Source organism: Indicator indicator, chromosome 2 (assembly GCF_027791375.1).
Source record: "Indicator indicator isolate 239-I01 chromosome 2, UM_Iind_1.1, whole genome shotgun sequence".
Classification (NCBI taxonomy): Eukaryota; Metazoa; Chordata; class Aves; order Piciformes; family Indicatoridae; genus Indicator; species Indicator indicator.
In genome coordinates, this window is record NC_072011.1 from 18,990,751 (window position 1) to 19,062,839 (window position 72,089).

Genomic DNA, 72,089 nt, shown 5'->3' on the forward strand with positions numbered 1-72,089 from the left:
AACTATAGTTGTCTAGCCTTTGATTTTTTTGTTTCAACCTGTTTCAGCACCACTGTAACTTGTGAAGATCATGTCAGATCGTTACAAGACCAGTAGCTTTGTTTAAGACTAGTGCATATATTCCTAGTAAACATGACTGTTCTGAAAAATGGAGCTTGGTAAGTGCCCATATCACTTGGCTCTGCTCGCTGTTAAGTTTCGTGCTTCTGCTACATGCAATGCAGAAGCGCTGCAGAAGCAATTTTTCACAGACTGGAAAAGTAGGCACTTTCCTCTGTGGTGTATTTTGGAAGGAAAATGTATCCTACACATTCCCATAGCACACTGCCCAGACACGCTGGGGCACTGGTGCACAGTTGCTTTGAGAGCTATGCAGTAGGAGACCCTGTCACGGCAGTGGAGTGGTTTCAGCTTCCTGAAGTTCCAACTGAAAGGAAAGAAATTGCAAACACAATGAACAATTATTTGATTTTCTTCCCACCCACAAATATGTGTATATGTTTGCATATGTGGTGCTTTTTGTTTGTTTGTTTTTTTTTTTTTTGTTTTTGTTTTTTTTTTGTTTTTAAGGGGAACTTACTATAAACCTAAACAAGCAGCCCAGAGCAAGGTAAGGCTGCACCTTTCACAAAAAGCCACAAAGGCAGAGGAAATGATCATAGGAAGCTTCATGTCTGACTTTCAAAGAAAATCTGCTTACTCCACTGTATCCTGAAAGTCTTGCAGCCCTTTTTACTGCCCAGCAAATGGTATTTTGCAATGTTAGAACCTGTTGTAAACAGGGTAGGTAACACTGCAAATAAAGGGTTTATCATATGGAAAATAGAATGCCTGATCAGATGAAGCCTGATAAGAGACAAGAGAGGGAACTTGCTCCTGTCAAAGTAGTAAGAAATAGATGAGGATTTTGGGGCAGGGAAAAGACAAGTTTATTTCTAATTGGATTGCTTTCCAAGTATGTTCGTTCAGCAAGAGGCTGTCAGGACTTGTGATTTGGAGACAATATTTTCCAAGGCCAGAGAATAACTCAAACGTTTTTCAATTAAACATGATGTACTTAGGAACCTTCTTTATTCTCTATTGGGAATATTTTTCCTCATCTCCTTTTGGCCAGAAACTGACCTGATCCTAAATGTGAAAAATCATTGTCCTTTGGAGAAGACTAGACTCAGAAATTAATTTGGAAGTCCATATTCACTTACCTTTATGAATTAGCTAAAAGAGAAGGATGAAGGATTTATGTTATTTTTTTACCAATGAACTTTTCCTGAAATCAATATTTTATTACTGAAATACACAATTATTTACAAAGGAGATATGCCCAGTTTCTGAAAATACACAGAAAGGCCCTTCTCAATACAGGTAGATGTGATTCTTCCAAGGCATGGAGCTACAGAATCTGCCCAGCCTTTGTCATGTTACTGCATAGGACTCACCACCATTCCCCATGTTTGCAATCTGTCATACAGCACTGGGAAGATTAAAATACAAGAAAATACTCTCTTCATTTATTTAATGGAAATGAAACCAGATTTCAATTTCTCCATGTTTCAACTTAATTTTTTTTTTTAATCTAATATCCTATTTATTTCTACACGTGGTGGCCAGACCAAGAAATAAAGGCAAAGCTTTCAGGGCTGAGCACAAATAACCAGAGCTTGTGCTTACTGAACATATCTGAGACCTCATTTTCAGCAGATAAGGAGGATTTGCAGCTTCTGTTATGGCATTTACACACTTCAGTGGTTAAGGAGAAAGCACCAAAAGCTAAAAATTTGAAAAATAGTTACATAGAATGACTAAATTGTCCTGAAGATACGTCTATATATAATTTGCTTAGTTGCTTGTATACAATCAGGTGAGGCTGCTATAAAAAATTAAATGGATCACAAAGAAACTGACTGAAACAAACTTTGAATTGCAAGAATTATTAATAATCCATTTTCCTAAGGATTTTTTTTTAAACAGATATTAAAAAAAGATACTTGGAAAACAGTTTTCAGAAAAAAATGTATCAATAATTTTTAAATTAAAAAAATGCTTGGTTTTTTTTTAGTCTCAAAATTAATGCAGAGAATCTCTGTACACCTTAAGTAAAAGCCATTTCAAACTACTTGCCAGTGTCTTGGTTACGAATTGGGTTAATGTTGATGTATCAAAAAAAACCTCTGCTGGTATTTGGTCATTTCTGTTGTCTACCAATATTGGGTCATACAGAGAAAAGTTCAAAGTACCTGTGAAGCAGTTTTGCTTTACAAGCAATTTTTCCAGGATTCCATCACTCCTACTCTCCTTTAAACTCTTAATGCAAATCAGAATCACAGAATGTTAGGGGCTGGAAGGGACCTCGAAAGATCATCTAGTCCAACCCCCCTGCCAGAGCAGGATCACCTGTACCAGATCACACAGGAACACATCCAGGTGGGTTTTGAATATCTCTAGAGGGAGACTCCACAAATACCCTGCACAGCCTGGTCCAGTGTTCCATCACCCTCACAGTGAGCATGGAACTTCCTATGCCTCAACTTCCACCCATTGCCCCTTGTCCTGTCATTGGGCATCACCAAGAAGAGCCTGACTCAATCCTCTTGGCACTCAACCTTTACATATTTATAAACATTCAAGTGTTCACCCCCTCAGTGTCTCCTCTTAAGGAAGATGTTCCACTCCCTTAATCATTGTAACTCAGTGCTGGACTCTTTCAAGCAGTTCCCTGTCCTTCTTGAACTGAGGGCCTCAGAACTGGACACAATATTCCAGATGTAGCCTCAACAGGGCAGAGTAATACACATTTATAAGATCACATACACCTCTGAAAATTAAGGTGAGAAAATCCTTTAAACTCACTTTAGAACAAACATAACACATGCATTTTACTATAGTTTATCAGCAAGTGCTAATAAAACAAAAATAAAACTCTTAATCTAGATCTTTTTGGCAATGTCAAAGAGTCTTTGAGAGTAGGCCAGTGAGCAGTACCTTAATGCAGAACAATACGAATATTTGTGCTGCTTCCTGTTACTGCTTTTGCAGTGATAGAAAACACAGCTGTTCCTTCTACCACTAAATGCTTATTTTCAAGTGCCTTAAGTGTGTGAGGCCCTAAGATGTTAAGGGATCGAGTGCTTGCATTTCTCATGAGCTTTAGCTGGATTGAAGAATTCTCACTTGGCAAAAAAGCAGAACAACTGTTACCTTGCAAATGATGTGAAGTGTGCATGAGGACTATACAGCCTTGCAATTAGGATTTGTATCAAATGCTCTCCAAGGCCTTGTCTAAACAAGGGCTTGTTAGTATGCTTAGATCAACACTGGCTTAATTTTCTTGTACAGAATGCACTTACCTGTGAAAAGAATGCCCTGCCAACAGAATTCACAAAATCTTACTGTAAGCAAACAGTGGTTTGTTTGAGGGGTTATATATATATTTTTTTTCTGAGAGCAAATGCTAGATTTACCCTAAGGCTTTCTCTATGTAAAAAATAATAGTAGTGATTAAAAAATTATTAAATGTTACACTTCTAAGTACTATTCCAGAGAACCTTTTTAGTATAGAACCTTTTTAGTATAAATTAATCCTACAACCTTGTCTGTCATTCTGATAGTAGTAAACAACAAAAATGTTTCTTACAGACTTGCTGGAGGGAAAAAAATCAAGTTTAATATTCAGGTTTGAACATGGCTTGATGTGAATGTATTCTATAGACATTGTGGTAAGTGAGAAATACAGCACCTGATAGCTGGTGTGCTCTACTCCAGGGACTGCAGCAGTGAGAAGGCTCAGAGCTGCATCCAGAAAGAACAGATGGCAGGAATGAACCAGTGGCAACAGCTTCCAAAGCAAGGACTGTAGGGATGGTGGTGAGGGAAGTGAAATGTGGCCCATTTATGGCCACTTCAAGTTCTTTCCAGACCACGAAAAAAGAACTATCCACACATCTATGAAGGCTTGAGCTTCCAAGTATTGTCTTCTCCCCAGACCTGGGGAGAACCAATGGCTAGTTCCTAGGAAGAACTACCAAAGTAGTCAATGCTGGGTACTCAAACAACTTAGAGCTCTACATGGACCTTTTATGTTCCATGCATATTGGCTCTTTGCTTCAGTGTCCTTTCTTGCTGCCTCACTTGGACCTCATTCCTGACGTTCACCTTACTCCTCTACCGTCTTCCCCTCACCTCCCTTTCGTTTGCATCTCTTTCCTTTCACTTCTCTTTACACGTGCTTTCTTTCTTCTTAACTAATTTCATCACTATTCCCTAAATGGGAAAAAACCCAAACCAAACCAATCAACCAACCAAAAAAACCCAACCCACCAACATGAAAGAACCTAGCTACGAGACTAGCATCCTCCTTATTGACATTAAAAAGCTCACTTGCTTGCTTCATCCTGCCACAGCTGGCTCCCTCCCTTGTTGGTGTAGGTTGAAAGATCTTTTTGGGAAGGATCATATTCTGCTCTGTGTTTGCTCAGTGCTCAGGGAAATAGACTTTATTTCACACAGACTCAGGGCAGTTTGACATTAATCTTTGCAAAGGATAGAAGTTAAAAAAGCTACAGGTCTCCTAAAGATAATATAAAGATACTTAATGAAATGTAAAAAATATGTGCATGCACATTGCACTGTAAACAGTGGGAAGCGTATTAGATACAACAGTACTGTAGTCAGACACATGCACAAAACTGACTCCACCAAGCTTTACAAATGCATTATTAACAGCTAAATCTGTCTAATAAACTTTCACTACACCTAGTAGATACTACATGTATATACATTCATATGTATGTATACGTACACACCTATGCCAGGTTTGGCAGTTCTACTCCACCACCAAACTGTGCACAGGACTGAGCAGGTGCTAACTGATTTTGCAGGCCACAGTTTGGCATCTGTGAATCAGATGCTGGTGAACGTCACCAGTAGCTGCGGATGCTTAATAAATCTTCTTCCTTTAGCCCTTCTCCATTTAGCCTGCACTCTCTCTTCTGGTGCAGTTTCTATTTTGCCTGTTTGGGGATTGTAATCTTCCGATTTGGGATTTCTGGCAGCAGCTGAGTGGCATATATACAACTGCTTTCACAAGAAGCCACTGACTTCTGCACCTCAAGGAAGGAGGCAGCTAGCTTGGGGCTTGAGTGGCAGCAGTGAGAAACTGGTGCAGGAGCAACCTACGTATACTGCTGAAAGGTGATCTGGCAAAGAATGAACTAGATTTGTATATTTTCTTCTTCTTTTTAATGAATTACAGAGGTGACTCAAGATTCTTCTAGTGCTTATGAAGTGTTTGAGTTACTGTCATCAATGTTAGAAGTTGCTTTCTTGTTTTGCTTGATAACTGAGGGCAGGAGATAGGGAATTGTAGGGAATCACAGGAGCATTGATGCAGAACATGTAACAAAAGAGCATTTTTGCACAAACTAAGCGAAAATAGACTGAATTAAAAAACTGTTTGTCTTGGTATTTGCTCTGCCATAAAATCCCTACTTCTCAAAGGCTTTTTTTGATATGGGCAAGGTATACCTTAAATGGCAAAATGGCACAATGATCCTTAGCATGTGTATATGTATTTTTTTATATATATAAATATATACATCTCAAGACCCATCTTAGCCAACACAGGTAATTATCTGATACAAGAACTGCATGTAGACAAGCCTTTGGCTACTTCTTGCCTATCTTTGAAGACAAACAAGGCCAGGTACATCTTTGTACATGAATCAGAAGTGTACTAGCACAGTTTCTTCTCTTTTTTTATTCACTGTTGCAATGAGAGAATCTATATTCTGTCCCACTCCTGTTTCCATTAGCAGACAAAGAGTATGAGTAGAGAAATTTGTGATTAATCTCCAACTCGTTCTAAAGCTGCCACCTATTATAAACATGCTGCAAATGAAACAGTTTTGTATGCTTTGTAAATGCATACATGCTGGACCCAGTCATGCAAAGTACCCTTCAAAGCACTCAGCTTCTGAGCATCAAGGAAAGAACTAGCACCATGCAGGACTGGGGACTCTGTGTATGCATATACCAGTTTCAGGTGTTTAGACCTTCGAATAGCTACAAATCAGTATACACTGTAACTTCAGAATACATGTCATCTCCAAGCGGGAGGCCTGGATCCAGAGATGACATCTCCACTGCTAGTCATACCTGGTGGTTAGTCCTGTCCACAGTGTTGGCAGTGGAAGCATGGTCACGAGTGTTTTGTCGGACTCGAGTGGAGTTTTGCTGCTCAATAGTTGAGGAAGTGGGGATGCAGAACTCTCTGAAACACCTTTTGAAATTCTCATCTAGAAATGCATAAAGGACTGGATTAAGACAGCTATTTGTGTACCCTAGAGCAATACAGAAGTGCCAGGAGACAGTCTGGAAAGTAGTTTCAGGGATGTTGACCAGGGCTTTAATGATGACATAAATGTGGATGGGAGTCCAGCAGACAATAAACACTGCCACCACCACAAGAACCATCCTCGTGATTCTTCGCAGGTTCCTGTCCTTCTCTTTGGAGCCAGATAACATGCGAACACTCTTTAGGCGTAAAATCATCAGCCCATAGCACACAGTAATGATCAGCACTGGCATGATGAAGGCAAAGATGAACACACAGATTTTCAGGAGGTTCTCCCAGTACCACGCAGGGTGGGAGAATGTAAGTGTGCAGTCAATAGAGCCTGGAGAAAAAGGAAAAAGCAAAGAACGACAAGCAGGTCAGGTTTTAATTTGATTTTCGCTAAACCATTTTTTTTTTGCTAAATATCATAGGTGAATATACGAAGATTTACAAAGTAAACAGGTAAAAGGAAGCGATCTGTGACCTGTCATCAGCACAAACACTGACAGTACACAGTGCCGCAAAACATGGATGAAGCATGAATTAGAAAAACAAAAACAAAGTACGGTGTTCCTTTCTGCGTTTTATTGCTTGGATTTGTATATACATTGGATGACAAACAGAGCTGAATTGTCTTAAGTGCTAAACCTTTGACTCACTTTCCCCATAAAATATGGTGAAAAGAAAGATGGCTTAACTAATATATCTGCTGAGAGTCTGGGCATTTCAGGGTAGTGGGGAAGACAGTGACATGACACTCGGTAACTGTGCAATGGAGGGTTTGGATTTATATTGAGATGCTGTCGCTTTATGTCTTTGAGCACCAGTGATCCAGAATGTGTTTTCTGTTCTCTAACACATCCTGTCAGACTAGGTGCAGACTATCTGTGACTGCCAACTTCACTGAGAATATTCTGGGTAAAGCACAGCTTTCTGCACTGTATGACAGAGCATGAACACCCCACAGCAGAAGGCAGCCAGCCACACAGATGCTTTTCCAAATGCTATAGTAGCTGTGTGAAGTGGTGAGACTTGCACAAATGCACTGAAGTAGCTGAATCTGCATGTTGTAAAAGACACATTATGTGCAGTGGTGTGTCCAGTCAAGTACAGCCAGATGCAAAATTGTTGGAGGGGTCCATTTGCACTGACACCTGATTTATACAGATGTGAGGTCAGATGATAATTTAATGCCTCTACAATAAAGTGAAACAACACAGAAAGCAGTTTAAACATTGAAGTAGTCGATTTAGCAATGAAAGACAGACTTACCATGCCTGTATTTAGTAGTTGCCATGAACATAACTGGCAGGCCAATGGCAGAAGAAAGAATCCAGTTGCAGACATTGACAATTTTGGCATTTCTGGGGGTACGGAAATCAAGGGCTTTAACTGGGTGGCACACGGCTACATAGCGATCCACACTCATGGTGCAGAGTGTAAAGATACTGGTGAACATATTGTAGTAGTCTATGGATATAACAATCTTACAAAGGATGGTACCAAATGGCCATGTTCCCATCAAGTAATTCACACTCTGGAATGGCAGAGTACTTGTTGCTAGGGCATCTGCCAATGCAAGATTGAAAATATAGATATTGGTGGCAGTCTTCATTTTCGTGTACCTAGGAAAAAAAATCAGGAAAGCATGTGAATGACCACAGCTGACATTAAACAAAACTGAGTCTAGTGCACCATCTATAAGGAACTTCTGTGAAATGATGTGCTAGATACTGTCAAAGACCAACTTTTCTGCTTTTAATCAAATGACTTTGCTGTATTTTATCTACAGTGTTTTTACATTAGCTGAAGGGTGCACAAAAGATTAATTGTACAGAGAGAAGGATATACGCAGAAGAAATAGATGCTAAAGAATTGAGAAGCTGAAAAAAACCCACATTTGTACATATTAGACATTCTACTAAATGGATAGATTTTCTGTATCTGCTCCTGTCAAGTATCAGATACATGGTTTGTAGAAACAGAACTCATTTGTAGGTTGTGGAGTAGTAATGACTAATTCCCCAGGGAGTAAGTACCTAAAGGAATATAATTATCAAATCCACTGTGTCTAAAAATTCAGGCTTTTAGACTTTCTTATGTGTTTATAATTACAGGAACTCTAAAAATTTGTAATGATGGTTACTACATTGTATTACTAATCTTAGTGTCCAATATAACCTGGACAGATATTGAGATCACAGGATGTTAAGGGTTGGAAGGGACCTTCGAAGACCATCGAGTCCAACCCCCCTGCCAGAGCAGGACCATAAAAATCTAACACAGGTCGTACAGGAACACATCCAGATGGGTCTTGAAAGTCTCCAGAGAAGGAGACTCCACAACCTCTCTGGGCAGCCTGTTCAGTGCTCTGTGACCCTCACAGTGAAGCAGTTCCTCCTTATGTTGAGGTGGAACCTCCTGTACTGTAGTTTATATACATTACCCCTTGTCCTATCACAGGGTTCAACAGAGAAGAGCCTGTGCCTCCCTCTTGACACTCAGCCCTCAGATATTTATAAACAGAGAGAAGAGAGATAATATCAGACATACACATTGAATGTATAAACTGAACCACTACTTCAGGTGGATGCTGCAGCCCTGTTTCTTGAGGTAGGAGTGGTTGCTCTGCTCAACCATGCTCGTTTGGGCAAAAAGTCTTCAACCTCCATTGCACCCTCTTCTTTCTAAGTCTGTGCTAACACTTTCTGCATTTTGAATATCCCACACTTCAATCACAGCTGAGCAGGGGGAGCTTTTTATGTTTTAATTTGTATTTGCATTGCTAAAGGAAGATTAGACAATCCTCCTTGGTTTCATCAAACTTATGAAGAGCCCTTCACTGTTCCAAGTCTATTGTGTCAGCTGAGTAGCACTTAAGATCCACTTTTTACAAGGATACTATACTTTTGCAGTGCTACAACAGATGTTTCAATCCATGTAATATTCCTGGCCCTGCTGTCCTGATTGCTGCTGAGGTTGCTGTGCACGGTGGCTGCCTGTCTTCTGGGGGGGTTAGATCACTTGTTCTTTTGATAAAACCTCCTCTTTCTGCAAAGTAACAAGAACAGTGTTTGATTAAACTTTTTTAATTTATTAAGTGATTTGCAAGAGGGATAGCTCATTTGAAAAGATCTGTCTGGAAACCTGCTGGGGAAGCCAAAGTGTAAAATACATTAATGTTTTTTTTTTTTTCTGATTTATTTTTTCAGAGCATGAGTCAGGTGCAAAAAACTCCACAACCTGGTAACAGAGTTATGTAGGAAAATTACATATGCAATTTTTTTCCTAGGGTCTGGAAAAATGCTGAATTAATAGCTTTTAAAATGCCCATCTGAAGAAGTATCTAGTGGCTTTGTTCTCTATTTTCTAGCACCATTCATGAGGAGCCATTAAAACTCGAATTTCAACTGAAGGTAGTTAAAAAATTTTCAAGTAGATCCATTGACTTCTGTCTTAAGAAAGTACAACCTGAGTATGATACTTCCAAGTTTTAAGTAAAACCTATATTCTGAAGGTACCCTAAAACCTTTTCTTACAGAAACACTCTATTCATCCAGCAAGAATGTAACAACTAGAAAGGGGTAGATGCTGCAAGCATCCATTATTTAGAAAAAAATGTACACAATTGCAGTGTGGGAGAGGTGCACAATAAGCTCCAACTGTAAGAACAGTTTGGGAGGAGAAAAAACGTTTTCTGGGCAATTTACTGGAGAATCTTGCAGAGAATGAAAATACTGATATTTTTATACTGACCTATTACCCAGAATGAAAATCTTATACCAAGCCCTCTTTTTGCCATGTCCCCTGTTTATCAAAAATAAACGTCTCTTCCATAGGTGTAGCCAAGGACTGGCTAAGGTTATGCCTGGAGAGCTAACCTGGAGGCTTGAATATATTGTAAGCAGACATATCCATTTTGCTCCAGTCACAGAATCACAGAATGGTAGGGGTTGCAAAGGACCTCTGGAGATCATCTAGTCCAACCTTCCTGCTAAGGAGATTCATCCAGAGCAGGCTGCACAGGAATGTCTCCAAGTGAGTTTTGAAAGTCTCCAGAACAGGCTCCACAACCTCTCTGGGAAGCCTGCTCCAGTGCTTCCCACTTCCTGTGTTCTAGTCTGTGCCCATTGCCCCTTGTCCTATCTCTGGACATCACTGACAAGAGCCTGGCCTCATCCTCTTGACATCTGCCCTCCAGATATTTATAAGTGTTTGTAACATCTCCTCTCAGTTTTCTCCAGCCTAAACAGCCCCAAGTCTTTCAGCTTCTCCTTATAAGACAGATGTTCTAGTCCCCTAATCTTCTTTGTAGTCCTTCATTGGACTCTATCCAGTCTGTCTGTCTTGAACTGGGGAGCCCATAACTGGAGACAATACTTCAGATGGGGCCTTACTAGAGCAGAGTAGAAGGAGAGGAGAATCTCCCTCCACCTGTTGTTCACAGTCTTCCTAATCACCCCAGGATACCATTGGACTTCTTGGCCAAAAGAGCTCTCTGCTGTCTCGTTGTTAATTTGTTGTCCACCAGGATCCTTCTCCACAGAGCTGCTTTCCAGCGAGTCAACCCCAACCGGTACTGGTGCATACAGTTACAGTTGCCCCTGTTGAACTACATAAGGTTCCCCTCCACCCAACTCTCCACTCTCATCCACACAGGCAGCAACAGCAATGAAGAGGAAGTGGCTCTCAATTCCTGTATGCTTCACCCCAGGCATCTGCTGATGCCTACTCATTCCTGAGGCAACTGCCCTAATCTTATGGCTGGACAAGAAAGCATGTTTAGGTATGCTGCTGCCATCACACATGATAAATACACTGGCCAGTAAGTGAGTGACTCTCAGGTTATCATGCCAGAGTATGGGTAGGGAAAAGCTCTGAATTACTAGAATAAAGTTTCTTCATGCAACTGGCATGGGCTTTATCCCACTTAAATGCTACACTGTTTTTCAGTATTTCTAACTTGATTTTGTTTCTAGTTTAAGCTTAAAAGTTCTTGGACTTATAGTTTAATGGGCTCTATAGGCTATTGATGAAGGACTTGGCTTGGTGTGCTCTGTAATCTTTGTATTTCTAATCATGCTGGTTTTACAATGAAGGGAAGCAGAGCTTTTGTGGTGATAGAATGTATTTACCTCCACAACTGCCCAATCAACAAAAGCCTATTGAAATTCACAATATTCTTTTCAGTGAATTACATGGGATTTGGATGTTTCTCTGTATTGACTATTTCAAGGTTTTACAAAGGGCTTATTTCCATACATGTATTTTTCTAAATACGTAGATTATCACTGTCTCCAGGATTGTGGGTTTTTTTGGTACAAGGAAATAAATACTGAAGCAATCAATTAACAGCATTTTGAACAGCATGAAATATAACAGTCCCTCAAAATGAAGCCTTTCAAAGCCTTGATCTTAGCTGTTACTGTATCTTTTGCTAAGGTATCAGTCTGCCTGATTGAACAAACAGCAGAAATATTTCCACAATCCAGACAGATGTGTATGTGATGAGATTTTCTGTAACTTTAGAGGGACTGGCTTGTATATGTAATTAAATCACAGGATAACTGTATGACTTATAATACCTAAAGTAGTATTATCTTTCAACAAATACTGTTTTCACACTTTCATTCAAGGCCACTAAAGAATCTAAACTTGAATGGACATGTAAAGAAAGAATCGTAAATGCAGACCCTTGAAAATCTGAATGCTGATCAATTGCATTGAAATTTTAGCATCTAAACCATTAACTACACCAAATTTTGCATGACTGTGCAAGGTTGCAAGTGAAGACAGAAATTGGCTTTGAGCAACATTACTTTTACATCTCTGCAACGAAAGATTAATGCCATGGTCTAGTTAACTAGTCAGGGTTGGGTGATTGGTTGCACTTGATGATCTCAGAGGTCTTTTCCAACATGGTTGATTGTGTGATTCTTTTAAGTCTGTGTGGCTCAAAAGTAAAGAACAAATAACATTAAGGCTATATATTTCCTTAAAAAAACACCCCAAAACCCCCAATTTTTTGTTTGCGTCACACTTGATCTAAGCCTAATAGACACAGCTGCTATGCTGCCACCTGAGTCTTGTCCCTGTTGCTTCTTGGACAAGCTGTTTTACCTCCATGTGGATTGTTCAAATGTAACCTCCTCCACAACCTTCAGACTTTCTGTACCAGGTGACTTTTATAGCACCTTTGTACCAGGAGGCCAGTGCAAAAAAGCCACAGAGGCAATCCACATGGTATATAGTAATATATACCATTACAAATTAATCTGAAAACTGCTCCTACCTGAGTGACAACAGTGAGGAGAAAATCTGAAACAGTCTTTTGCTTTTAGGAAATGGGCTGGTAATAACAACTTTCAGCATAAAAAGGCATGCAAGCTTTTGCCCACAGAATGCTAATTTGGAGACAAAGACTGTTTCAACTGATTTATGTTTAAGTTCGATGAAAAATACACAAAAAATGGATTAATTACAGGAGATTCATTGCAGAAAGCAGTCATTCATGCAAATGGTTTGGCTGCTGAAAGAAACAACAGCCAGCAATTAGGTCTGGCATGCAGACAATCTGACATAACTCTTCTTCAAGCTGGAGATTAGGTTAGTATTTTGAACTCATGTTCTTCTTGCATAAATAACATGTTAAACAAATGAAGACTCATTATATGCATATGTTGGATTAGTTGAGGTCTCCATTAGGTGAAAAGATTAAAACATGAAGTATGCCTAGTTGAGTCAATTTAAATGAACATTTATTTCCACGGCTGTTCTGGTGCATCGTGTATATGTAACTCAAAAATAGTAGGAGAGAGGTTTTTTTGTGTGCTGTCCTGAGTTGTTAGGTACTTTCAATTTTCACTGAGCCCTTAAAGCTTCGTCTAAATGTCCTGTCATATTCAGAACTGTCTGCTAAAACCCTCAAAAATTTCTTCTGTCTGCCAAACCAATTTGTATGTTTGACACTGAAATGAAGTCTCTCAGCCAGCTATGTTCTGGGAAGTACCTTTGAGCTAAAGGGTCTGAAATAATGGACAATTTACAGACATCCTATCTTATTATTCTTTTTCTTCTTTGTGTGAGTGGGTCTCTACAGAGTGAAAGACCTGTACTGTACCTCAGCCCCAGCTGTGATGTGCTATGGCAGACAAAAAAACCTATTAAAGTTTGAGGTCATATATATTCTGGATGCACCAAATCTACCTGTCTGGGAAGTATATGACTTAATCAGCTTGAAGATTTAGTCTTTGATTTTTCTATTCATGAGTACTTTGGAATGCATTAAATTTAAGTGCTGACTACAAACACAATAAATTTGTGCAGAACTTACAAGTTATTAGGCAGTCAGGCCACAAAGATTGGAGGTGCCATACTGTGGTTAACAATCTACTCGTCATTTTGATTTATGTTCTTCTGAAGAGATCATATACCAGCATGTCATTTAAAAAGAATAACCCCTCAGGGAAAAAACAAACAACACATCAAAAAATCCTCTCCAGCAGGTGCAACACTGCAGCAGAAAATGTTCACACTTAGCTACAACGAAATGGTGCAATCTGCAGCACATTCATTTCCTGTGTTGATCCTGACCTTGGAAGTAAAAGCTGAACAGAAAGAGAAGGAAGAAAGATTTCAGTGCAATTAGGACAGACAGATGCAGTGGTTGTTTCCTCCTGTTAAAGCCTTGCATCCCAGCATGGCTCTACCCAGTCAATGCTGTGACCCTTGATGGTGGTTTAATTAGAGAGATGAAAAACCATACAAATATCAAGCATTACTTCAGGTGTCTAGGCATGACATAATAAGAGAGTGTACTAGATCTAAAAGCACTAGGTACAGTTATTTGACATACTTTGTCAGGAGTAAAGGAAGGCCTTCATATACATTATGCTGAAGCAGCCTTCCCTTCCCTTCTCACACACTGGCATGGGGATGTCCATTTTCTAAAGAGTTTGAAAGTATGTGCTGAATGTGGACCAGGTAACTGCTGGACTGTAGTTGCTTCAGCTGCTACCTCCTTCCTCCCCAATATTTTGTTTTCCCACTGCAGAGTTCTTTTCTCACTTTACTCTCTTCCACACCACAAGTGAAATTAAGCTAGTAATATGTATGCTCCACATGATGAGGATAAGGGTTGTGTCCAAAACCGGGGCTCTGAGGGAGGTACTGAGATGATCATCTTACAAGAAGGATTTAGGTAACTGATTTTTCTATAGAGGCAGCATGTCAGGGCTGGAGGTTAGCACTGTACAAGAGGAAAAAGGGAAACGATACCCTAACTTCTGCTCCCTGTTTCCCCTTAGGGAAACACTTCTCTCATCTGGGATCACTCCACACAACAGAAGGAGGAGATGCTCCATTTTACACATTTTTTCGTTTTGAAGTTTTACTCCTGAACTGAGATAGAAGATCTTATAGCTGATAATTGAACACTTCTCAAGAAAAAGGTGGGAAAAATATGTTATTTCATGTCTTTCACAGTTACTTGATTAGCTATAGCCTGTCATCTCTACCTTTTTTTCATCATGCAAATTAAAAGGGCAACATAAATAAAATTTAGAAGTGTTTAACACGAAATGGATGAAAAGAATGCTTCTCAACACAGCTGGGCTAAGCTGTAGAACACCTTGCTACTGGACAACATTAAAGGCGACTTCTAAAACAGAGCAGGGGCTTTGAAAGATAATGATTGCACTCCGACTTACAATATCACAAACCCAAACTTCATGGTATAAACCAAATAAGACATAGAAGGTTATAAAAAGAACTTCATTTGAGATCAGCCTAAGCACAGTAATTCAGAAAACAGCTGGGTTTGCATTTTCAAAAAATATAATGAGCATATTTATATTTTGAAGAGGATCATCAAGGACTGAAAAAATGTCTTTTTACTTGGAACCATAACGAAAATAAAGAATTTAAAAATATGTCTGTTAATCAGTATCTCTACAACTTCCACCTTAGAACACCTAAGCTCAAAAGTAAGCAGTTTAGAATCTTTAGAAATGTTTCAGAATTCTGAAATGCTATTTCAGGGAACATTTGTTTCAAAGTAGCTTTGTTTAGAAGTGGTAATATTTGTGATCTTTTGTTTCCAACCTTATTTTTGATTCTGATTTTTTTGGGGGACCACTGCACATTAGAAATGTCCACAAGAAACCACTGAATAAATGGTGATGCAAACTGCACCTCAGAAAGTCTCTCTGCTGGCTAACAGAATCTTAGAAGGATTCTCACAGTGACACCACTATTTATTCCACTCTTTCACTGAACACCAGCTGCTGGCTATGACTGGAAAGAAGGATAGTAAGCTAGACTATGATGGCCTTACATCATGTTGTTTGAGTTTTTTGTAAATACACCACCCTTTGATCTAGAAAAATCATAAATGGCTATCAACAGTGTTGAGTAAAAAGCTCTGCCTGACGATTTGAAAATGTACTGTAAATAAAAAATGAAACAGCAATATTTCAGGATTATGTTATCTTATTAGCTCATGAGTCATTAGCTTGCTAACAATTACATAACAATAGTGCTTACAATATTTTCTAATTTCTTTCTACTGAAGCCACAAAAAGTTGATATAATTTAACTTATTTTTATAAGGAAATAAAAAAAAAATAAATCAGGAAGTGTTTAACATTATTTTTCATGGGAGCCATTACCAAAATGAAACTCCAGGAAAAATACAGTGGGATCAAACCAGCTTTTTCAAGAGAAATAAAGCGTCCAGGAATGTTTTCTGCCTAGAAATGCCTAGTCGTACCTTCTAGCAGAGCAGAGACGTCTGCCCTCTGTTACAGTCACTTCTGCTCCCTCAAGAAAACAGGAGTTGCCCCTGGATTTCAGGCTAATGTATTTTTGGTCAAATTTTGACCACATCTGTATCAATTTAATTGTTTTTTCAAAAAGATAATACAAAGGTATACATGGTGTTCTACCTGTTCCCCTTGATTGTGGGGGAAGAAGGAGCACTGCTTGCCAGTCGTTTTTCCGCTAGTGGAGGCTGGTAAACTCCTATCACAAACAGCATGCAAGCAGGGACACCTGCCTTTCTGTAATGCAGGTGCTGAGGGTGACCCCCTCGTTATGCTGCTCATTTAATTCAGCTTCTGTGCTGTTCCTGCCCAACCTGCCTCCCTCAGTTCTGTCTCCAAATATTCACTGACTTGTGCTGGTGAGTAGTATCAACTCAGAATCAACATGACTGTTTAAGGATACTGTGGCCTTAGTTAATAGCTCTTCGGTGCCATCCACATACAAAGAAGTTCACACAGCTGTGGGCAGGAAAGAAAAGAAAGAATTTTATGTATTTCTTGGCTTCTAAGTTCCCTGATCTATGCTTCTTCATGAAATGCTATAGGCCTTCTTTCACACTGCATTCATAGCTCCATGTCTCCTTACAAAAAATAACCTGTTTTATATAAAAACTTGCTTCTCTTCAGCCACTTCCAAGCATGTGGTAATTTTCTGTTTATTTCTCTAAACCAGCTCGCTCTGCTTCATATGTTATGACATCTTTCCAAAGCCCCCACTTTTCCTTTTCTGTGCACAAGTAGGAGAATATTTATTCTTTTGATGGTATCAATTCTTTCTACAACTGAAATTTCGCCCCAAATTCCATTCAATTTCACCCCAAATTCCATTCTACTTACTAAAAGAGTTTTCCTGAGGTGTGAGTGAGCTGAGCTGAATTAAGAAGAGCTTTCAGTACTGTATACAGTCTTTCCTGATGAGATGCCTCAGTAACAGCTTTGGGGTTTTTTTAAACACAATTAAGAGGCTATTTTGAGAAACACAAAAATCCCTTTGTTTCAAACGGAACTTATTTCCTGGCTTTATTTTTTTTTTTTAAACCAGGATAGTCATTTAATGAAATAGGACATTTCCTTCCTCCTGTGAAGGTTCATGGAGAACCCGAGTTCCCTTTGCTTATGTGTCAAAATTAATAGCAAAGCAATTAAGGAGTCACTCTTGACTTAAGTCACTTTAGTGGATGTTGCTGGAATTACAGTTCTCTCAGGCTACCTGGCATCATGGTGGTCTAGGACCTTGGAGAGTTACTCTTCTCTTCCACACCACCAAAGGTGAAACATTCTCTCTCATCTATGATCTATTACAGCTTCCAACAAGTTTCCTTCATCACAGAGCATGTTCTTCTTCCTGTTCTAATGTGTGAGTAATATCCCACTGACTTGATGAGAAGTTGGAAAAGACCATAGATCACTGTGTAAATTAATTCAATACCACATGGTACTAATTGTACATCGTCGTCTTGTACTCTGTAGCAGCTAGAAGCAGCATTTGCTCTTGACATAGCCATAACAACACTGTCTTCATCTCAGTAATTTAACTTATAGGAAGTCCATGAGGCAAATAGATAATAAAAATTATCTACAGATTTTTCAGATTATGGGAAATTCATGGCTGGCAGTATGACATCTGACTATTACTGCTGAAGGCATTTTTTTTTCTACTTGACAAAGGAAAAGGTTCAATGTTAGCAACAGCTCACACACCACAGATACAATACGTAAATATTAATTCAGGAATGAAAGTATATAGCTGAATAGGAATCATTTGGGAGAATGAGGAGGGTGGATGAGAATGCTTTGACTATAAATTAATATGGAAACTGTGGACTTCCTTTGCATAAAGAGCCTGATTTTCTATCAAAAATGACAACACATTTCTAACTCCTTATTGGACACATCTGCTTTCTGATCACTGTTTATCCCAGTTGGTACAACAGGGTGGCATTGTGGACTGATAGTGACAGTTCCACATCAGGCAAACACTTGCACAGCTTTGGCTCCAAACCCATGTTTCTGCTTCATGCAGAAAAGTTTTATGAATAATAATGTTTCTAAGAATAATATAATAATTATTAAAAAAACATTTCCAAAGAAGCTGAGCATGAGATATTAGCATGCATCACACTGAATATGAAGTCTTGCTGCTTTCACTGGGGCTGGACTCTTAAAGGTAAGGACAGAGTCTCAAATGTTTTAGCAGCTACCTCCCAACACCTACCATTTCCAAGGCAAACTAGGTATCAATGTAACTTTAAGATCTCATTTCTAGTAAGCTCAATTCTTCTCGAAATTAATACAAATGTCAATGGTTTGTGCTTCTTGAGCAGGTGTGGCATGAAAGGTAGATAAACAAGGGGAGCTTGATATGATGCCAATTTCAACCCAGTTACAAGATTTACTTCCTACCTGTAGGTGGATCCCAGAATACATGAATGTGAGCACAGGTGCTCACCATTTCATACATGCATACTGTGAATACTGTCATGTTAGTACAGCCTGCAACAGGAAATAAATAAAAAAGTTCCCTATTGCTCTCCAGATTTACTAAACCTTTAGAGAAGCACAGGAATAAAATAAATTTTTGTGTTGCTTAAGCCACAAATCCTAATTCAACCATTAACATGTAAACTCTTTTTCACCCCAAATTGGTAAACAGTTGCATGATATTAATTTGGAAGGAACTCTGTCACAACAAAAACTGTTCTTGCACAGAACACCTGTGTTTGGTCCTGCCTGTGCCACAGACTTCCTGTATGGTTTTGCAAAACTCATAAAATTTGTGTTTTCCTTTGTAAAATGAAGATGTATTTCTACTTTCTCCTGGTGCTTCTAGCTTTTGTTTCTAAGATGTAATCTTGTGGAAAAATGCTCTCTTTAGGTAGAGAAATAAATGCAAGTGCCTTCTGCAATTTGGCTTTGTGGTGCAAGTGTAATTCAATTAATTAATGTAAGAAATATGAACACAGTCTGGGTTATACCCAGTACACATACACAATTCCAGGGACAACCTGTGGCATGCTTCTATGCTGACAGCTCTCCTGGCTCTGTTACATTGTGCATCCGTTTTTGTCCCAGCGGAATGCATTCAATGCTGCTCAGCCAATTGCAGTCATGCCCCTATTCTGAAGCCTTTCTGCAGCTGGATCTTCACAGCTGAGTCTCAGACTGAACAAAAGCACAGGGAAGTAGAGAATCTTCCTAGCTCTGTGCATCTACAACACAGCCTCTGAAGTATGGTCAAACTCACTAGGTTTCTGAATTACAATAGTTTGAACCACTGTTACTTGCGTTCTGATTAGCTTTAAGAGTTGAACAGGCTTTGCAGGGACATCCTCAACACATGGTGAAAGAATCATCCTTCACCACGCCACAGCACCCTCCATGCTTTTTTGTAGCTCACACTGTTGGGGCTACACCCAACATGAAGCTACCCTGGTGTGGCTTGCCTGCCATTGATGCTCAGTGCCAACTCTGCTCCTGCCTACCAGTTCCCTGTGGCAGTGGCACCCATGCCAGACAGGAACTGCTCGGAAACACCGTATTCAAAAGAAAAAAGGACGCTTTCTAGACACGGGGAAACTGGAAATGCAAGGGCAGGCCCTGCAGCGAAACCCGCCGGCTACGCAGAGCTTGTCGGGTGTTCAGTTTGGAAACGACGATCAGCCACCAAAGGCGACAGCTCGGTGAACTCCGTCTTGTTGCGTCCTGCCCCGCCGCTGCCGGGAGGTGGCAGTGTTTCCCCGCCTATCCCCTCTCCCCGGCGGGCACAGCAGCACGCTGAATCCCGTTCTTGCCCGTTTTCCACATATTTACGGGCATTGAGATTTCTTGAGTGTGAAAGTCACACTTGTGGTAACCCGTAAAAGCTCGGAAGGTCTTGTGTGTGGAAAAAGTAGCTAAGTACTGCAGCACAGCTAGAGAGCCCGGATTACGGATAGCGGCCGCGATCCTGCCGTAGTGATGCCCGTGTTTACGCATTTATGTATATATACAGATAGAAACGTACATGAATATAAATATATATATTGAGACTTAAGGCAGACGAGATTTAAACCCAGCCAGAGGGAGGCGTTTGGACGCGATGCCATTTATATGTTGCATGTGCGTTTGGGAGAGGAGGGCGCAATGCCGCGTGGAAGTACGCCGATGTCCGTGCGCGAGCCGGTACGCTCTCTGGCTGCAGCGAAATTCCCTTTAAATCCTCCCTCGTCAGGGGACAGGTGCGGAATTCAGACCCGTTGGCCAGAGCAGCTGGTAGAGGTGCTGCAGCACGAAGGGTCTGCAGAGCACCCCCGGACCCACAAGCAGCGCTGACAGTCTGCCCAGCTCTGCCAGCCCCCACGGCCCCTCCGCAGGTTCCTCTTCCCCTATCAACTGCTCCGGCGCCTTCTCAAAAGACTTCTTCCCTTCCCTGCGGCGGCAGGAACCCCTCCGCACCCCCCAGTGTGGCCTTTTGCGCGCCGCCAGCTGGAGACGGATCGCGACATCCCCCGTCGGCACACCGGTCCGCGGCCTGGTTCCCCGCGGCGGGGCACCCGCCTCGACGGCAGCGGCGTCTGAGGGGGTTGCAGGGCAGGGCAGGGCAGGGCGAGGCAGGGCGGCACTCACCTGACGATGACATACATGACCAAGAAGTTGCCGAAGAGCCCCACGACGCACACCACGGAATATAGGGCCATGATGGCGATGGCCGTGACCACGGAGGGGCCGCCGCCCGTAGGCGCGCAGGGCCCGCCGCCGCCTACGCTCCCGTTGGCGCCGCCGCAGGGCTCGGAGCGGTTCCAGGCCACTGTTGCCGCCGCCGCCGAGGCGTTGCCCCAGGCGCCGGGTGGCGCGGTCGTGCAGAGCGAAGCGGCGGAGCGACAAGCGATGGTAGAGGCGTTGGCGGCGAAGGGAACCTCTAGGGCGCCGGCGAGGAGCGGCGCGGAGCCGTTGCCCAGCAGGTAGGCGACAGCCATGGCGTGCAGCGGCGTCAGCGCGGCCGCTGGTTCTCGGTGCCCGGAGGATGCCCGGCGCGGGGCTGGTGCGGGGTGCTGCTGGCACGGGGCGCGGTGCTGGGAAGGCGGCGCGCCCGCCCGCCCCGACGGCGCGCCCCGCCACTGGGTACGAGCACATGTGTACAGCGGGCGGGGCGGGCAGGGGAGGAGGGGCATTCGGCGGCGGGAGCGGCAGAAGGCGGTGGGGAGGCGGTGCTTCCACCCTCCGCTCCCTCCTGGGTTGGTGGGGTACGGGCTCGGGGGCGGTAGTCCCTCGCGGCGTGCGGACTCCCCGCCGGGGCGCAGGTGGTGCAGAGTGGGGCTCCCAGCTCCATCGTGCCCCTGCAAGGCCAGAGGGGGGCCAGGGGCGCGCCACAGTTTCCTTTTCCCTGCGGGGGGCACTTGAAAGCAAATCGCTGAAAACGTTAATTTCCCGAGTGCCACGGGCAGAGAGGAAGTACCGGGAGAGACTGTCTTGGCGAGTTGCAGAGACGGGCAGTGAAATCAGTGCGTGACTGACAAACGTAATGAGTCAGGGGTCTTGACAAAGCCGTGTCCTCTGTCATTACAGAGAGAGACTCGCCTCGTAATAAAATGTGGTGAACCGTGCGGCACCGCGCTGTGAGGGGTGACTGTGAACAGACCTGTGCTTTGGAAATTACTCGAATCTCACGGGTCCTTGGGAGCTTTCCAGAGCTCCAAGGATGCTCTCCCCTATATTTTGGTGTGATTGTTATCAGATGCAATAACACAGACAAAGGAGACATCAAAACTGTTTGCTGAACTGTACGTGCGTTGTACCAGGTGCCTGACTTGCAGACTGCTTATGTGCATCAGCACATTTCCATGCTCAATTTATTCCAGAAGAGCACAGAGATGTACCTGCAGGACTTTTGCTGGATGGCAAATTATTAAGTACAAGGACTTAGCCCTTTTACTGTCTTATCAATGAAATCAGAGGGGTTTCTTGGTAAGGCACAAAAAAATATTTCCCAGTGACCAGGAAGGAGATAGTGATGGCAGTGATTGATCCTGCAACCTCATCGTGGATGCACACTTAGTGTATCTACTCATCATGTGCAGAGCACATCCACCTACTTCAGGAGTGGTAATGGTAGAAAGGAAGAAGCAGCAAGTTGTGCCCTGTGTAAAGATGCAAAGCCTAGGCATTTAAGTCTGAGGTGTTCCCATGGTTCTGTGTCACAAGCACTGGGAGCCAGTGTGGATCAGGGCAAGTAAGAGTAGAAATTAAACCATACAGTCTTTCAAAGTATCTCTGGTTGTTAGCGGTGGGCAAACAAAGAGGGAATAGGAATGAGGTGGTGTTGGATTTTGAAGGGGAACATAGAATTAGATAATCAGCATTCCTTTTTTTTTTTTTTTTTTTCAAGTTATGTACTGTCAAGCCTCATCAGGCTTATAGTGGAATGGAGGAAGGAGAACAAGTAAGCATTTAATGGGCACTTTTGGTAGATAGTATGTATTACTCGCTCTTCATGGCCAGAGAGAGTATTTTCTGCATCCATTACTGATAGGAGAGAGCCATTTAGCATGATATTCAGAAAAAGAGCTTTAGAATAGGAGTTACATTGTCACTGGAAAAAAACTGTGGACAAGGTGAAATGTAAGCCGGAACTCAGAGATTTCACCTAGTCAAAGTCACTGCCTCTTTGTCCCTTTCTGAAGTATAGCATGTTTAGTCATACACAGAGCAGGAGGAACAAGGCTCTCAAACAACCATTCTCAAAGACTTTAATCTCTGGGTATGTGCATAGTGTGCAGGAGCCTCTCTCTGTGCTTCCCTTTGTTCCACCAGAAGCCATCAGAAGAATTTAATGTAAGCGGGGACACAATTAGTATTTAGCCCTTTGAATGCAGCTGTACCTCGCTGTGGAAGGGATGAGGAAGACAGGGAACAAAAATCCGATTTGTATCATCTTTACTGTCAGAAGGGCCTTTGGTGTATTAAAAATGTGTGTCTTAAAAAAGACTTGAAAATAGGTGTCCAGGTATATCAAGTGTTATATACAAGTCATTATTATTAAAGACAGAAGAATTAGTATGCTCACTTAAATCAGCCTTTTGGAAGGTGCAGGTGAAAACCTGAGGTGCAGAGACGAGTGGGAAAAAGCCCTGTGAGTTAAGGTTGTTTAAGACAGGCCACATTAAGCAAAATTTCAAAGGAGAGAAATGATGGTTAAAAGGACCTATTTGCAAGATATTGCAAATGTTATTTCTCAAGGACTTAGGCAATATAAACTAAATCTTTTCAATAATGCTTTCAGATGGTGAAGGCCAGTTTAAGCATAATAAGGCATGAGAACCTTTCCTCGAATAATTTTGGATAATGAAGGACTGTAGTCAAAAGTCTGCAGAAAAAATATTTGTGCAGTTTCAGACCAGTAATTCTTTCTTGTAGGTAGAATTCAGTGCATGCACAAAAGGGAGAGACATATACATTTTAAATGATAGACATGTCAACAGCAGGTTGGGGTCAGAATCACAACCATCCTCTCAAATAAAATATTTGCTTGTTTCTTTTCTTTCAAAGGCACTAGCAACAGGAAAGTTTCCAGGGCTCTAATTAGAAATGGATGGACTGAAGACTTGAGAAAGACTCAAGACTTGCAGAGAATTTTAGGTTGAAAATAATTTGTCTCAGGGATACTAGTCAGTGAGGTCATTTCCATGCAGATTTATATTTTTTTATATATATGTATATGTTTATAAATATATCAATAGTAAAGTGAGTGCTAAACTCAATGGAAACCATGTGGTTTTGTAGCTTGACACTTTGTAAAGTTGGCCAGTATACTAGCAGCATGGTGATGTGACCTGTCTCTTCTAGGAGCAGGGCAAGAAGGGGCCTGGAAGTAGACTGTGTTCTCCTTTAGTCGTGTTTCAAACTCATGTCCTGTTCTCTTTTAAATCCTTTCTGTTTCTCATTTCTGCAGCACTTACAAGAAATTAAAAGAAAGAGGTGTATTTGATCTTCCATGGGGGAGTTTTCTGTCCAGTGTAACTCTGCTGATATAATTATCATCATTCATCCATATGAATACTCTTAATTTGAAATAACAGGAAGTTTAAAATATATGTAAAATATATTGATAGTTTTATTCCTAATTTTTCCTACATGTAAAAATTAAAAATGTCAATGGGCAATAGCAGCTGTCTAAACACACTTTGATCTCCATATTGTGTGCTTAGAATGTCATTCTAACACATCACAAGCATTTTGCACTAGTGGTTTAGACCTGACTGTATCAACAGTCTTACTGTGCATGTTCACCTGGTTCTCACTATCTTCATTTATTCAGCTACCTTAAAAGGGAGAAGATGGAGATTTGTTGTAAAGAAAAAACCCAATCTATCTCTCAGTACTCGTGCAAATGCTCAGAATGGTGCCAATGTCCTAAATCACAGATATCATAGAATGACTGAGGTGAGGAGGGTCCACAGAGGATCACCTAGTCCAACAGCCCGTTCAGATCAGAGTCATCTATAGCAGGTTGCTCATTGCTGTTCTATCAGGTTTTGAATAACTCCAAGGATGGGGTCTACAACCTCTCCGGAAGACGTGTGGTAGTGTTCAAGTTACACACAGAGTGATGCATTCATGTATTTCATTTTGTGCCCATTGCTGTCTCCACCCTCTTTGCAATGCCCAGTGAGGTACTTTTACATACATATCCTTCTGAGCTTTCTCTTCTTAAGGCCTTGGCACTCTCAGCTGTGCTTGTATGTCAGATGCTCCAGTCCCTTAATCATCTTTGTTGCACCTTGGTTGATGATCTCCAGTATGTCCATGTCCCACTTCTACTGGGGAGCGCAAAACTGGATCCAAATATGCCTCAGCCATGCTGAGCAGAAGAGAAGGATCATCTCCCTCTAACTGCTGGCAGTGCTTTTCCTAATGCTTTGTGGGACACTGTTGGCTTTCTTTGCTGTGAGGACTTGTAGTTAACTTGCTGTTTGCCAGGACCCTAGAGCCTGCTCTGCCAAGGTATTTTCCATTCCATTCAGCCCTTAGCCTGTACTCGTGCAAGAGGTTATTCCCAGGAGCAGAACTTGGCATTTCCCTCTGGGAACTTCATGCCATTCCAGTTGGCCCATTTCTTGAGCCTGTTGAGCTCCCTCCAGATGGCAGCACAACTCTCTGGTATATCAGCCACTCCTCCCAGTTTTTTATCATCTGAAAACTTACTTAGAGTGCACTCTGCCTCATTGTCCAGGCCATTGATGAAGATGTTAACCAGTACTGGCCCCAGTATTGTCCCCTGAGATACATTACTAATCACTGCCTGGTCTAATCTAATTACTAATCACAAATGGCCTTTGTGTTACTGGTCAGAACACTTTAAGAGGAGCCATTTAGCTGACTTTCAGTTCACCTCATTGTCTGTTTACCTAATCCATACTTCATTAGTTTGTGAGGATGTTAGAGGAGAGTTTTGAAAACTTTACTAGAGAGAAAAACAAAATCCATTACTATGCTCTCATCCATCAGGCTAGTTCACTGTAGAAGGCCATCAAGTTGGTCAGGCATAACTTTCCCTTTGTAATGATGTATGCTGAGTACTTGCAATCACCTTCTTGTCCTTGAGGTATCTGGCAATGGTTTCCAGAAAGATATGCTCCATCACCCTCCCAGGCTGAGCTGAAGCTGACTAGACTGTCATTACCCAGATTCTGCTTCTTCACAGAATTTCAGGGGCTGGAAGGGACCTCGAAAGATCATCTAGTCCAACCCCCTTGCCAGAGCAGATCACCTACACCAGATCCCAATAGGATCATGAGTCTTCATCAGTGCATGGAGCTGTGGTTCCTCCTGTGTTCTTCCCATGCCATGAACACTAGCTTACAGTGACTTCAGAGGCATCAGAAGCAATGTTGGTGTTCCAGAAGAGGTATTAGAGCTTCGTTCACCATGCTGTCATATAGGTACTTGCTTGTGTGCATACCTTTGGGGTGGGCTTCCTTCTGCCCTGTTTTATTAATTGTCTCCTGTTCACATCATCCCACACACTGCTTGTTGCCCTCAGTCCACCGCTTCCCCACTTAATGTTGGTTAGCTACTCTCTCACTATCATTCCTGGTTCAAAGCTCTCTTCATATGCTGGCCAGCCTATGGGCCTTTGCCCCACTGCAGGTGAATCCCATCTCTTTCTAGCAGTTCTTGATCCTCAGAACAGGTTTCATGGTTTCATTGTCTCCAAAACCATGCAGTTACTATGTTTGGTATGTCACAGGTCTCCCCTGCTTGCTGTGGTGCAGGGAACAGAACTGGAGATAGCTAACAAAAATGTGATATGTGCTGTACCTTCCTGCCTTTCTAAGAATTCACCACTTACTGAAAGAAAAATAGGGTGCTGAGTCTGAGTAATTGTTTTTCCTAATGATAATCTCAGTATTGAGATATGAATCTCGATTTTTAGAAGTTTAGGTAAAGCACATATAGCAGCTTGCTTTTAAGGCAAAATCATCATCTTCAGCCCTCAGGAGAGGCAGTTGTAAACTTCTAAGGGTGGAAAATGGAAGATGTTTGGATCCTGGCTGGTGGAAAGATAGAGAGGGAGGAGGAGACAGAATTTGATATAAACAGCTGATTAATTTACCCTTAGGGCAGATGTCCTGTACCATTATCTTTGCTGACATCTTTTAGTCAGATTTAGTCAGATTCTCATTCTTGTCTTTTGGCATGCAACAGTGAAATTGTTCTTTTTCTCCAAAGGAATTGGGAGGAAAGTCTAAAAAGTATTAACAGGAAGCATCAGTGACTTCAGTCACAGTTATTCATACCTCTTTGCATAACCAATTTTCAATATCTTGCTTCACTGAATGGACCTGACTTGGGAAATTACTCCTCCCTGTGCTGGCCAAGATTAGAGTATCTGTTATTCCAATCTAAAGTTTATACAACTTGAGAAAAAAAAATATACTGAGTTACTTTATCATGCTCCCTGGTGAAAACAGTTTAATAACATGAGGTGAAAGGATCAGGTTAAAATAGAATCTGCAAGTTACCTTTGGTTGTAAAAGGTATTGTTGTGTTTTTTCCTTTTTTTTTTTTTTTTTTTTTTAATGGGAGGAACTCTTCCCCCTTCGAGTTGTAAGAGAAATATTTTGCTACGTTTCACAAATAGGACTTAGAATCTAATGACTGGCAAGGCTTTGGCAAATTTTCTTTCCCTGTTTGATAAAGGCATCCTGGTGTTATGTGTTGCAAATTCATGCTGCACAAAAAGCATTTCTGCCTCTGTGTTGCAATGGTCCTGCTTCATTGCCCCTTTGCTTCTGTTTGCTTACAAGAGGGGAATACACTGAGACGAGATGAAAACACTGAAAAAAGTGTGCTGCTGAAACTGATGCATCCAGTGCAGTGCAGTGTCAGCAACTTGCCTTAATCAGAGATGTATGCTTTTCTTTCTGGGAAGTTCGTTTGCAGATGAGATAAGGGTTAGTTAGATTCATATGTTGATGTTCAGATGTAGATGTTCAGTTAGTTAGATTCATATGCAGATGTTCAGCATTCTAATGTACTGTCCTGGTAATGCCTTCCATAAAGGTATAAGTTGCTTTTTATGAGCATTCAATGGGAGTTTAATTCTCTGTTTTCTACTGCAAGGACCTCCAAATGTCTTTAGTGAGCTTTATTTAGGTTAGTGAGTTCACTCTTTCTTGTCTTCAGTTCCTTTAGATACTGCCTTAGTTTCACTACAGTTTATTTAGGAGTTGTAGTTTGCTTTAAATTAACTCAAATACCATCCTGTCATGGACAACAATATCAAATATGAAGAGGATCTTGGTTAGAGGGATGTCATCATCATTTAGGTTCTGAAGTTAAAATTATGAAACTGTCAGATGTTCCTTAGTTCTGGAGGAATCTGAGATTCATATATACTTAGATTTTTACCTTCAAAGTTGCTGAGAAACTTCTTGTTTATGCTTAGATAAACTTCAGTGTCCACAAAAGGAGAGTGAGATTTGGGGTTTTTTTTTATTGGTAAGGGTATGTGCTTTTGGGAGATGTCTAGGCTTTGGGAAGATTTCTGGTCCTGCTTACAAAGATAGTATTTTGTATTGTGATAAATAGAATATGTGTCTTTTTAGGGGGAAGAGAAGGTCTCTGATTATTAAAATATAGATATATGTGCTTGTTTTCCTCTTCTTCATCTACCGAATCTTGAATTTTCTCCTATTGATCAGCTAAATTCAACAAGAGTAGGAGACTGCTTTCCAGATGTTTTTACAGCGTGATAGAAAGATTTGAACCCATGTCTGTCATTATCCAGAATTGCTGAGTATTGTCTAAAATCAGTCTCTTTCAGCTTTATTTTCAAAGACAAAACTGTCCTTTCTAGGCAAGGGTTGAGAGAAGGATCAAGTAGGAGGGCAATCCCATTTGCTATTTCCGAGTCACTGAGAAAGGCAGGATGCCACATTCATCTTTGTCCTTGCTGTTTCATGTTGGCTAGCATAGGCGTCTCACCCTTGGGCAGGCAGTTTGGTGGGTCTCGTTCAGAAATGCCTAAACCTACTTGCTTGATGCACAAGGAAACAAGAACCCTGGACTCTCCATTCTTGATTCAAAAGCTGGACCAACTGGTCAGCTATCCATCTCGTGGTCCACCCATTCATGTTTTACCAGTTTGGAGACCAGGATGTGGTGTGGGACAGTGTCGAAGGCTTTGCTCAGGTCTAGGTAAATGACATCAGTTGCTCGCCCCTCATCTATTAATGTTGTGACCTGTTCATAGAAGGCCACCGGGTTTGTCAGGCAAGATTTGCCCTTGGTGAAGCCATGCTGACTGTACCCAATCACCTCTTCACTATTCTTCCTTCTCAGTAGTGCCTCCAGGAGGATCTTCTCTGTGATTTTACTGGGCACAGAGGTGAGACTGACTGTCTTGTAGTTCCCCAGTTCTTCCTTCTTCCCCTTTTTGAAAATGGGAGTAATGTTTCCCCTTTTCCAGTCAGTGGGGACTTCCCCAGACTGCCAGGACTTTTGGAATATAATAGAGAGGGGTTTGGCAACCTCATCTGCCAGTTTTCTCAGTATCTGTGGATGTATCCCGTCAGGTCCCATGGACTTGAACGTTTTCTGGTTCTTCAGGTGATCATGAACCTGATCTTCACTTATGATGGGCAGTTCTTCCTCCCGGTCCCTGCCATTATCTTCCATGACTCCAGGAGTGTGGCTGGAGGCCTTTGCAGTGAAGCCTGAGGGAAAGAAGTCATTGAGAACCTCAGCATTTTTCCATGTCACTTGTGACCATTTCACCTGTTTTCTTTTCTGAGGGGGCCCACAACTGCCCTAGTCTTCTTTTTACCATTAATATACCTATAGGAATTCTTGGTGTTCCCTTTGACCTCCCTGGCTAGATTCAATTCAAACTGTGCCTTGGCTTTCCTAACCAGATCTCAAGCAGCTTCCTTATATACCCCCCATTCTAGCTGTCCTTTCTTCCACTCCTTGTACAGTTTTCTTTTAAGTGATAGCGTGTCCAGCAGCTCCTTGCTCATCCAGGCAGGCCTCCTAGCATTCTTCCCTGCTTTTCTCTTTGTTGGTATGCATTGCTCCTGGACACAGAGCATTAAAACATTAAAATAAACTAGAAGACATCTCTGCCATTCAGAAAATCTAATGGAATAATAGAATATCAGAGTGTTCCACTAGGGAACTGTGCATGCTGTGCAAAGTTCATGGAAGATTTTAACGGGCTAATAAAACCTAATATAGATAGACTGTAAATTGCTATGAAGAGAAACAGAAGAAATTAATTTCTTTGCTCAGCTTTTGGACCTCAAGTCCTAGAAAAAATATTTTTCTAAGAAATGTGATGGTTTTTAACAAAGAGTGAATGTTATATTCTAGGATTTTTTTTTGCTATTATTTTCCTTATTTTTTTCTGGCCAAGCTGAATAAAATATATTAAGTGGGGATAAAGAGAGAAAACTGTTGATGTGCCCTTCAAATATCCTGTGTGTTCCTTCATGAAAGCATAAGCCAGAGCTGAGACAGCCCTGGAATGAGGCAGAATGAAAATTTGCTGTACCTCCTCAAAGCCTTCATCTGTCTCTTCTTCCACATGCAGGGGAAGCACATTTCACCACCATATCTGCAGTAATTTGTAGGAGATAATTTTAAAGGCTCATATAAATCATGAAGGCAGTGTTCTGTTATTGCAGAAGACACCAGTAACAAACTCGACTGGGAGCAATTACCTACAGGCATGCCATGGACTTTTCTTTTCAAACCTTTCCAGTAACTGATATTGTAAGGTGAATTAATCTCTCTTTTGTCTTCCCAGTAAGTATCAATTAGTGTAAAAGAAGACTCTCTGTTTTCCAGCTCGTGACAGTAATTGTTTACTGCTTGATTTGTCTGCTGTGGGAGTTAATACTCAAAATACTCCATGAAACACTTGTGTTCACACTTGTCACAGGCAGCACTGGAGAAGTGATGTGGAGGTGGGCACACAGCAGCAGAAGAATTGTGGCTATAATTTCAAACTGTAGGGAGGTGTCTCCCTGAAATGTAGGGTAAGGGAACTTAAGTCCCAAGGACAGCTTCTGATGTTGTTGCTCAAATTCCCTTTAGTACTTCAAAATAACTGCTGTAAAGAAATCCTTGGTTTTGAACTCAACCCAATGCTGCCAGACATTGTCTAAATAGAGTACTTTACACAGAATGCTTATGTCTCCTGAGATTCAGTTTAGATTTAAGACAGAAAACACAGCACTTCTTTTTACGAACTTGCTTACTTGTATTTGTCTTTGTCATATCTTTGGCAAATGTTCAAGATTACATCTTACAAGTATCATGTCTCAACATAAAGCACCAAAGGAAGACACTTAGACGTCTTCACCTTTCCTGCCTCAGGAAGCAGAACTATGTCCTGGTGATCATTCTCTTACTTGTGGCTTGATAGTTCATGGGCTGAAGAAAGAGGTGAAGTGTTGCAGCCTTGTTCCCATACCAATCCCTTTGAATGATGAACTCAGTGAAAAGAGACACTGCAGGAGGACAGAGCTTTCCTGGCTGATTTTTACTGGAGAGGTATACCTGCTTAACTTACTTCTTTGAAGCAGGTACTAGAGATGACTTACAAACAGGTTGTAATCTTCCTTAATGCCACATGGCAAGAGGTTTCAGTGGAAGATGATGTGTTGTTGCATTCATAGTGCCACAAGGTAGTTGTGTTATGAATATGTGCAAGCATATATAGACTCTGCTCAGTGATTTATTAAGGCTCTTTATCAAATGAAAAACAGTCAGCAAACTACACAACTTACCCGAGTCAATTTTCACGTTTGTATAGGAGGGATAATAGTACTACTTATAACAGGATGAAAGGTAGTAATTATGTCCTTTTGGTTTTGTTTTGTTGGGGTTTTTTTTAAGCAACATAGATGCTAAAATTGCAAAGAAACACTTGTTTCTGATTTCTCTGGCTTATATTCTCTCTTCCTTAATTTTCTATTTTCTGTTTAACTAGCCTAAAGTTACTAAAAAAAAAGAGCATAGGAGATGGCTCATTTCAAAAGAACCACAACAGTAGAAAGAACTCAACTTCAAGTCAAGCTTTCACATTTATCTGTATAATAAGCACTTGTTATTTCTCATCAATTAGTGACTGCATAAGCTAATTTAGAGTAGGAGGTGACATACAGAAAGATGACCTTTAATTTGTCACCAAGATTCTGGATGCAATAGGAAGGTGTCCTGTTGAGGTACACTGACTTTTGAAGTGAAAGAAAAAAAAAAATTCCCTCTCCCCACCCCCTTGCTTTGGATCGTAGAAATGATTTTTTATGGAAAGGTCCATAATTTCAGCTATTTAAAAATATCTTTATTTTATTTCTCCCTTCTATGACAAATGTGTAGTCTATTGAGCTGAGATCTCTTGTAACCTCTGAAGTATGACTCTGCTGCTGTCTTTGCCTGGAAGAAGTAATAGAGTGAAGTAGTATGTGAATTTCACCTGAGATAAATGGAAGCATATATGGGGAATGCAATGGAAAGTTGTGTGACAGATGACTGAAAACGTGGTTGTCATAGTTAGATTTGTCATTTTTTTTAGTGGTTTAATGTACTTGAAGTGCTGCAGCCATGTCAGGGCCCACAAGTTTGGTAGGTTGTACAATAGCCATAGTGGATGATATTGCTACCATATAGTGATAGCAAATGATACAGGAGATGGAGCAGAGATGCACATTTTGGCAGAATTGTTAGAACAGCAGTACTTCAGAAAGAGTTTGGGGACATTTGTATTACTAAAGGATCATCTGTCCTAGTAAGAGAGAAAAATGAATTCCTGACTTACGTGTTCATTAATGTTTCAGTGGATCTGACACAAAAGGAAGCTTTAGCCTTCTAGAATAAACTGCCACTGAATTCCCTTTGTTTTATTTCAAAATAATATGCTGTCATTTCTCACTTCCCGTTGAAGTGTTTATATATTGTCAGATAATTTCTTGGTTCTCTCTTGGAAGCTAGTACATTTTACTGAGGAACTGAAGCATCCATTACCTCTTTTATGTATCTCAGAAGGGTATTATGAAGTTCAATTACCATTCGAGAAGTGGTCTGTAATCCTCAGATGACATGTACTGTGGAAACATGTAAAAGGATTGTTATCTATTGAATGCACAATATTTCTTGCATACATATCTTTCATAAAGTTATTCTTGGGTAGAAGGCCACTTGAACTTGTGCAGTAGTGCTGGCGACATAGCACTAGGAGATGTGAGATTTTTTTGCTCATTGAAGATGCTCACAATTGAAGAGCTACTGGCAAATTATTGGTCAAGACTTTATTTATATAAAAATCTTAATGATTCTCAGTCCTGCAACTCATAACCTATGAAGTCAGTGTGAAAATAATCACAAGGGAAAGGAAGTCTAGAAACCAGGAGCTATGATCCTGCCATGCATGACTGTCTTGCAGTCCCTGCACCACTTCTAAGGTCAAGTAGAGTAAGCGTCGTAGTTAGAACATGTATCAGAGTTCGGATAATCATTGTAAGTTTGCCCTTTGATATGGCAGATTGTGGGAGGATGAATTTGAAGTTTGATTAGCTCTGGAATGAATCATTTGCACAGAAGAAATACTGAAGTCAGTCTGCCCTCTCTGAATGAATTACATTCTTTTTTCATATAAAAATATAGTGAAGCTGGTTTCAGAGCACCCCATGATTCATGCTTTCCAGTAGCCCGCTTGATCAGTCAGGTGGCCCTTCTGATGAAGCTTTTGAAATGTAAGCACCCAGGAGAGCATTGTACCATCAAATACTATTCGGGGTTAGAGCATAAGCACAAAGTAAAATGCAAGCAAATGCCTACAATCTTCAACTGTAATATAGAAGAGTTAATTGCAGCTGAGGATCTGGATGTAATAAATAACTTGGCAAGCCAGTGAATATATTTATTTCCTTCCAGATTCTACTAGAGAAGTTTTTCTTTGTGTTTGGGTATTGTAACATTGCAACAACTTCCAGTGTCACTTTTCTTACACCACTTGCTGTTGCTCCAGCCACAATGTGACTTCCTGAGGAAGCTTCTGTCTCACTGTCAACTGTTTCCATGCCAGATTGTTCTGGACCTCAAAATTCTCAATACAGGTGCCTCTCTTAAGTGCCCAAATGTAATTAAAATGAATGTGGACTTCAGTTTCATTAATTTCCATGTGATAACTTGCCCATGAAAACATGTCATGACCTATATTATGCTGGGATAAACTGAAATAATTTTTGTTGACTAAAGTTCAGCTTTTCAAGTTGCAGCAACACAATCATAGAATCTTAGAACTGTTAGCATTGGAAAGGACCTCAAGGATCATCTAGTTCCAATCCCCATGCCATGGGCAAGGACACCTCACACTAGACCAGTTTGCTCAGAGCCTGATCTAGTGCGAGGTGTCCCTGCCCATGACAGGGGGGTTGGAACTAGATGATCCTTGAGGTCCCTTTCAGCCCTAACAACTCTACGATTCTATGTTTCTGCAGAACTCAGAGCTTTGAAAGATCAAGGCTGTGTTTCCTTGTGAAAAACGGAATACCACTTATGGATCACAAAACTACATACAGTGTGAGAATATAAAAATGTAAAGATGTTAGCTTGCATCCTGATTCTGATAGTGATCAATAGCAGCTGCTGTTTGGAACAGGATAGTACCAAGGCAAGCATGTAACAGTTCATTCTTAGATTTTCTTGTGTTTTCCACAAGGTTTCACTTGAGGACTTCAGAGACGAGGGAGGATATATTTGCATTTGCTAAAACATGACATTTTTTTGTTGGAATTCATCCAGCATGCTTTGAGCCTATGCAACTTCTTACCATTCATGTCATTCAGTAGTATGTTGACCGTCTACTCTGTGAGAAATATGTCCTCTTCTTCATTTTGACCTAGGTACCTGATAGTTTTTACTGAGATGTTTCAAAAAGAGATTGTGGATAATTGCTCTCCAGTCACTGTTGCAATGCCACTTATGAATGCATATATTTCTTGTTCCTTAGTCATCTTTTAAAAATTTTGGGTTTCCCCTATGTGGAGGAGTTTTTGTTGTAAATATGGTAGCAATAAGATATAATAGTCTAGGAGGATCTGTTAATGAGTCTTCCCTAGATTCCACCTGTAACTTCGCTGGTTATTTTTCCCTAGACAATAACTATGGTATGTGGCAATAATGCTATTTTCTACGGTCTGAGAGTAGCGTAGACCTAGCTATATCCTTACATATTCAACAGAAATCCACTGCCAGCTGTAAATAACAACAGAATTGAATTGTAGGCATTTTATATTTAGCCTTCTCTTGTCTGAGAGACATTGACACTCATCTGTATTTAACGTAAGGTTTCCAAATATCAGTGTCTCTTTCCCTGCTGAAAGGCAACAGTAGGCAACACAATTAAGGATGGAGTTTGATGACTTTCAAAGAAATACTATAATGTTATATATGCAGACATTTTCTACATCAATTCCTACTTCTTTTTGTATGATGGTCTGCCTGTTTTGGCCACTCTTCGCCATCTACTACATAAGCATCCTTAACAGTGACTTGCTGACCTCTAACTGGCTTTCTGATTAATCCCATGTGTGTTGCTGCCAAATCTGTGCTTAAGTAGTTGTCACTGAACAATGCCAGAATTTGACTTACTTGTTTTGGCTCTGATTTTCATGAGACAAATGGCATCTTTTGTCAAGGTGTGTAAATAGCTTTTTTCAAGTACTGCAGGGCAGGACTACAGTGCATTCTTCTTGTAATCATTAGGTGTCAGTTGAATTTATGAACCTCATTGTATAACTGGGCAGCACTGCAGATGCAAAGATTATGCATTTGATTGCATAGTTTTGGCCTTAAAAGTGCTAAGACTAGCATGTAGAGGATGGAAGAAGTTCACACTTTTTGGACTGACTCCCAGGTATCAGGCTGAACTGCTCCTATGCAAGGTCTCCAGGATGGAGGAGCTTCATGAGTGCTGGCATGCAAACAAGCACCCTGACCATCTAGTTTACCTCACCAAACTTTACACATGTGCCTAGTACTATCTTTGGGAAGAGTTCCTGAAGTGGAAATACATTTTTCCTGTTCATAATTTATGCATTCAGAGTAGTTATGCTTGTTTGCAAAAGCTGCACCTACTTTTTGCTCATCATTGTCCTCTCCACATCAAAACTGAATGACCATGGTAGGTGTGTCTGCATCTGGGTGCTCCACTTTGGCCACAACAACCCCATGCAGAGCTACAGGCTGGGGTCAGAGTGGCTGGAGAGCAGCCAGGTGGAAAGGGACCTGGGGGTACTGGTTGACAGCTGCCTGAAAATGAGCCAGCAGTATGCCCAGGTGGCCAAGAGAGCCAATGGCATCCTGGCCTGCATCAGGAATAGTGTGGCCAGCAGGAGCAGGGAGGTCATTGTACCCCTCTACACAGCACTGGTTAGGCCACACCTTGAGTACTGTGTCCAGTTCTGGGCACCTCAGTTTAGGAAATATGTTGAATTGCTGGAGCATGTCCAGAGAAGGGCAACGAGGCTGGGGAGAGGCCTTGAGCACAAGCCCTATGAGGAGAGGCTGAGGGAGCTGGGACTGTTTAGCCTGGAGAAGAGGAGGCTCAGGGGAGACCTCATTGCTGTCTACAACTACCTGAAGGGAGGTTGTAGCCAGGAGGGGGTTGGTCTCTTCTCCCAGGCAACCAGCACCAGAACAAGAGGACACAGTCTCAAGCTGTGCCAGGGGTGGTTTAGGCTGGAGGTGAGGAGAAAGTTCTTCACAGAGAGAGTGGTTGGCCGTTGGAATGTGCTGCCCAGGGAGGTGGTGGAGTCAGCATCCCTGGAGGTGTTCAAGAGGGGATTGGATGTGGCACTTGGTGCCATGGTTTAGATAGTCATGAGGTTTAGGGTGACAGGTTGGACTCGATGATCTTTGAGGTCTCTTCCAGCCTTCTTGATTCTATGATTCTATGATTCTATGGTGTTACATTAAGAAAACTACTGTGACAAGACATGCAAAGCCAGAGAGCCTTGAAGTTATAAAGAATACTTTTGTCAAAGAAAATAAAGTTCAAAAATGGAAAAGCAAGCTCTTAATTTTTAAGGAAAAAATTATTAATGTTTCTTTTCTTCCCCCCCCTCCCCTCCCCCCCCCTTTTCTATTTTCTTTGCCTCTGCCTCACAGCTTGAGGAAAACTGGTTTAGGACTGCTAGTCTTACCTCATTTGGTTTCTCCTCAGGAAGAGAGTGCTGTTTACTGCATGAGTGAAAACCCAGTGATGGATTAATTTTTGGTGTTATTTGAATTACTCCCACATTTGGAGGAATAAATCAAATCTGTAGGCATGCTTTGTGAATGTTAAGAAAGCTGTGACTTTAGTGTATGAATCCTGATTTGTAATGCAGCCAGAGAGGTATCCATGCATTCACTTCCTATTTAAATTACATGCTTTAGGTTAATTAAATCAGAGCTGGATCTAAAAATAAACAAAATACACATTTTTTTAGGGAGTTGTACTCTGCAGGCATTTAAACAAGTCTGTCAGGTATAATTGTAAGAGATATTGTCAGATAATATAAGGAATAATATGTGACAACGACTAGGGACATAAGATGTAAGTAGCAATGTAGCATTTATGAGTAACTGTTTCAAGTGGTTCATGTCAACAAAGCTTTAGTTAAGTTGAAAATTAGGTGGCTGGAAAATTGACATGAGAAAAAAAAAAGGTGAGATAGGGATTTCCACCATGAAGAATGTCGGTAGAACTGGCTTGACTGCAAAGAATGCACTGGACATATTTTACCTTATTTTGCTAAAACACTATCCAGTCACTTTATATACATTAACATGAATTTATATTACTGATTAAGATAATAAAAGTATAGTCCTTTGCCAAGGTGGTGCTCCTCTGGCACTGAATTCATATACATGCTGAGTAGCCCACATACTCCAGAAACCTCCTGAAACTTTCCTCTGACATTAAGGCAAAATTTTGTACCTTGATGTGTTGCCTTTAAATATGACTCTGACTTCTGACTTTTAGTAGTATTTTTTCCTCTCACATTTATTTTTTTCCCAACTGATATTCACATAACTACCAATGATTTGCATTTTAACTTCTATTCAGTATATTGTTAAGTAGCTAGAAACAACTGTAGTGAAGAGAATCCTTTGGAGACTGTGATTACATTAGTCCTTCTTTCTCCCAAATTTGACAGCTATAGGTTGTGTCTATTTATTATTCAGAGTCTCAAGTTTATTCAGGTAGGCTTCCAACCTTTAGAGAAAAGGAACATTTGTGGAATTCACCTCTATCACTCAATCATTTTAGTAGCCAGAATAATCAGAATAATTGATTTTTTTATTTACTATGCTAAGATTCTTGTTTTAGCTTTTCCTGATCTGTAGGTTTGTGTCAAATGTAGCAAGGTTAAGGGAGGAAGTTTGGTTTTGTTCTGAAGGTGCTATTCTTGTTTTATGGGTTTGTTTTATATTGTAATAGCTGAGCTCTTTTTAAAGTGCAAAATCTGTGAGTAGGTTAGCATATGCTGAAGCTGAGGCAATATAATGGGCCATTGCTCTGCCTGACGCTTTGAGGACTGTTGTGTCACAGGCAAGACAGCACTACTCACTACCTGGGACAGTTCTCTGGCCTGTTATGGCCCTTGAAGGCAGCTAACCCTTGCTTAACGAAATCACAACATCTTTGGCACTGGAGACCTTTAAAAAGCCTACCTGTGGGCCCACCTGTCATTCAACAACAGCTAAGGACCCTTCTTGGTTTAATAAATATTTGCTCTATTCAGTCATTCTGAGTAGTGTTCTACATTATTTCTAGTTTAATTTTGTTCAAAACCAGAAGTAAAAGTAGGGTGTCTTGACAACTTTTGGCTAAATTCTTAATTATCTCGTGGGATGCCTAAAGGCTTTGTTATGTGAAGTCAGCTGTGCACAGTTAAGAGAAGACTGGGAAGGAAAAAAAAAAAAAGGGTAAGACTCAATAAGTTAGACTTGCTGACTGTTCAGTCCTTCCAAAGATTTCAATCTAACATTTGTTTGAGAACAGCATGGACCTGGTTCTGGTACCAGAGGAAGGAATTGTCAGATGGGCAAGGATTTGAAAAGAGTTAAACTGAAGATTGTGACACCTGCAGTCTGCTCACTGGTACATGAATGACAAGCACTGATAGCATGCTCCACACTTTATGAAATTTGAACAGTGAACTAACATATGTCATGTCTGACAGTGTTTAAACAAAGACAAGAAATTAATAACTGGGCCCAGTATTGCATTTCTTCTGTGCAAGTGAAGCCCTATGAGGTCAAATTTCTCTCTCCTGATTAACTGAACTGATTGTAAGTATTGACAACTAATAGATTCTTTGAGGGCTAGTTAGAAATATAAGCACCTTTCTATGGACTTAATTTTTGCAGTGTTTTGGCAAAATCATTGCAATGGGAGAATGAGACGCTGAATTGTGTGTAGGTTCAGAGAAAGGTGACGTATGTGACTATCAGAAAGTTACAGGTTCATTTGCAGTTTGTTTACTGCATAAAATAAAGAGCAAAAGAAGTTTATTTTAGGAGTATTTTCTGTAAAATGTCTGCCTATTCAATTTTCATTGATGGTTGTGACATACTGAAAAGGGAGACTCCCAAACTACTACAGCTAGCTTCCGTGCATGATTGCAAGAAAATATTCTTTGGAGGTATATGCACTATATAAAGGCAGGTTATGGCAAGATCTGTGAAAGGTATGTAGCCATCTGAATTAAGACTGAATTCTGGACCTTGGCACTGACTTAAAACTTTTTCAGCTATCTCTGACAGCTGCCTGAGAATATTAAACAGAACTAGTGTTCAATTGCCACCCATGAGCTAGCAGCTTCCCTCTCAGCTGAAGCACCCTATGAGACAGTGTGGCATTTGTATGATACCACAGCATAAAGAAAGTCCATAGCAGATGTCATTGAAAGTGCTCCTCCACTTGTCTAGACTGGAGGGTTTGATCATGTGGGCAATCTCAGCGCATCCGTCACAGGCTGCAGGTGATATTACAGTGATTGTTGCCTTCTTTCTAGGCAGGTGTCCCCTTGCTAAACAAGAGCTCCCTGGTTTCAATATGTAGGCTTTAGGGAACACTTCTGCTGAGGCATCACCTCTACTGAGCCATCCCTTCCTGCTTGTAAGCAATTGTCATCAGTCAGATGACCATGCCCACATAGCTGGCCCAGAGAAAACTTGTGTTACCATCAGCAAGCCTCCCATGCCTTCTTGTTTTTTCCACTGGGCCAGAACAAACTTTGATGGGGTATTATCACCTCTTAAGTGCTGCAAAAAATAATATTAGTTGGAATCTCATGCAAATTATGCCTCCCTATTGCTCCCTTTCATCCCTGATAACGGCTTTCAAATGTGAGGAAGAGCTGCATGACTCTGATAGGAAATCTGTTCATTTTTAGCAGATGTCTAATCATGGTGGATGTTTGTTCTTGTTCAGATTAAACTGCATTCCACATTTCTTAATATTCCACATCTCCAAATTAGATATTGTCTTACATTTCTCAGGGGTAAAATAAAGATATTTATAGAATAAAACTGTCAAAGAAAGTAAGCTTTATCAGCAGTTAAGAAAGATGAAAAGCAAGCTGTCATGAATGTATGCAAATCATAAAACTCCATGAATGTAGATAAAAGATTAGTTTTTATGCAATGATGGCCCTGGATCAAGAAATTGAAACATAACCAATAAACATATAGACAACAAATAAACACACATCAGGATGCTTGGTAGTAAAACAGCACTAATTTAAACCAACGTGACTGAATAAAATAAAACATTCAAGAAAGGCTGATAATCACTGAAAAAAAATAGGATAATAAGATATTTTGTACATGTTTACTCTGGTTTTCTTTGTTTGTTTGCTTATTTGGTTTTTTAAACAAGACCTGACTGATTTTTCATCAAATACTTTCACCAAGTAAGAGTCCTAGGAATAGATTGAAACATCCACACAGAAAAACCTTCATTTAAGTAGAGTCCAGGTTGAAAACATATCTCAATAGTTTCAGTTGAAATACATTTAAATATTTACAGGCTGTTGTAAATATTTGCAAAAGTAGCAAACTAAGAAAATGTATTATTAGATAGGTGAAAATGTGTTTGAGTGACTGTATCAGTGTGAGAGCTGAAATCCCCCCACACCAACAATAACCAGGCTAGCTCAGTCTGGAAAGCAAATGAAAGCTGTATTTACAAGCAAGTCTACAATCTATGATGAAATGCAATGAATATGTACAAATATACACATTTCACAACATTTACAGATATATAAAATCAACAGAAAATCACAACCAAGCTTCCTTTGCTTCTCCTGAGGGGACTTCCCAAGGGGCCTCTCTCCCAGGGGCCTTCTTCCCCCAGACCCTCCTGGCAGAAAGCAGAGAAGTTAAGAAGCAGAGCAGCTGTTAACTTAGCTTGCCAAGGTCAGTGTGCTATCTTCAGCCAGAGGAGAAGAAGAAGCAGCAGCCAGCCCAGCAAGGAAGCCGAGAGCTCTGGCTCCAACTGCCCCACTTTGTTTTGAGTAGTGGTTCTTAAACATTTCTATCTATCCAACGGAAGTGTTTAGAACAATCGTTATTTTGCTTTCTCACACCCAATGGTGACTTATTTACATTCTTTCACTTCCTCTGCTTGAACTTTGCAAAGAAAAATTAAAAAGACAGTTTTAAACCATCACAGTGAGTTAGGAACCATATATTCCCTTTCAGAACCCTTAAAAATTCTCACCTGGTTTAAACTCTATAGTCCAGCTCACTAAGTATTTTACATATATCCTCTACTTTTTTCTTCATTGCTAACTGCGATGACCTCCTTTGGAATAAAGCCTACAAGACTGTTTGAGTAATTGTAACGTTTATTGATCTAAATTAATTTACACTAAACTGTTTTTTTAACTGTTTTATCTCCTTGCTCCTTAGTTACCTTGCTAAAAGAGAATATGAAGGCAAGAATCTTGGTAGGGATCCAGGGAAGATGGTGGGAAAAGATTTAATCTGTATCCCAGCTTATTCTGCCAGTTTGCAAAGATGGGTTTTAGTGCTTCATTCAAAGCAGGAAGGATGAGAACTGTAAGTTGCAATGGAAAGCCAAGTGTGTTTATACACTGGGGTGGGGTGCCAGCTGAGAGAACTTCTCATGTTTGCTTTAAATTAGCTTGCTTGAGTACCAAAGCACTGCAGCCTTGGCAGCAGTGCAGGGCAACTATTGTGCTATTTCCTTGTTATCTCTGGCCTGGGAGGACAGCCTTGGGTTCTCCCAACAATTGTTCTATTCCCATGCCATGATCTAAATGCATTTGGCATTCTTAATGAACCTAACACAGCTAATGGCAATTCTGAGAGTGTTCTGCCTTTGTCTTGTATCCTCCTGAGCTGTTTGACCCAGTAAGAGTTCCCCCTTTCTGGCTTTTAGCAACCTGATTATATCCAACATAACATGTGCTACTTTACCATCATGTAATTTACCTCACCAATGCTTTGTTCATTGTGAGCTACAAGTGTTAGATCCCCAGCTGTCATAATTCAGCATCTTCAGGTAACGCTTGTTGCAAAAGACAGCCTTATGCCAAATGTTAAGGTAACATCTATGAGAAGTCAATTAATGCGATATTTGAAACCTATTCTGTGCAACCTGCTCTAGGTGAACCTGCTTTAATACAGCTGTTGAACTAGCTGGTCTCTGGAGGTCTCTTCTAAGCCCCACCATTCTATGATTCTGAGATTCTATAATGCTGTTGCCAAGGGGCCCAGTAAGATTATTTTTGCTATTGCTAGAAGGTCACAGGCCCTACGCTAATTTTGCAGCTTGTGCAGCAATATTTTTAGCGTTATAAATGCTTCAGATAGGTATAGGGGTCACAGGCTGATCTACTTTTGATTCATTGGCCTCTCAGGAGGAAGCACTGAAAAACACTTTAACTTTCAATGTGGCACTGCAAAATATCTTTAGTGTAAAGGCAGATTTATCAAAGCAAACAAAAGCAATGGTTTTCAGGAGATACATTAATTGGTACTGAATGTCCTGATTAGACCTCAGACTATGTGGCTCTGGTGAGACTCTGACTGGGGTGTCTCAGCTGAGAAGAGGAGCTGACTGTGGAAAACAAGGCACCAGCCAAATGATGAAAAGCAGTTAACAGACCATTAATTTTTAACACGGTAGTACCATAATTTTGTTTGTTTGTTTGTTTTTGTTTTAGGAAACTGTGTCTAAGGTGGCTATAAAATGGAATAGTTTAAAGAAAAATGTTGTCTCATAATCAAGGAGATCTGTCAAAACTACTTCCCAAATAAAGTATTTAGTGCCAGAAATATTTATGCATTATTCCTAAGGGAAAAAAAATTCACATCTCTGAGTGTATTTGAGAGTCTAGCACAAGTTGCTAGACAAGCATTGTGAAGCAGAAGGGATGGGAACTCATAAACTGATGTCTGAAATTGTATTTCATTGTCATTAAGAAAAACAATAAATGTGCTTCTCATTTTCAGTCAATCCAATCTGTTCTAAAGCAAAGATGTTTGTTAAGTATTTTATGAGTTTCTTGATTGTATTTCCAGTGTGGTTAATCAACTACATTGCTCTTGAACTCTACCACCACAAAGACTACTGTTGCTGGTATTTACTGTCACTCACTGTTTCCTAGAAAGCCATCTGATTAATGGAGGCAAAGAAGCAAATACAGGCCAGGATTTCCTGGATTGCTTTATCTACAACTTCTTGCACACCGAATCAAACTTTCTTGTGCATTCCAACCTTTTTGTGCTTGATGTTTCTTCTTCCTTCTGGCTTTGCCCACTAGCTTAAAAAATACTGCAGATTTAAACAAGGTGGCTAGTCTGACAGGCTCAAGATAATGACTGAGCAACTGTGGATGGGCTGCAAATCTATTGAAAAGAGCATCAGGGCAAACCAGCCAAGAGTTTCTTAGCAAAACAAGTGTGAGCTTTTAAACTCAGCTCATGATGATGCCAGCTGCTCCTAGTGTGCAACACACAAAGCCAGAAGTGGAGTGGCAAGCTAGAAGGGGCACTTCAGTTTCCTTTTTCACATTGATCTCCATTTCTCCCTTTGGTTTGTTTACAGAAGAGCAAATGGACTAACAGAGGTAAGAATTATGGCCTTATCCACATTGTCTTTACCTAAGAAGGAAGACTTTGAGTCCTTCTGATGTGTTTTTCCTCTTGTAAAAAACAGAGAGGAGTGGGCAAACAAAGGGACTGCTTATCCTTTTCTCACCTACTGCTGATTTAGTGTTTACTGACTTGAATAGTTTGTCAAGAAAAAATAGGTACCTGACAATCAAACTGAATCATGAGTTACTTTGAACACAGTGGCAGTAGAAGCCCATACAGTTCCTTCCCATGGAGAGAGGCAGGACACAGCAGGGCTGAGAGGGCAAGGCTGGCTGACCTGGGGAATGCTGACCCTGAAGGCTGGGGTGCCCAGCAGGTTTGCTGGCTTGTAAACAGTCCGTGGTTTTAGCCTGAGGAAGGATTTGCCCATCTTGTTCTGTTTTCATTTCCATATTTGTTCCAGAGTTGTGAAAAAATAGTCTCAGAGAACTAAAGGGGAGGGGGTGGAGAACAGTGCTGTTAGTGAAGCTGAAGAGTTCATTCATTGCCATGGAAATGTTCACATCCTAGGAACAGCTTATTGATAACAAGATGACGTGAAAAGACAAGAGCTGATGCCTTTGACTCATGGGAAAACAAGCTATCCTGGATTTCTACTTCTTTACCTGCTTTTCTTTTCCAAAAGTGCATCATGATATAACATAAAAAAACCCAATCAATTTTTTTTTTTTTTAAAACTGTGTGTAGCTTTGTGTTGAAACATTACTTCCTAAGACAAGTTAATTGACTGTCTGACCAGAAAAGTAGTTAAAATGCAGCAAAGAAACCCAAAGTCATCAAACCTTTTTTTTTTTTTTCTTTAGACATTTAGCAAGATGCTTTTGGATTAACTGAAACCATCTAGAAGGTCAGTGCACCATTTTCTGTCCATGTTCACACTTCCCAGAACCCTTGCTGCCAGGTAACCTCACTGAGATGCTGCTTGCTGGAATGCAGAGTAGAATCAGTTGCAATATGGTCTGCTTCTGTTGTGGTACCCAGGGTGTGTGTGTGTGCTGGGAAGTTCTAAAAAATTTTCTCTATTAGAGTGCCCTTGGGTTAGGGTGGGTTAGAGTAGCACTTGGATGCATTTATTGAGAGGGTGCATTTCCTACATTTTCCTAACATACAGTGGTACAAGAAGTTTCTCCTGGGTGAGGCAGGTTACCAGAGCAGTCACTGTGTGTGAAAGGAGATATCTTTGAGAGCAAGGATCAGATTGTTGTTAATATTATTAAGTACAAAAATGTTGTGGAGTCCCAATTGTAAAGCAGTATTTAAATGTCAGTTGTTCCACACTGTTCCACTGGACTCTTTTCGATGAGGAATTAATTAATTACACATACCACAGGTGCCAATAGGTACATCTTTATTTATTATAAAGGCCAACGTGGTTGCGCCGCAGCACTGTAAGCACAAAAACCAAAAGCAAGGCACAGCCCCGTAAGCTACCCATGAAACCCAAAAGCAGAGCCTGATCCCAAGCAAAGCGCAGCTAACTTACCCTACACACTCTATAAGAAACACAGCGGTACCGAAGATTGTGAATGGTGGAGCTGACCCTCTCCTATCCAGACAGGCAGCCCCACAAGACCAAATCTTGTCTTGTTGGATCAGAGAAAATGGCAGAACTTCACCAGTAGTGATCGTCAGGTTTTTTAAGGGTCCCACGTCCCGTGATGTCGAGCCAAGACCTCACAGGAGGCTGGGTCTTGGAGGCAATGCCACTCCCATATTTCTCAATCGTGTTATGTAACTTCTCACACTACTGCCCATGCATGCAGCCTGCTCAGGGGGTCGTGCCCAGCAACAGCCTTCCTCATCTTCATCTCCCTCAGGTCCATTAGAGGTCAAGAGAGAGCTTGAAGGTCTTTTGCTGTCAGCTCAGGATGTCAACACATTCAATACATTCCCATCCCCGCTTAGTTTCATAAGCAGAGGAACCTACAGATACGTGTTACTGTTACTCTTATTGTGTACCTGGGAGCTTCTGGTCAAACACCAGGCGTTCCCAGACACCCCTGGGCAGCTGGGAACAAACACCAATTATTCCCAGGCAGCCCTCGGCAGCTGGGTACTTCTAATCACTTAATTCTTCCCTGCTACACACACATAGACACAGGTGGTCTTTTTCCCTAGGAGCTTGTGATCCATTTGTTTGCCAATATGATTTTTCATTGATAGGAATAAAACTCCTGCTTATCTGTTTCAGTTTATTGATCTAAGGCTGCCATTGCATAGAAGCTATCCTTTTATCTACATTCATAGAATTTTATGTCTTGCATAAATTTAAGAGAGATCGCTTTTCATTTTTTTGTAATGGTGTATAGTTGTTGGAAATGTTTCTGTCAAAATAGGTATTCCAATAACTGTTTTGTAAAAACAGGATATGTATGATGTTATTTTATACATAGCATCACTATGGTGTAAACATTCCTTTAAAAGCTTTGTTGAATGGGATCCATAAAGAGGGCTCCTTGAACATCACATTTGTTGTGAGAAGAACACTGAATTTTAGCATTTCCATAGCTAATAGAAACCACTTTTCAGAAATGTGATCCTTTATCTGTACATGAATTAAAAATGGAACTAATGAAATATCCTAAGACTAATCAGTCAACAAAAACATTCTAGATTTTCTGAATTTTTTCTTCATTAGCAGTACTTTTCCCTTTGAAGACAAGGACTACTTAGCTGATCAGCATGCCAGGCTGATGTTCTGGTACTGCCATTGCATTAGATTTACAATGAATGAGGTAACTAATGCTGCAGTGCCATTGGAGCAACAGTTAACAATGCCTGAAGTAGAGGAGTGCAATAAGAACACCACCAAAATAGCTTTATGCCTGCTGCTCAGGTCAAGATTTCTAAAGGTAGACAGAAGAACCATTTAGAAAAGGATTGTGACAATTAAAGCAGGACTTAGATGGATTTTAGGATCCAATACTGTGGTTAGCACTTCAGCTAAGTTAGTATCTTCTGTTCAGACCTCAAAGTTCCTTCAATGCTAGTATTGCTGGTGTTGTTACATTTTCAGGACAGGATCTATGTGAGTTGGAATGTGGAGGACTCTGGACAACACCTTACTTGCTTCCCAATAGTAAGCAATAAATCAGCAATAATCCTGAAAGCGGAAACTAGACTTGCCAGGCTCTTTGCAATTGGCACGTACTTTTGCATGCTCCTTCTGAGGCTCCACTCTATGTTTTCAACTCCATGTTTGAGAAGAGCAGAAGGCATAGAAGTGGGGATTGCCCTAAAGTTCTAGAGTAGGGTCTTCTCCATTTCCTCAGTGCTTGCAAGGCAAAGCAACATGAACCTGTGAATAGTGGACCGGGACCTGCCATGACTTTAACTTATTCACTTGTGTACTTGAATTTTTTTTTCCCATTCTCCATTTCTGGATAAATTCTTCTTAGAGTTAGGTGTGGTAGTTTTAGGCTATGCCTTTAATTTTTTTTTCCACAGATCTTGAGCAGAAAGTAGTAAAATGTAAATAAATTACTATTGGATATAAAAAGAAAAATAACGACAGTTCTAAACAATTCCATTGGACAGATAATGGACTGAAACTAGTTGTACAAAACCAATCTCTTTTTGTTTCTTCGCTCTGGGAGAGACTAACTCACTTCTGGTTAGAGACTAACTCACTTCTGCTTGACTTTGGCTGCACTGCTTTGTTGTGATTAGTATTCACAAAACAACTTCTCTGCTCTTTCTCTTTTCCCTTTTTGTGTACAGGGGGGTAAGGAGGGAGGCAGAGGAGAGAGAAGCTGTTGCAGCTCCCCTGGTTTTCAGCCAGGGGGGTTCTTGTGCAGTTTATCAATTGTAAATACCTGTAAATATTGTAAATGCTGTTTATCTTGTACATATGCATTGCATTCCATTGTGGAGTGTAGTTTTGTTTGTAAATACAGCTTCGTTTGCTTCCAACTGAGCTGGTCTGGCAAAATTAATGTTGGGAGGAATGTTTGACCCACCACAGTTAGGGGTAAAGAAGGCAATGATAAAACTTTTCTGTCGAGGTTGGGATAGTGTATCAGTTTGAATGACAGTATGCCATCAGGTAGCTTAGGTGAAAATGCATTTTTCTTCCACTAAATCTCTTGCACTCTTTACAGGTTTGAAAAGATACATTTTGGAAAGGAGCAAGCAGGCAGGGAACAGCTGTAAAATTTTCTGTTCTCACTAAGAAACAGTTCAATGTGTCTAAGCTCATAAATTCTCCCTCTTTACTGAAGAATAATATGCAAAATTTACAACTGAAACTTTTCAAGAAATGTGACCACCATTATTAACTTTCTTGAAGGAGCTCTGGGAATATTAAATTTTCGGATAGAAATATTTCTTTACTTCTATTACTTCAGGGTCTGTGGAGCATATATAATGCTTTTGCTATCCTAATTTCATAGAATCATAGAACTGTTAGGGTTGGAAGGCACCTCAAGGATCATCCAGTTCCAACCCCCCTGCCATGGGCAGGGACACCTCACACTAGATCAGGTTGCCCAGAGCTATATCCAGCCTGGCCTTAAACACTTCCAGGGATGGGGCTTCTACCACCTCCCTGGGCAACCTCTTCCAGTGTCTCACCACTCTCATGGAACTTCTTCCTAACATCCAATCTGAATCTACCCATTTATAGTTTTGCTCCAGTCCTATTGCTACCTGACACCCTAAAAAGTCCCTCCCCAGCATTCTTGTAGGCCCCCTTAAGATACTGGAAGGCCACAATAAGGTCTCCTCAGAGCCTTCTCTTCTCCAGGCTGAACAGCCCCAACTCTTTCAATCTGTCGTCATAGTCTGTCCTCTCCTTACTGACTTCTTGACTGATTCAGGAAGGTGTCCTTTTCCTTTCTTTCATTTCATTTCTTTCAGTGTTACCCGTTAATATCAGATTGATTAGTCAACATTAGCACCTGGGAATGCCTTTATTTTTATCACTTCAAGCAAATATGTCTACAGCTGGAGACATAATTATATGCATTACTGAAACACATTTTTGCTATTCTTTAATTATATTTTGACAGAAAAGAAATGTCAAGGGAGTAGCACTTGCTTTTCATCTCTGAAACATTTGTATCTGTTGTACAGACTTTTCTACTGTCATGCTATCTTTTCAAATCTTACTTTTGCTGTCTGGTAGTTACTGTCTTACCATTTTTTTCATGATTTAATGTTAAGATTTTATACAAAGATTTCATGAAGTACAGTTACAGATTTCCTACTCTGAAGCTACAGGCCGTCTTCATTTACTTGCAAAAGTATGAAATCCAGCAGAGCTTTGATGATTTATAACAACTACAAATCCAGTCTCTAAGATTTCACTCCTGGCACGTGTTCCTCTCAGTCAAATGCGAGTGGAGTTTCTATACTGTGTGACAGAAATTAGAGGCATTATTAAAGGTTACACATGACTTTAGGATTATTTTGATTCTGTTTTTCTGGTGTGTACTCTAATATGTTTTGTACAGCTGGAAGGAAAGATAGAGCTGGAAATGCCAAAAAAAAGAAAAAATGTCTTTTACCCATGTAAGAGGTAACAATTCTCTCTATTTGGGCTATTTTCCTATGCACCAGGCAAGGATCAATCACATCTTCAAGCATTTGTACACACCTGAAATATAAAGTAAAATTTAATCTGGGTTTGCACCAGTTTGTAAATGAAGGCAGAGTTCGTCCCACCATTAGTAAATATTTTCATGTTCAAAGGCCTATTTCTAAGAGGAAAGCTCTCTTTTAAAAAGCATATAAAGCTGGTTAAAAGAACCTAGCTATTAAGGGATATGAGACAAACTGTCACTGGACTTATGACAATGAACAACAGCTAAGTAGCTGTCACTCTCTTAATTGCAAGAATTTACTAACAGGTCTCTGAAGTAATGCATGGCATTTTTATATCTAAGCTGTACTGAGAAGCTGATAAGGACACTATATATCATGCTGTTTTCTTGAGGTATTACAGTACTTGTAGTTAAGAAATACTCTAAATAAATGATATACTGTCTGTAAGTGATGCTGATGATTTGGGTCACATAAAATTATTACTGAGCCAGAGCTCCAATATGATGTTAGGAGAGACTGTATTACTTTGAAGAATTGTCATACAAGGCACAGATGAGGCACAAACTTCAGCATCCTGCTGGTTATTGTCCTTAAAGGTGCTGCTGTACTTTTTAGAAACAAGCAGGCATTCCACTGAAATTTCTATGTGCATAACCATGCCTTTTTTACCTAATATAAGTCTGCAGTTCAGACTGACCACTGAATTGCTGTTAATTGTTTTTTTCTAAGCTGTTTTCTTTATAGCATACAATTTGGAGCCACGTTTCAGAAAGGTCCTGTAGCATTACAGGGGCTGATCCCTGTAAGGATCCCTGTACCAATCATGAAATCAGTACAGAAAACCTAAGCACCTAAGCACAAAACTTAAATTGAACTAAGACATGCCATACACTCTGTCAGCAATTTCTCCCTTTCCTCAATACTCTTTTGCATTTGTTTTCTTAAACTCTTTTTCTTGAGCTGAGAGAAAACTGTTAATGAAAGGTTATTTTAATTATGCTGTTCCCTTTCACTTTGCATCATGCTTTCAGAAAAAAACAGCCCTTTTGTTAACCGTACTAACTGGAAAATATTTAGTAATGTGTTGCATGTTTACATTTAGTCTAGGACCCACCACAGAAATCAGCACTTGCTTGACCACCTCATCCAAGACTGCACACTACTTCATGGTGAATTTCTCTGAAACATGAACTCTTGAACATTGCATATCATGAATGAAAATTTCAGACCAGGTTCTTGACAATGGCAGAGAGAAGCTTAGTGAAATTAAAGGAATGTAGACGTAAAAAGGAGAATGGAGATGAAGTGAAGAAATTTTTTCTACCACTGTTTTTTTCTTACAGATTGTTTTATTCAAGGAGCCAAACTGACAATGAATGACATCCATGAAGCAGTCCAGGGTGTTCTTCAGTCTCATAGTTCCATCTTTCCCTCTTTCCCCTGGTATTACCACCTCAGCTGAGCAGGGTTCAATGTTAATCAAAAGTTGTTCCACTCAGCTTCACTCTTCCCTTCATGTTCCCAGGGAAGGTACACGAGTTCTGTAAGCAACTTCACAGAAGTCGTGATATGGAAGGAGGAGGGAATAGGAAGGTTCAAGTAGACAGGAAAATTTTTTTGCCTAGCAAAATATAAAAAAAAAGTGGGGCATGCAAAGGAATCATTACACCAGAGTTCTGGTGTGAGAAAAGAACACAGTTTTAAAGAGGAATGGGGAGATGTTGCGTGTGGTAATGTGGAAAATGAGAGTGTGGAACCACAGGGATGAAAATGACCTGATATGGAGGATAGCAAAAAGGAGAATCTCTTGGAGGAGTCAGCATGGAGCTTTCAAAGAAATCGATGAAAGCAACTAGTCCCAGCTGATGTTACACTTGCTTGATGTTCAGAAGCAGTGAAGAATGTGATCTTTTAGGGCTAGGACACAAGTGACATCTGACTGTTGCAGTTCCAGGATGAAAAGTAGCTGATTATAGTCAGATTTTGAAGTAAGTTCTTTTGAAATCCACTTACCTCGAGTATTCAAGGATGTCTGTTTAAATATGCTTTCTACAACCACATTATGCTGTAGAAAATCACTTGCCTTTCACCTTAGCAGGAAAGAGAACATGCAAGGAATGGGAAAACACAAGAAGTCAATTAGCATAAAAACCTGAGCAAGTGCTTGGTAAGTGTACATTTTAATGCTTGGTGAATAGGCATTTTTTTTCTGCCTAGAATCATAGAATCATGGAATAGTCCAGGCTGAAAGGGACCTCCAAAGGTCATCTAGTCCAATCTCCCCGCAGTCAGCATGGGCATCCTCAACTAGATCAGGTTGACCCTGATCCTCACCTTGAATATCTCCAGGGAAGGGACCTGAACCACCTTCCTGGGCAACCTGTTCCAGTGTTCCACCACCCTCATAGTAAAGAACTGGTTCCTAACATCCAATCTAAATCTACTTTTCTCTAGTTTGAAGCCATTGCCCCTCATCCCAGCACTACAGGCCTTTGTGAACAGTCTCTCTGCATCCTTTCTGTAGGCTCACTTCAGGTACCAGAAGGCTGCTATTAGCTCTCCCTGGAGCCTCCTCCTCTCCTGACTGAACAACCCCAGCTCCCTCAGCCTATCGTCATAGCAGAGGTGCTTCAACCCCTTGATCATTTTTTGTGGCCTGCCTCTGGACCTGCTCCATCAGCTCTGTGTCCTTCTTATGGTTCTTTAGTAAAACGTGCCAGGGACTAATACATGAATAGAAAGAAAACCAAGATTTGTTTTTCATATCTTTGGGACATCTGATAAAATGCAGTGGATTGGTTCATTGGTACTTCATAGCTAGCTAGGTAGCTTGTCAATGATCTGTTTAAATTTACAGAGATGTGAAACAGATTTTCTGATGTAGCATTTTTTATGATTTAGGTTTACTTTTATTCTAAACTGTTGTTTAGGCCTTTGTAGATTTGAAGCCTAAAATTTCTCATGTGAGTCAACTCTTTTTGTTTTGATAAATCATTTAAACCACTGAGGTAATTGTCAGTTTGTAGTGAGAAGAAAAACATTCAAATGCTGTAGAATGTGAGACTGCAGAATGAAGATGGAAAGGAAGACTTCCTTCAGTGTGAATTTCTGAGTCATTTTGGGTCAGGGACCAGAATTTAACATGCAGCTGAAATATACTCTTGCACTTTACACAGACTCATCAGTGGAGGTCACTGTCCTTCTCTTGTGTGCGTACAAATACAGTTGAAGATCTTGTTTTCCTCTTGGGCTTTGCTAAGTAGGCATTTGAGATTATAGAGATTAAGACTCAAACTTGCATTTTTTATGTATGTTGTCACGGTAGGGCCATGACAAACCCCAACAGGCCCTAAGATGTCTAGACAGGCTCCCTTTCTCTCCCCTCCTTCCTGCAGGAAAACAGGGCAACACGGGAAAAAGAACAAAGGGGACAGGACTCCTGCCTGTCTGGTTCACAAGATGTTTATCTGGGGTGAGAGCATGTAAGCTGACCCCTGCTCCCCCAGATGCAAAGCTTTGCTTCTGCCTTTTGTCGTTATAGCCTGGCAGAACGCCTTTACATTGGGCAGCTACATGTTAGCTTCAGTGCCCCATTGGACCAAACGATCTCTGGCAATTTGTATTTGCACAAGTGACTAGGTAGTTGAGCCTTGCCTTGCCTTGCCTTGCTTAAGCCTGCTGAAGCCTTGCCTTGCTTCAAGCTGACTTGGACCCGTCTCATAGAAGCTGCTTCGAGTTGCCCTGCTTTGAGTGCCTGGTCCAGAGCCTGGGATAAAGCCACAAGCCATACACATGCAAGCCAGAGAAGCCATAAGCCTAGAAGCCAGAGTCACCTAGCCTGCTTCCCCTTGCTACTAGAAGCGTGCCGTGCCTCAGTTTACCCAGGAACCAAGCAAGCGCCCGTCGTGAAGAGCGTCGTTAACTGCCTGCCATCTGCTGAAGCCAGGCCAGCCTGGGACCACGCGGTAAACTCTTCTTGCCAGCGATCTGCCGTGCCGCACCGTACGAGAGCGACCCAAAGCTAACAGAGCGGCAGCAGCATCCCCCCATGTGGGTAGAACTAGCTGTGAGTAATCAATTCATTGTCCTTTGGGTTTAAAGGTTCTTACTGAGCCTCCCCCTGCTGTAATCGAGCGCTATCTGCTCTTGGGGACCTTCTCTTTCCAAGTTGTTGCCTCCTAATTTGCATAGAATAGTTTGTATTTGCCCTAAGACTGCATATTTCCATTGTAAATATATCTTCCAACCATACAGCAATCCTTTTAAGGAGTTTTGGCATATTTCATATTAATAAAGGGTTACTATTTTTATTAATACCCATTTGCCATATTGTTTATTGTTATGAGGGTAATTAATAAATATTCCTCCCCTCAACCTCAACATATGTGTGCATGTATCTCTGTGTATGTGTGGCCAGGGTGTACGCTTGTGCAGCTTATGTAACTCTGGGGAATAATTTTCAACTCCAGTTGTTTCATGTTTCATGTATATTATTCAACCTCAAGCTCCAAAAGAGGACTCATGCAACCAAATAAGTTAAACTTGATTTTCCCCAAAATTTGGAAGCAAAAGTGATGTGCAAATTAGATTCCACATATTACCTTTATCCTTCAATTATATTTGCAGTTTATGAAAGAAAGATGAAGGTTTCAGTATAGTGTAAGAAGGGTGGAGGGGGCATTTTTCTTGGTTCAGATGCATTGGCTCAAATCCAGTATTTTCCTCTGCAATAATGAATCAGTGAATCTGTGGTTTAGGTTTGGTTCATTATGGAAAGGAACCAAGCAGGAACTACAATTTCAAATCCTAGCAGGGGTTTCTTTCTCACAGCTTCTCCATGCCTGGTGCATTGTTCTGCATTCTGCTTTAAACAGTGAGATTAATCTAAAGGCAGAAAACACTTCCATCCTGCAAGAGGGAACACAGTTTTTTAATGCTTCTTAGATAAAGGAGAAACAAAAGCATAAACAGAATTTTGTGATAATTTTATAGAGTTTTATAGAAAGAACTAAATCTGACTTCGCTTGTTTTTAACTTCTGGGGACACCTCATGTGCCACATGAGCAATGATCTTTTTGTCTACAAAATCTTCATGACAACTTAATCTTTCCTGAGTCCAGCAGGTCTAAGGGAGGTTCTTCCACCCCTCTACCCTGCCCTGGTGAGGCCACACTTGGAATACTGTATCCAATTTTGGGTTCCGCAGTTCAAGAAAGACGGAGACCTGCTGGAGAGAATCCAACAGAGAGCCACGAGGATGATTAGGGGCCTTGAGCATCTCCCCTATGAAGAAAGATTGAGATCCCTGGGGCTGTTCAGTCTCGAGATGAGAAAACTGAGAGGGGATCTCATCAATGTCTATAAATATCTGAGGGGCGGGTGTCAAGTGGAGGGGGCCAATCTCTTTTCAGTGGTGTGCACTAATAAGACAAGAAACAACAGGTTCAAGCTTGAACACAGAAAATCTCACCTCAATGTGAGGAGAAACTTCTTTACAGCGAGGGTGACAGAGCATGGGAACAAGCTTCCCAGAGAGGTTGTGTTGTCTCCTTCTCTGGAGACTTTCAAAACCTACCTGGATGCATTCCTGTGTGGACTACCCTAGGTGATCCTGCTCTGGCAGAGGGGTTGGACTCGATGATCTCTTGAGGTCCCTTTCAACCTCTAATGTACTGTGATACTGTGAGTCCTGTGAATTTCATACTGCGGATTTTTATTTTAATTTAGGCTTTGTACTTTATGCATCTGGCCAGAGGTGGTGCTAAGTGTTCAGGTACTGCAGAGTGAGACATGGTGGGAACTTGAACAGAAGAGATTTGGGGTGTTAATCCTAACTACACTTAGCTGCCACCAGTTGTGAGTTTGAGAGAATTTAAAATCAGAGAAAAGCATCCTACTTGTAATACTTAGCCAAAGAGGAGCAAATAAAATTATTTTGGAAAAGGAGAAATGGTTAGGAAGATTTGTTTGTTTGGTATATTTGCTGATACTTTATTGCCTGGTGAAATAAAGCTGGTCTTCTGAAGGTGAATTCATATAGCCTTCATAGAAGCCTTCTAGATATAGATGGCTATAAGCCTTCATATAGCCACCAGATAGGTAGTGAAATGGAAATAAGCTCAATTTACTAATAACACCTGTTTGTTGTGGCTCATTTCTTATTTTCTTTTCTTAATTGCTGTCTCATTTCATATCTCTCCAGTATGAAAGTCTGTGCAATAGTGTGGCACTTAGAGAATATGAGGAACTACATCATTAGTGGAAGTCAAGCTCTGCAAATCTTTCCTTAGCTATAAGCTCTTATCCAAAGCCAGCCCTATTATCGTTAGGTTCACTAGGGTGAAGACTTCTGAGGCTTTCTGAGATGATGCTGGAGAGTTAGCCTGCTTTGAGATGTGTGCTAATCTTTTCTAGCTCCTTCTTACCTGTGGTTTTCATTCTCTGACAATGTGTTTTCTGAATTGTGTATGTATCCTTGGGAAAACAAGTCAAAAATTCTCTTTCACAACTTTTTTTTTTTTTTCTCCCCAGTTTTTATTCCATGTTTGCTGCTGCTAGCAGCTGGATCAAGCCCTGTGATATGGATCTCATTAATTAGTATTACTTGGGTGCAGCTGGATAATGTTTCACTAAATCCAGAAGTGCTTGTCCTTAACAGGGTCTTCACTGGTGCCTCCAGGTGCCTCCAGGATGTTCTTCCTGCAGGGGCAGACGTAGAAACCTGGAGCAACCTTAGATTCTGGTGCCCTGCCTGTCCAGGCAATGAATTTGTTTGAGTGGGTAAAGTTGCCTTCTGGCCTCTGTCAAAGACTGCTTGCCATGGAAACCAGTGCACAGGGCAAATGATGTGTGCTTGAATTTAGTCTTGACAGAGCCTTTACTTTCTGCTCAGTCCCATGGTGTAGACATTACCTAAGCACAATTTATGAGGGTGTTGAAACCCCTTTCCTTTCCACATCCTCATGTTTTTTTCATGTCTGTCATGGTTTTGCTAAAGTGCAAATTCCTTTTAATCTTATTCCAGACTACAGGTATAACATTTTTTATTGTGTTAAAAATGTTAATTATGCTCCCAGATATCTATATCTAGAAGAGTTGAGCCATGTTTTCTTTGTTTGCCTTTCTTTCCTGCAGAGAGGACAGAGCTTTCCAAGTTTGTATTGTTTCCTTCTGATTCAGTATAACAACAAATTTCAGCCCTTCCCTGTCCTCCTTGGGTGTCTTGGGCTGCTGGCCTTCTGCAAGGATGCTCCTGCATCAAGTGTTCAGAAAGATCCAGTACTTTGACTCTTGGACCATGAGAGCAGTTTTTCTTGGCCATTGAGTCACAGAGCCAACCTGAACTGTCAGGAGACTGTGGGAATTGTTGGAGTCAGACATCAAAGCAGGTTTTTCTCACTCTCAGCTCCAGGACATTTTCACTCGAGGAGCTTAGGCAGTTTTCAGGCATTGTTGGAAGTCATTACACAGTAGGATGGCTATCTGGGAACAGGATTTCTTAGGAGGTTACTGTAGAGGTGGTGGCTGTATCAGTAGCACCTCTTTTGACCTCAGCTATTACAGCTGATATGGTGATGAACAGGGACTTCTCTCCCATACTAACAAAGCTTTTGGGGGCTTGTTACAAAGAGAGATGCTCTGTGAGGTTTCTTGATGGACACTATTTCCTGTGCTATAGATGTTTTGGTGCAGGGGATATTCCAAGCTTGAAATGTTTGTACATGTGCTTGGGAACAGGAGAGAAAGAAGTGCTGATTCAGGAACCATTCAGTAGTTCAATGTGCTTTTTATGAACTCAGTCAGCAGGCAGTATTATAATTAATACATGATCCTGAGATTACTGCAGGAGCAAGCAAAAATAAAATGTCGAAAATGAGGAAGAAACTTTCAAGTTACCTATCTGATCTTAGCAGCTGCTGAAGAATTTTCCAATATTCGAAAACAGGTTAGTAAAAATACTCACTAAAAGTTAGGAAAAGGAAATGGGAACTTTTTAGTTGTTCCACAGTGGTATTTGCTTTACTTTGAATGGACTTTGTCAGTGAAAAATCTTTGAAAATAATTTTGCTAATTAATAGGGCAGGCTTGATGTGATAGAAGTGTAACTAGTTTCTACATTTTCTACCCATGGGTATTTTGTATGAGGGAAAGCACATTACTTGTTGGAAATGTCAAAGGTGAAGAAAAATAAGGCCTATCTTAACTAAAAGGCACACATGAAGGGGACCTTAAACTGGGAAATTCTGGTTCTGCTCACAGTGTTTTGAATATAAACAGGGAGCAGAGGTCATTGCACATTTCAGTCCTGAATAATTTACTTTACCTAGCAAAATGAATCATAATTGGGCAGATGAGTGGAGCAACATGATAATTACATGCCTGATCTGATCACATTCTATTGTGTATTTTGTCTTGCACACCATGTACACACAAATAGTAAGATAGTAGGGAATAATGATGACCTAAAGAGTCATGTTTTGTGGGCACAACATGGAAAGATATTTGATGATAATGAATAACCCTAACAATTTTCTACTCTGCCAAATATATCTTGACATTTTTAAAACCCACGTTTGCATTCTTTGACACTTATAGGACTGGGCACTAGATAAATAATGCATGAATCAGTCATGTTATTTAGACATGTAGAAGATAGATTAGGCTATAGAGGAAAAATAACAGTTGATTAATGCTTTCAGTGCTCCACTCCATTCAAATAATACTAGCTAGAAAGATCTTCCAGCTGTCTGTTGCATGAGTTACAACCCTGCTCTGAGAGCTTCTGGAGTAGGTGTCCCTGTAATTCTCTGCTTTCAGTGCCTCAGAGACGTTGGAATGTGCTACAGAAAGTGTAATAGTGGCCTGTCTCTCTGAAGCTTTGTAAAAATTTCATTACTGTACTGAAAGTTTTGTGCTCAGCTGGCGATCAGATCTGCTGTTTGTTGATAACAGCATCACTTGTCAGATCTCTGATGTGTGTTTTCTCCATCGCTTATCCTGTTGATTGTGTCTCTGGCCTTTTGTCATTGCGGAGTATTTTCCTGTATGATCTCTGACACTTAGGACACTTCCTGGTATAACTGTCATCAATCTTACTAACTTGTCTATGTTTTTTCATGTAAAAATATATCCTTTTCCCTTGACTAAATTTGAGAATGGAAAGGAAAGTATGTGGATTAGATTCCTAGCTTGAATCTTGGGCTCAGCTCCCATCACTGCCATCCTCCATGCTTAAGGTGTGTTTTGGATGCGAATTTTCATATATGTCCACTTCTAGTCTACTGCAGTGCAAGGTGAATTAAATCAGTTTGCTAGAAGGCACCAATTAGGGCTCTTGATTGGCACTTTTTTTTCTCTACATGGTCTGGGGAGCATTGGCAGAACTGTGGCATGCCTATACCTCTGAAAGCCGATTGTATAACTACAGGAGGCCTCCTGTTCACATGGATTTTTCCAAAAGGCAGTGGAAGGCATGTAGGAGAATAAAATAATCTTGTCACACTGACTACAGATGCACAAGGCTACCTATTTTTTTTAATTACTGGAAAAAGTGTTATGACTGAGTGGCATAGGACAAATTGTTCAGGAGGTGTTTTTGTGGCTTTTCCTTTATTTGATAGTGAAAGACAGTATGATTTTAACTCACATTACCAGGGGGTAATTAAGGCCTACATGCCATAAAGGAACAGCAAGTTTGTGGGAAAATGTTCAGAGGCAAGCCAGGGTGGCAATGCACAGCGTTATTGACTGGAATGAGTAACTGCTCCTGTTCATGCTTGTAGCTTCTGCTAATCAGTTACGTTCAAGAGGAGAGCTGGCTTGCATTTACCACCATGCCACAGCACACTCCTGAGCAGTTAGGCTGATGTAGTCATGCTTTTATTTCAGACCCTTGTTTACCACGGCACACTCTGTGTGTGTGTGTATGAAGGCACCTGTAATAGACTTGCATTTGATCTTTCCCAGAAAAGAACAGATGCATTGGGATTTATGTGCATAAAAATGGAGTATGGTACTTTTTTTTTTTCTCCTCAACAGAAACTTATTTAGACATTGTTTAAACTGATGCCTCTGCTAAAAATTTTGTTTGGTTAAACCTCTTTCTTTGTCCATTTAGGTAACTGTATGTAATAAAAATATTATTAAAGTCTTTCATAAATACACACTCTCAGGACCTGAAGTTCTTCCACCTTCACAGGTTTTGCTGTTCTGCCTCCAAAACAAAAGAGTAATAATTCCTCACGTGGATTGAAGAATATTTGTCTCAATGAGATTTATTTTCACAGTTTTTATATATGCAGTCCTCTTGATTAAAATTGTTTGGAAATTGTGTTTCAATGTGGAGGAGAAGCAATAACAATTCATGCAAAGCAGCAGGATGTTTTAAAAACTGTATTAGCCACACAGAAGCTGGAAGGGGAAAAAAAGATGTTTTTCATTTGATTTGTTTTTTAAAAAAATTGTTCATAAGGAGAATTAAATTGCAATTGATTGTAAAATAAGAAAAGACTTAGAAAAACCCTTTCATTATCTTCTGCCCATGACCCAGTTCCCAGAAAACTTGCAGAACTCTCTCCTATGTTATATTGTGAAGTCAAAAGATTAAAACAAGAAATGCAAGAAAAAGCTGAGTCATTACTGGCAAACTAGATAATAACTGTTTCTCTATTTTCCATTACAGTTAGTGACTTTATCACATCTCCTTCCTCAGAATTCTCTTCTACTCTGAAAATACAAGCCACATTTTGTGTCCAATTGGTTAAAATTATCATGCTAAAGATGGAATGTTTATTGTTAACTAGCATTTATATTTTAAGGCTTCTGCTTCTGATTCAGTTCAGAAACACAGCATGTGTTTTTGAACAGTTTTTCTTTTTCTTTTTTTTTTTTTTAACAATAACAGCTGGTCTATCTTTTCGCAAAGTTTGTCTTAAAATATTTAATGTTTTGGGGAAAATTAGATTTTTCTTTTTGATGTTTGTATAATAGTCCAAACTCTTTCCTAATTGACTATTCAAAACTATTCTGAACTCTTTCTCTTTCCCTCTTTTAGAAATGAATTTGTTTATTAGCATAACAGTGTATGCTACACTATTAATGCCCAGCTTGTTGAGACAAGAATTATGAGAAAGAAAGCCTGGATTTGTGAAGGGTCCAATATAATTTTTAGAATAAGGAGGACAAGATCAGCAAGGAAACACATTGTCTATGATCTACAGTAAACTTTAAGCCTTATATGTTAGTGCCACAGTTATAACCATTTGACTTCTATGTTTCAAGACCTATCTCTTATTGAGGTTGTGGTATTTCTTTTCTCAGATGGCTGGAGACCCCCTAGCCTTAGTGCTGGAATCCCATGTGAGTGCTGGAATCACCCCTCTGTCCTGAAGGGTCAAACCACAAAACATGCCCTAGCCTAGACAATGGGCTAAGCACCTGTGAATGTGCAAACCTGGACACTTCCTGGGGTCCAGATGCACATGTACCACGTGTAATTAACAGCTGTGAACTGTGTGTTCCTCTGGCCATGTTTGGATATGCCCCATCCTAGAGGTCCAGTTATCAGGGTGCTGTGTTGCCAAAGGGCATTAATTCTCTTGGGATAGTATTTAAACCAACCAAGAAGTCAGGCAACTTGCCTTGTCCTCACCCAGACAGCAACAAGAGCCAAATGCTACATGAGTAGCAGCTGAAGGGCTTGCTCTAGCAGACGAACTACACCTGAGCCTTGTTCTTACCACAAAGACAAGAGCCAAATGCTGCCTGAGTGGCAGCTGAAGAACTTGTCCTAACAGGCAACGACTACACTCAGGCCTTGCACCTGGACCAAGGCAGAAAGGGGAAAAGCTCCAAGAGAATTGAATCCTGGAAAAGGCTACAGCCTGGCAACAGAGCACACAAGAGAGAGGCCCTTAGCCCTCTCTGAGCCAAGGACTGCTCGAATCATAGCCACAGCATCTGGGAAGATACCAGACAGAGGAGCAAGTTGTGAGTCCCTGGCCAATCTGCCACGGAATCCCATTTGTGGGAAACCCACAGCTCACAGCACCTGTATTTCCAAATTGAATTGCTGTATTGGAAATGTTATATCTCTGCTTGAATCATTTAACTGTCTTTATATGTGGAACATAATACCCAACCTGTAAATACACTGTGTAAATAAGTTACAGCAGTGTTTGAAGATACCACTGCCCAAGATATTAAGTAGTAAAATATATAAAAATATACATTTTATTACACCCTCAAGCATGTGATGTCTTCCCATATAAAACCTCCATTGGGGAAGTCCTATCAGCAAGTGCACATGAATTATCCTGGGGCTTATCTGCACGTCACACTTACCTATTGAAATCAAGCTGTATGTGTTGCTGTCTCTTTGGGTGAAAATGTAGCTAGGAAAGGTGCAGGATCTCTAGATGCAGTTGCTGTGGAAACACACCTATATTTCGTGTCATTGTCTGACTTTCATTCTCATTTTCAAAAATATAGCTAGTTACATTTTAAGGTAGAATCATGGAATCATAGAATCATAGAATGGTCTGGGTTGGAAGGACCTCTGAAGGACATCTAGTCCAACCTGCTCTGCAATAAGCAGGGACATTCTTAACTAGATCAGGCTGCACAGAGCCCTGTTGAGCTTCACCTTGAATATCTCCAGGGATGGGGCCCCAACCACCTTCCTGGGCAACCTGTTCCAGTGTTCCACTACCTCCATAGTAAAGAACTTGTTTCTAACATCCAATCTAAATCTGCTCCTCTCTAGTCTGAAGCCATTATCCCTTGTCCTGTCACTACAGGTCTTTGTAAACAGTCTTTCTCTATCCTTCTTGTAGGCCCCATTCAGGTACTGGAAGGCTGCTATTAGGTTTCCCTGGAGCCTTCTCTTTTCCAGGCAGAACAACCCCATCTCCCTCAGCCTGTCCTCATAGCAGAGGTGCTCCAACCCCCTGAACAATTTCATGGTCCTCCTCTGGACCCACTCCATCAGGTCCATGTCCTTCCTTTCTGTTCCTCCAGACCTGGATTCAGTACTCCAGGTGAGGTCTCACCAGAGCAAAGTGGCAGAATCACCTCTCTTGATCTGCTGGCAACGCATCTTTTGATGCAGCCCTTTTGTGATTGCCCTTTTGTGCAGCAAGTGCACACTGTCTGCTCATGTCCAGCTTCTTGTCCATCAGCACCCCTAAGTCATTTTCAGCAGGGATACTTTCTATCACCTCATCGCCTAGTCTGTATTGATTGCGAAAATTGAATTTTGGATACAGGGTATTATTTCTATGGGATATAGGAGCAAATGAGGAAACAACATGACAGACACTTCACAGGTTCAAATCTAGAGGCTCTGTCTGAGCTGGAAATAGACTGTGACGAAATTCAAGACTTTTTTTTTTTTTTTTTTAAGAAAGAATATATGAAAAATTCAGGAAAATATTCTCCAGCTTCACAGAAATCTGTTACCTATCACAGAATATTCAGTGCAAATTTTTTTTGTTGTTGCTGATGACTTCTACAAAATCAATTACCTCTTTCTTAAAAAAATGTTTTTTCTATTCTGATAAAAAGTTTACTTTATAAATTATATATCTCATAATTTTTAGGTACATATTTTTGCTGCATGAAAATTAACTTTGGGTATATCTCGTCTTTGTCACTTTCTCAATCTTCTTAATTTATTTAAAATTTCACTTTTTTCACTCCATTCTTTCCAAACTACCTTGGTTTGCTGTGCACTAAGTATCTCCATTATGTTCTTAGTAAAGCTACTTAATCAATATAACTTGCCTAAAACTTATTTTTCTCATATATGCATTGTGGGAGATTTTAATGTATTGCTCTACATTTATTTTAAAAAGAAAAAGTTAAATAAGTGAAATAAAACATGATAATTTTAAGGTCTGATCCTTCACTGTGTACTAGGATGATTGGTAATTTAGGTGAGGAAAGAAAGCAAAACCTAAGGATAACATCATCAATTATACTTAAGTTTTTAATTTTACCTATTGTTAGCTCCATTAAGGAGTGCTCTCAAAACCAGATCTGTCAATCATGATGACCAAAGTGGGAGGATGTGGAAGAGGTAGGGCAAGCAGCAATAGCTATTGAGGTGCCCACAAGAAATCAGTCAAAATATGTTGTAAGGCATTTTGGTGCCATGTGCTGCCAGAGGTTTGCAGCCAGTTTGCAGCCAGTCCAGAGGCTTTTCCTTTACAGCAATGTTTAACATAGCCACCACAGCCTAATTTTGAAACTTAACGAAGTGCAAATGCTATATTACCTGCATCATATAATTTGGGGTCATTCTCACTACTATGAGAGAGAAACAAACTTCCTTTATTCATTATGGCTACTTTCAAACTTTTTGGCTGACTATATTCAGGCAATGTCCCCCTGTGCCTGAGAAAGGCTGAGAAATTGAGAGAATGAGAATTTGTCAAGCTGAGGCAAGAAAAAGTTGCTGAGGCAAGAAAATGTTCCTGAGGCAAGAAAAGGCTCCTGAGGCAAGAAAAGGTTCCTGGTAACATCGCAAACAGGTGAAAAAACGACCAAACAAACAAACCCCCCCCAAAAAAAAACAATCCAGAGAAAACTAAAGGAAGAAAATGAGAGTGAGCAGGGGAGAACAAGAGTACCTGGCTGCAGCTGATTCACTGTATGAATGCTGCTCTGTCAGCTGAACCTGTGTCCTCTTTGCTGTGGTGGATGTTAAGATCTCTTATGATGGAGCTTATGATGCTCTGGCAAAAGTTGAAAAAATAGTGCTGAAGGTAAGACAGGGCAGACAGTGATTTACTGAAACACAGGAAGTGGAGAAAGTGGGAAACTCAGGGCTCTATTAAAGCTCTTGGATAAAAGCTGTGAAATTCTTTATGTCTTGAAAGTGTAGGACAATGTGAGATTCTTCAACCACCACAGATTTTTTTGTTAAACTTTTGACTTGTTCAAAAGTTTATATTGATTTCTTTGTAATAATGAAAGGAGAAATCATAATGATGCAATGGACTAAATTGTCCAACACTGAGTCTGTGCTTAATGCTGGTGGAAGAGAAGTGGAGTTCCAGGCATGATATGTAAAGAGCACCCTAATGCAGTTTGCATGTGTAAGTGTAGTTTCTAGGACTCTTTCTGCAGCACATAGTACAGGCATCTCTGCAGGAAGAAGGAATTACATATACAAATTAATCACAGTTTACATTACTGGGAAGTGTAGTGAACTCTCATGTTTTGTGAAATGTTTTCTTGTCAGGTGTTCAGCCTCAGTAGAATCAGTATGTTCTGTTATGTGAATTTAATTAACATGAACATCTGAATATATCACTTGGGTTAGGAAATAATTATTAGTAGTAATTCTACTTCATCATTTATGCATGAGTGCCCCAAAAGAAGGTGCAGAGGAGCTCTGAATCACAAGTGGCTATAATTGCTCTATCTACTTTCATATGAGCTTTCAACAAGCACTCAGTTTCTGGCACTATAAGCTGTTTTGTCTTAAACCATTAAAAAATGAACATGCTCAGGAGAAGGTCAGCTTGTAGTAAAATATTTAGCAAAAATTCCTAGTGATGATGAAATATTATATGATGGAAGAACACATTAGGTTTCAGAGTAACATTATCTTTGAGTTTTTCTGCAATTCTATCCCTGAAATGACTACAGCTAAGCCCTTTCTCCCTCATCAAATTGATGGCTCAGACAGGTATCTAGAGAGCCTATCCTGTGAGTGAAGTGTTCTTTCCATAGAATGACAATCCTAGGTTTATTAAACTTTCAGATTTTATGATTTTGAACTTTTGCTGTCTGGCTTTGTGTGACTCTGAGGTAGAGAGCCTGCTTCAATTTATAAGCTGAATTTTGCAAAATATAATGAACATACCTGCTCATGAAAATATTTTGCAAATACCAATGGAACATGGCTGCATGGACTGCTCTGCAGAAGAGAGTGGCAAGCTTCCACCCCTGCTGCCTAGTTACTGGGGTAGAACAGCAAGGATGTTCAAAAGTATGCAATAACCCTGGATAAATCTCTTTTAATACCAAGTTAATGCTTGTTAGAGAGGAGATTTGTGTTCCTAGTATGGCTGTTAAAAGGAAGGGTAATAACTTGTGGTTATGGAAGTCATGAAATTTTTTTACTGGAAAGAGGGGATGCTGTTTCCAGTGCCCACTCCAAATTTCAAAGTGCAGAGTTTTCATTTGCAGGGCTAATGTTTCATGTGGTATAGCCATTGTATTCTGTCAGTAAGCTGCATGGGTGGATAGGTTGTGCTTGAGTTTGTGACAGGTTGTGCTTGAGGTATTTCTCTGATTAATGAAGAGAGCTTGGGTTGGTTTCTTGTCTGATTGACTGGCTGTTTTGTATATGGACTTCACTGGAAGCTATGCTCACAGGAAAGCTGTAGAATATAATATGTAAATCACTTACAGATCTGTTGGGCCAAAGGGCAGTGTGTACACACAGGCTCATCATAGCTGTTCACTGCATATAAATGTTGATTAAACCACTGACCCACACAAGAATAGAACCACAGAACTGAAATAATGCCTCTCAAGCTAAGCTACTTGACTAAGTTAACACTTATTTTGATAGATCTGAAAGGCAAATAGATCTTGCCTCGCAAGAGCTAGGTAAGTTATTCTGCAATTTTAATACCCTCTCTACAGTCTATTGAAAAGAATTATTCAATCAAAAATTGTTCTCTAAATTTTTCTCTGTAGGTCATTCCCAAAGAATCTTTTTTGGTTCCTTGATATTCATTATCTAAGATACACTGATTAAGTAACTTATTATGTTATTTACATAACATAAAGTACAGTGTATTTTCATTACTTGGCTTAGTCAAAGACAAACCTAACATGTTAACATCTCAGACCTTGCTTTCATTTCTTGTTCTGTAATATTCCCTTCATAGTCACTAACTGGAAAGTCAGTGATTTTGCTAACAGATGCTTATCTGGAAAGTTAACAGAAAATCAGCTTAAGCTATATAAACACAGGCAAACTCAGTAACAGTTCATTTGTCCAGTTTACAGACACAGGCAAACACTAGCCCCCATATTCTGTTGTTTAACACATCTTTATCTGCAATTTACTCTGTAGTGTAGCTACTGAAATTACTTTGAAAAACTTTCCTTTTTAGTAATTCTTAAACATGAAAATAGATGAAAGATCCTTCAGACCAAAAAAGAATGAAAGGAACGTGACTAATCAGAGTGATTTAATGGTCCCTTATTAAACAGCAGTACAGAACAGATATTTTGTCAGTTGTAAATGGAAATGCTGACTGTGAAATTATACATATACACCCATGTAGGCACAAAAGTGATGCAGAAAGACTTAAGAGAAACTGATGAAAAATATTGTTATAAACTTTTTAGATTGTTATGTTGTTATAGATATGATATTCCATCCCAGTGTAATCATAATTCAAGGCCCTCTCTAACTCCCCAGAAATTAGAGGGTTCCCTTAATAAAAAGAGGTCATAATCTGCTTTTAGAGACACAGAATATTCTGCCTTTGAAAAATTTTTAGGTCTTGGAAATGCTAGCAACTTAATATGAGCAGTCAGTGACTGCAGTCCGTAATAAAAATGTTAACGTGATTCTAGAATGTCTAAACAAGTAAGTAGTGAGGTGATTTTTTCATGTCAACATAAAGCAATGCTGAGACTGGAATACTGAGTACCAATCCTATGGTTGCCTCTATAAAAGGACTTGGAAAATTTGGAGGCGCGGAAAAAAAAAAACAAAAGTTCTGAGAGCCAGGTAAAATGCTTCTTACAGTACAGAGCTCTCAATCTGCTAAAGGCAGTGGATTGCAATTTCTTCTTTGGGATGCATAAATATTTTAGCTAAAAGAAAGTATAAGGACCTAAAAGGCTGCTTACTGTGACCTACAACAGCACACTGTGAACTCACAGCTGGAGTCTGCAACCTGAGTGACTCAAAAGTAGAAATGAGAAATCCATTATTGACGGTGACAATGTTGAGCAGCTAAAGCAAATGGCCAAGGGGAATGCTAAAGGTGTGTTGGTATACAATACAGTTTCTGAGGAAAGCTATTAGATAGCTGCAGAACAACTCTGAGCACAATAATTAAGATAAGGAAAAGTGACTGCAGTGAAATTTAAAATGCATGCATCTTAGTTCATAATGACTGTGAAATAAAGACTTTTCTGAATCGAAGCTGCTTATAGAAATACCATCCTGTGGTACAGACTGATACCTTGGTCACTATAATTTGGTCACTCTAGCTTCTTAATCAACCAATTATTAGTGAGTATCATATATTTTATTATGAGAAATGAGAAACAGATAAAGTGTTTTCCCATCAGTGTAGAGCATCAATCTACACTTTACAGAACTTGAGAAAAAAACTTTTTCTATGCTTCCTTCATATGGGAGATGGTTTGTTAATAACAGAAGCTCATCTTTCAATGAAGAAAGAATGTTAATTATCTGGAAAAATGCTGCAGGTCAAAACTTTAGTTATAACTGTATGGCAGTTAACAACAGGTCACTAATTACTTTCCCTTATGGCAGTTTTACACAAAGCAATAACTTGAACCAAATTAAAAGTCATTCAGGTGTCTGTGGGTGGAGAAGATACAGACACTCTTGTTCATCATTGTTGTACTAAGAAGCTGTAGTTTAGCTGCTGTGTAAGCAATTAAACTTTGAAAGCATCCCAAGTGTCTCCAATAAGAGCTGCATAAAATGAAGAAACTACCCTGAAAAATCCCGAGGCTAAGATGGCTGTACAGGGGAAGTGCTCAGACATTCCCTTGGGCACTGCTAAGAAAGAGCACTTCTCAACACCACTGGCTGTCCATTGCATTACCGCTGACTTCACTAACAGTAGGTTTTATTCCAAGCACACTCCAACCTTAGTTAGTGTTAGTAGAAGACAAAGTGTGGCCTATTATGGGCTCCATTTCCAAAGTGTAATTAACTGTCCAGGAGGAAGGTTGTAAAATGCCCCAGAGAGTTCATAATGTTAAATGTCACACCAAGACATTTTAATCTATTGTTTCCCTGTTTTTGAGAGTTTTGGCCAGACCTGTAACAATACTCCAAGAAACTGGAGCAATTGGTAAGGATGTTTCATAGTGCTCCATGCACTCACTGGATTCTGAACCTGAGAACTATTTTCTTTTTCTCTAAAAACACAAAACAACCAACCAACCCCCCTAACCATCCCCCAAACAACAGCAAAACCCACCACCAAAACAAAACAAAAACCACACACAAAAAAATAAACCACCCCACACAAACAAACAAAAAGCCCCAAAACACACAACACCAAAACCAAACAACCAAGTAAACAAACTCAGCCACACAAATAGAAATACTTATTATTAGACAGATTACACATCTCTAGATAACATTCATTAGCAAATGATGGCTTTATACACAAAAATCTTTTTTAGGAAAAGCAGTTAAATGTCTTGCAACTCTTACAAAGTAGAATAGCAACTTTTCTTCCCTCAGAAAGATGAGAAGGAAGAAACTCTGCCAGTATTTTTCTTAGTTTGCAGCATAGAGGTTGGTTTCTTAATGTCAACAGCTTATGAAACAGAAGCAAGCCTCAATCACTGACAATGTTTCAATTTATTATGCAGTGTATAGAAAACATCTGTGAAGATCATCATCATTGGCTTTGAAAATTCCTGTTATAAAGTAAGCTGCAAAATTACCTCTTAAGGTGATAAAGTGCTCAAGAACTCATTATTCCTGGAAACTGCATCTGAAGAGTCTTTGTTTTTTCCAGAAGGTTTTCTCCCATCTCACAAAATTACTTTATTAGGAGATTAGCATTTATCACCTGTATCCTATCATCATACTTTCAATACTCATCTATTTGAAGTCTAATGGCCACCATTATGGAACTTTAATGAAAGTAAACAGGTCAGTGCATTAGTAGACACAGTGCAGTAGAATGAAAGTATCAGTATACAACATTGTTATGTAAATAAGCACTGTATAGTACCTTTCAAATATACTTCAAAGAATGCTGGAAGAAATTTTAGAAGCTGAAAGAGTTGAGAAGAAAGTACTATAATATCAGGCACGAGTTTTAAATGCAGTAGTCTCAAAAATACTTATATGTAAGTGTCTCATAAAAGCACTAACAGGTTGTCTAGGTAAAGTTCTTAAGAAAAAGACCAGGAGGATAAGTGTTACATATCTCAAGTAAGCATGATTATCTTTAAGAGACTACTGAGTGATTCTACGAGGATATTAAGGGAAAACTTATTGAAGAATATCAATGTCAAAGCTTTCCACAAAATAATTCTGCAAAAACTACAAAGGACAGAATGCCTTTAAGCACTCTTTTATAGGGCATTTTGTCCCCAAGCGTAATTTAGCTGAATGTAGTGGCACATCTCAAATTGTATCCACAGTAACCTAATTAATATGACATAGTGTTTTGACAGCAGTTTTGATCTAAGAGACTGAGCAGCTCTTTTTACCCAGATCTGCTGAAGACCATAAGTGAAAAGCAGCAATTACATTTAAGAAATGTGTAACTGCTCTCACCCAGCCTTCTTCAGTCAGTGCATGAGCTAAACTAGTCATGTGCTGGCTGTTTGCTGGGGCATTTTGCAGTATTCCAAGGGAAAGTCTTGACATTCTAAAGCTCAGAAGGATCGAGGTGAACTTCAGCATGTGTTTATGTAGTTTAAAACTCCAAGAAGTCAGTTCCAGAAGCAAACAGAATTAGACATGTTTTACTGGTTTTCTGTAAGTTGGTAGATAACCCATGGTACTATTACTGCTTAGGCAACTGCTTGGTAGGGAATCAGAATCACAGAAGGAGTTGGGGCAGAAGGGACTTTGAAAGATCATCTATCCACTCACTGCCATGGGTAGGGACATTTCTCACCAGATCAGGTTGCTCAAAGCACCATCCAATTTGACCTTGAATGCTCTCAACAATGAGGTATCTGCAGCTTCTCTGGGAAACCTATGCCATTGCCTCACTACCTTGATCATAAAAAAATTCTTCCTTGTAGATGTGGTAAGTTGAAATTGCCCCCAACATTAACTTCACCAGACTAGCTCAGTTTGGAAGCAAATGAGGCTGTATTTGCAAGCGACACTACAATCTACAATGGAATGCAATGAATATATACAAAATATACAGTATTTATAATATTTACATATATTTACAATTAACAAAACCATCACAAAAACCTTCCTGGCCAATGCCAGAAAAGCTGACTCTCTGCCTCCCCCATCTCTTTCCCTCCCCTCACTGTCCAAAAGGAAGAAAGAGAGAAGAGAAGCAGAGATTATGTTAGAATTTGCCAAGGTCAGCAGGGTTGTTATCTCCCAGCGTAGAAGGCAAGAAGAGAAGCAAACACCCAGCTAGACTGCTGAACAGAACAGACTGAACTTTGTTTTGAGAACTAAATCTTAAGGGATTTATCACTCCAATGGAATTGTTTAGAATAATAATTATTTTCCTTTCTTATACCCAATAGTGATTTATTTACATTCTTTTACTATTTTCTGCTCAAGATCTGTGAAAAATTTTAAAGGCATAGCCCTAAAACCCATACAGTAGATAAACAAAATCTACCCTCTTTTACTTTAAAAACATTACCCCTTGTCCTATCACCAGAAGCCCTGGTGTTGTGGTCGAGGGGGAAATTATTAATCACCCTCACAACAATAATAAATGATATGACAAATGGGTATTAATAAAAATATTAATAATCCTTTATTAATGAAAATTGCCAAAACTCGTTAACTAGGATCGTTGTGTGGTTGGAATATATATTTACAATGGGAATGTACAGTCTCTGGGCAAATATAAACAATTTTATGCAAACCAGGAGGCAATAACTTGGAAAGAGAAAGTCCCTGAGAGCAGATAGTGCTCAATTACAGTGGGGGGAGGCTCAATAAGAACCTTTAAACCCAAAGGGCAATGTTTTACCCACATGGGGGATGCTGCTGCTGCTGTGTTAGCTTTGGGGTGCTCTCGTATAGCACGGGCACGGCAGATTGCTGGCAAGAACAATTTGCTGAGTGGTCCCAGGCTGGTCTGGCTTCAGCTGATGATGGGCAGTTAACAACACTCTTCACGACAGGCGCTTGCTTGGTTCCTGGGTAAACTGAGGCACGGCACGCTTCTAGTAGCAAGGGGAAGCAGGCTAGGCGGATCCAGCTTCTAGGTTTATGGCTTCTCCGGCTTGCTGTGTATGGCTCATGGCTGTATCCCAGGCTCTGGACCAGGTACTCGAGGCAGGGCAGGGCAACTCGAGGCAGCTTCTACAAGACGGGTCCAAGTAGGCTTGAAAGCAAGGCTAAAGCAATGTGTGAAGCAAGGCTTAAAGCAAGGCAAAGGTGACTACCAAGTTACTTGTATATGTACAAATTGCCAGAGATCAGTTGGTCCAATGGGGCACTGAAGCTAACGTGTAGCTGCCCAATGGAAAGGCGTTCTGCCAGGCTATAACGATAAAAGGCAGAAACAAGGACCTTGTATCTGGGGGAGCAGTGGTCAGCTTACGTGCTCTCACCCAGATAAACATCTTGTTTACCAGACAGGCAGGAGTCCCGTCCCCTTTGTTCTTTTTCCCACATTGCCCTCTTTTTCTGCAGGAAGAAGGGGAGAGAAAGGGACATCTTTCTAGACATCTTAAGGCCTGTCTGGGTTTGTACCGGGCCATGTCATGACCCTACCACAACACCTGGTAAAAAGTCTCTCTCCACCTTTCTT

The 72,089-nt window shown here is 40.3% G+C and overlaps 1 protein-coding gene across 1 annotated transcript; it reads right to left on the reverse strand.

Annotated features, from left to right (window-relative positions):
- Positions 1–388: 388 nt before the first annotated feature.
- On the reverse strand, positions 389–21,107 carry OPRM1 (opioid receptor mu 1). Its single transcript, XM_054399162.1, has 4 exons — positions 20,758–21,107; positions 7,604–7,956; positions 6,151–6,671; positions 389–427 (listed from the first exon to the last, which is right to left on the reverse strand). The coding sequence occupies exons 1-4, from the start codon at positions 21,105–21,107 to the stop codon at positions 389–391; spliced, it is 1,263 nt and encodes a 420-aa protein (XP_054255137.1).
- Between the last annotated feature and the right edge of the window lie 50,982 nt (positions 21,108–72,089).

Bases quoted from the DNA above. Each gene is read 5' to 3' on its own strand.
- OPRM1 (XM_054399162.1), bottom strand. From the start codon at position 21,107: ATGGCTGTCGCCTACCTGCTGGGCAACGGCTCCGCGCCGCTCCTCGCC. The intron at 7,957-20,757 runs GTGAGTGCCGCC...TTTTTTTCCTAG, and splicing joins GTCATGTATGTCATCGTCAG to GTACACGAAAATGAAGACTG. The intron at 428-6,150 runs GTATGACTAGCA...CTTTCCTTTCAG, and splicing joins TGGACAGGACTAACCACCAG to TTGGAACTTCAGGAAGCTGA.